Source organism: Polypterus senegalus, chromosome 11 (assembly GCF_016835505.1).
Source record: "Polypterus senegalus isolate Bchr_013 chromosome 11, ASM1683550v1, whole genome shotgun sequence".
NCBI classification, from domain to species: Eukaryota; Metazoa; Chordata; class Cladistia; order Polypteriformes; family Polypteridae; genus Polypterus; species Polypterus senegalus.
The window spans coordinates 78957671-79029759 of NC_053164.1; the positions used below are offsets into that span (position 1 = coordinate 78957671).

The following is a 72089-nucleotide window of genomic DNA, read 5'->3' on the forward strand; positions in this document are numbered from 1 at the left end:
GCTTATTCATCTGTGCAAGATGGCTACCAAAAATAACTTTGGAATAGTCAGTTTAAGCTTAAGTGAGACACACGTCCCTTTATATTGCATACTTCAGTATAAGATTTGTGAATCCTTCTTTATTCATAAGTATGCATACAAGAATGTCAAATGTCTCAGTGCACAAAGATGAATAATGACTTTACTGTTGCTTTATAAGCATCAATAAAACTAAAAGAACCCTTTGTAAAGATCTTGTTACATAAGAGTAAATGAGTAATAGATGCATTTTTGCAGTACCTAAACTGAAGTGTTACCTCCAATAAAGGGTTGTGGAAGTGAGAGCCTATGCCAGCAGCACTAGTTATAGGCAAGATAAAACTCTAGACAATATGCCAGTTCATTTTAGGGCCCACCCTTGCAAACACACACATGCATAAACATGCAAACTCATACCAGGCCAATTTGGAAAATTTGATTATTGATTAGAACATATGAACATAAAAAATTTGACAAACGAGAGGAGACCATTCAGTCCATCAAGCTGGTTTGTTTAGCTGATAGCTAAGCTGTCCCAGCATCTCATTCAGTTACTTCTTAAGTTTTTGCTTCAACTCCATTTCTCGTCAGTTTGTTCCAGAATCCCAGAACTCTTTGCAGAAAGAAGTGCTTCCTGGCTTCAGACCCCCTTAAGTTCCCCCGTGATTTTCACTGATGTCCTCAAGTATGTGATTCATCCTTAAGCTGAAGGAATTCTGCTGAATCTACTTTATCAATGCCTTTGAGAATTTTGAAGACCTGGATTAGGTCAACACGCAGTATCTTCTACTTGAGGCTAAACAGGTTTAATTCTCTGAGTCTGTCAGAATATGACATTCCCTTAAATCCTGGGATGCGTTTGGTTGCTCTCCTTGGCACAGCTTCACGTGCTGCTATGTCTTTCTTGTACTGTGATGACCAAAATTGCACACAGTCTCTTTAATATGTCATATAGTCTGAGCATGACATCCCTCGATTTTTATTCAACAATTTCTACGATATAGCCTGTAACAAAGGCGCTATATAGGCGCCTGACCCTACACAGATAGACACGGAGGCACGTATAAAAAGTACAAAGACTTTTATTTTTTTTCAGCTGTGGGACACGTCTTCCCCGTGCCTCACAGCCCAAACAAACAACAAACACAACCCACAATCCTTTTTCCTTGACCACCACTCCTCCTCAAGCTTAGTCCTCCTCCTCCTCCCGACTCTGGCTCTTTGAGTGGTGGTGGCTGGCCCTTTTTATAACCCACCCAGAAGTGTTCCAGGTACTTGACCACTTGGTCCTAATTGCACCTCCGGGTGGGGCTGAAGATTCGTCCAGCCAAGCTGCCGACTCCATGCAACTCCCCCTAGCGGCCATCCGAGCCTCCAACCAGGCTGTGGAGGACTCCATCTCCCATGGAGCCCTGCGGGTGGTTGGGGAATCACCGTCAGCCATGGAGGCTGCCACCAAGCATCCCGGGGGAGGTACTGGACTGCCCATGGTGGATCCCCCAGAACATAAGCAGCAGGGGTGTCCCTGTCAGGCATGGGACCTGGCTGTCCTTCACAAGCCTAATATTTTATGTGCAATTTTGTTCATTGCTTATGGTAACATCGTTGATTCTTTGGTTTTGTTATGTCTAAGCATCGTTTACTATGTGCCAAGTGTTTTGTGGACAGTTCCCCAAAAGGTCACCTTCAAGGGACTGCTCTCAGATGAAAACCCACAGTCCCACAGTGGCTCATTGTGAATGCTTTTAGTTGACCTTTTGCACTGTCTTTTGACAATTCTTTGGTATGGCATTTTTATTTATTTCATTTTAACAGCTTCTGCACATTGCTTGGATGAAGAAAATGCTGTGTCAACATCGCTTTCTGTAGGATATTGTCTCCCATCTTGTATTTGACTTTTCTTTTGCCTACATGTGAAGGAGGCCAGATCAGAACAAGCACTGCAGACAATTTCAGATAATTTGGGGTGAGTACTGGGCTCTAAGATATCCAGTTAAAAATAACAATGACAATGTTCACTTGTGTCAACCAGACTTCTGCTTATAGGGGATGTTAGAATAATGTAAGGACAGTGAGAAACAGTTGTTAATAGAACATTAGTCTTTACCCATCAAAATCTGGAAGGTGACATGCTGGTTGCCTGGCATTTTAAGACAGAGCTGGGCTCAGGAGTCACAGGGACGTGGGATCATTCAGGATAGTGCCAGGAGGACAGCAAGTCCCCCTAATGCCTAGTCCTGACCCCTAGACTTCCTGATTCCTGGATTCCTGTCATAACCTAGCTGGATCTATTTACAAGGCACCCTACCAACAGACAGGGTTCAAACCTTTTTAAGTGAACCCCCTTTGAGGAAGTCGAGATATTGTTTTTTTATTTTTATTTTGATACTTTGTGCCTCCTTTTATCTATGAATTCTTTTGTGCTATTATACGTTTTAGTACTTAGCCTCCTTGGCATTCATTGTGGGTTCATGCTGTCTTCAGCACATGCTCATTTGTTTGCAAAGTGTAATATGAATTTAACCAAATATGAGATTTAGACTCATGATAGCATCCATTTTTGATCTGATTAACAAAACCAGGATAAACCTGAAATTGTAAATAACTGACAATTATTGTTCAGTACATTTAATTGTCTACGGAAAATTATTATTTCACATTTCCTGCATTTTTGCTCTACTTCTGTGGAGCCTAAAGCATGATGGTCCTCTGAAGTGAAAAAATCCCAGTAATATTTCAGAGGCTCAGAATCTTAGCGAGGTCTAATTTAGGTGTGGCCTCAGAATGGTGACCAGTATCCGAAAGCAACTACTTTAGGAAGATGTGTAAGTTTTACATGACATATCGTAGGTGGAATATACACGCATTGCCTGACCCAAGAGCTAGGTGGTCCTTCTGAGTATCACCGGAAATCTCTGGGTATTCTGCTGCTTTATTAGAGCAGGTTAAAGCTTGCACTCTTGCCTCCAGTCTAGGGTGTAACAGGAAATGATGGCCATTTCATGTATTTTAACAGTACACCTTATTCAATCCTTCTATACTCCTAGAAATGACCTAAAAGGACTGAATGGCTGTGAAATGATCGATTAATTAGCAGGATGGGCAACTGTAAAACATTGTAAAAAAAGGGACAGAACAGAGAGGCCACTTTCTCATTTACAGATTTGTGAGGAGCAAGAATGGACAGGATTTCTACTCCATTGCATGGCACACACATCCACAACTGTTAATTTACAGTGAGTTTAAAGGTGCATTTAGACCTAAACTACAAATATATGAGAAGCTGGAGGAAGAATAGAAATCCAAAAGGACGGAGTTAGATCATGTAAACCCCACAAAACAGTGACCAGGCCAGAATCTGAACCTGGGGCTCAGAAATTGGGTTATGACAGAACTTTTCTGACTCCCAAGTTTCCATCCATTCATTTATGGCATCTTCTTAATCCAACCATGCCCATAAATGTAAGTGTTGTTCAAAGTAAAGCAGTACTTGAGGTGCAGTGAAGTGGTGCCAACATATTTGTTATTACTGCTAATTCCAATTACTTTACAGCCCCATTCACTATAAGGTCCAGTACATTGATTACATTTTCCCCAAAAGGATGTCTTGTTTTAACCGTTTATTCTACATCCTTAAGAGAGTATTTTTGTTTTATGAATTAGTTACAACTGCTGTATTCATCATCATGTAATAATGGGTCTGTGTAAAGAAATGAAATAGCTGAATTTGAGTAAAAGCGCAGAATAAATATAACTAAAGAAAGGAAATGGTGGTGAACTTTAAGTGAGGCAAAAGATCCTTTCAACTTTGTCCATCAATGGCCAGGCTATAGAAGTGCATCTAGAGAAGCGCTGAAACCTGGGTGCTCTACTCATCTTCTATGTTCATGACAGTGCAGTAGATAGGATGGTTTTGTGTTATGGCTTCCGCTAGTAGGTAACAGGGAGTCTGTATCTGAATGCAAAGCAGGAGGCAAAGCTGCTCACCACAGGATGCACTCACACCAGACAGCACAAAACAAGTCTTTGGGATGTGTCAGGAAATGGGAATACCCAAAGAAAAATGCACACGCACAGGAGCAGAAAGTGCAACCTCTAGGGAGGGAATCAAACTCCAGGTCCCCTGGACTGTAAAGCAGCACTAGCAATAGCCGTTGAATCTTGGTTTACAGTATTTTTCGCAGTATTTCAAACGAGGAAAATTTTTGGACAGGAGTGGCATGGTAGTCCAGTTGTTAGTGCAGCGGTCTCATGGCTCTTTCACTGTTTGTGTGGTATGTGTCAAAGTGTTTTTCTATGTAAATACTCCAATGTTCTCTCTGATTATAGGGCTGCTGTTAGAGTGCCATGAAATAGAGCAGCATCCTCTCTGGGAGTTGTTTCCTGTTGTGTGCCTGATGCCACCAGGATATGCTCCAGCCTTTCTGTGATCCAGCATTAGGAAAACTAAAACAAGTGAATCTGAAGTGGACAGTTAGCTCTTATTCTGTCTGTTTAGAGTAGCAGTGAAACTGGAGTGTTAGTCTGATTTCCATCCAACCATTCATCCATCATCCAACCTGCTATATCCTATCCACAGGGTCACAGGGGTCTTCTGGAGCCAATCCCAGCCAACACACGGTGCAAGGCAGGAAACAAACCCCAGGCAGGGTGCCAGCCCACCACAGGTTAGTCTGATTTGTTAAACCTTAAAGTGCCTTGCCTTATGTATCAGTGGAGCAATCCTTCAGGGAACAACAAGCTTTTGACCTGCAGATCCCACTAATTTAGACTTGCTGCTAACCTCAGGAGTGTTTGTGTGACCTTTTCACTTCCACCCTATGTTTTGTTTCTGGCCGTTTTGGTTGCTAGACTTAACCAAACTGCGTCCTGAAGTTATTAGTGGCTTTGGACTGACCCTGACATCCTAGCCAGTTTTGTAGCTCTGCCTTAGCCATGATACTCCAGGCTCACAGTGTCTCTGGTCAAGTGAAGGTGTCACTGATAGTAAATATATTGACTGGTGTCGGTTCCTTTACTCATGTTTTGGTTCAAGAGGCATCATAATAATCACCCAGCATTTTTGGTTCAAGTATTTTTTGATGTGCGGAGCTAAAAGGAAAAGGGAAGTTTGAAACATCTGAATTATTTTAATTTAGTTATATCATAGTAGAGGGCCTATTTAAAGTCAGGACTACAGACAACTTGAGGTGGAATGGGACAGGCATACTGTACAATGGTTACCCACTGCCATTAAAGAATGAGCCATTATTCTTTTAACTCTCATCATTGTCTCAAGGCTGTAGATGGCCACTAACAGAAAACTTTATGCTTGTAGCACTGGAGCAAGTATAGTTCATCAGCTGACACTGGATAGGATTTTGGGGCATGGCTGCATATGACCCCAGAAATGGGTTTAAAGTCACCTGCAGGACAGAGGCCAGTGAGTAGAGAGTCATGAGGCAAGCTAGGCACAGGTACTTCGCTTTCAAAGAGGAAAAAAAAAACAAAGAGAAGAGATGTGCATTACTATTAAAGTGCAGTATTGGAAAGTGGACAAATGAACAAATCAGCCCATAGATAGATGGGGAAGACCCAGGAAACCACTAGAAGGTTGTTGTTTGTCTCCACTACTATTTCACCAATTTCCCCTTTGTATAAACCTTTTCATTTTTAGTAATAATCTTTTATGTAATACTTTTGGTGTCATCCTGGGTTCATGGCTGCCACAATACCACTCTCTATCTAAAACAGGCATGCATTTCTCTTTGATATGATCTAACAGTAACACAATGCCTAATTTACTCTTACTGTAGTTGCTTTGATCATTACCTACCCTAATCTTGTATAAAATCTGGAAAACCAACTCAGCATGGCATTGTCAGGAACAGGTTCTTATCAATGCCACTTCTATATACACTACTCCATTTCCTGCATGCACTTAGCTAAACTTATCATTTCTGTTTAATATTTCACCATAAACCCTACGTAGAGTATAACCAGTGATATAAGCTTATTGGTAAGAGGCATGTATCAGTTCTGCCAGCTTGGTTTAACTGGGATTCACTTGCAAACCAAGGAGATGGACTGGAGATGGAATTATAAGGATAATGTGCTGCTGGGCCCTGTGCTCATTGCCCGGCACTTTGGAGCTCGATTGACATTTGCCATAGAATACTAGAATTGGCAGATCCACCACTGGCACCCTGCGCTTTTCACAGATGAGAGCAGGTTCACCCTGAACACATGTGACAAATGTGAAAGGGTCTGGAGAAGCCATGGAGAACGTTATGCTGCCTGTAACATCGTTCAGCGTGACCGGTTTGGTGGTGGGTCAGTGATGGTCTGGAGAGGCATATCCATGGAGGGACACACAGACCTCTACAGGCTAGACAACGACACCTTGACTGCCACTAGGTATCAGGATGAAATCCTTGGACCCATTGTCAGACCCTGTGCTGGTGCAGTGGGTCCTGGGTTCCTCCTGATGCATAACAATGCCCAACCTCGTGTGGCGAGATTATGTAGACAGTTCCTGGAGGATAAAGGAATTGATACCATTGACTGGCCCCCACACTCGCGTGACGTAACACCTCTGGGACATTATGTTTCGGTCAATCTGATGCTGCCAGGTTGCACCTCAGACTGTCCAGGAGCTCAGTGATGCCCTGGTCCAGATCAGGGAGGGGATCCCTCAGGACACTATTCGTCATCTCATTAGCAGCATGCCCCAACATTGTCAGGCATGCATACAAGCATGTGGGGGCCATACAAACTACTGAGTATAATTTGGAGTTGCTGCAATGAAATTTGGCCTGCTGCATCATTTTTTCACTTTGATTTCCAGGGAGTCTTTGAATTCAGCCCTCAGTAAGGTGGATAATTTTCATTTCATTTCCATCAAACGATTTGGCATCCTTTCGTTCCTAACACATTACCCAGTCTATATCAGTATAGATATCCAGCATGATTTTTTTTCTATTGAGATCTGATGTGTTTTCAAAGTGTTCCTATAATTTTTTTGACCACTTATATATATATATATATATATTTCATAGCATCTGTAATCTGAGTCTCGATCTGATTGTATGGGTGGTTACCTACCAGGTAACGCATGTGGTTGGTCTGCCAGTTGGCAAACATCCGCCATGCACTCTCAGCTGCGAGAAGCAGATCATAGAATGTTACATAGTTTACTGTCAAATAGTGCAAAGAGTACGCGACACGTGTTTCGCCCTTATTTGGGCTCATCAGGTGTACACACTCCACTGTACCCCCTTGAGGGATTGAACCTCAGACGTCCTTTACGCTGTGCCATGGCTTGTGGTTTGTTTATTTGACAGCCTGGAGATCGGAGTAATTACATTCATAACATCCAAATCCATTTGGAAGACAAGCAGACTCCACCCAAAAAGTATCCACTCTTCTTCTTTTTTAGCATACACATGGTGGTTTGGCAACAAGTCATTAAAACTGTGAGCCAGTTGTGCAGACCATCTTGCCATGGTGATAATAGCATTTGGCAGCACTTCGTATGTCCACTGGTTAATAGTTTAAATGTTTCTATCATGCTTTTGAAAATCTAAAATGGAATGATAACAAATTCAAATGAACTTTGAAAATTAAAATTAGCGTTATCTTATAACTGCCCAGTTGATGTTAACAAATATGCTTCTGTCAGTTATCGTGTACTGAATGGAACTTCCTGCATGGCACTGCTCCCTATGAGAGGTACTATATAACATAAACATTATTTTATAATTTGCTGGTAAACTAGGAGTGTAGTAAACATGCTATCCACAGAAATAATGACAAGCAAAGTACAACTTTATTAGCTTTCTTTGTAATGTTTTCATTTACTTTTTAAGCTGACTTTTGATGACCTTCATTTGTCATGAAAGATACCATATACTATACATAAAAGACAGATGGCTTGATGGACTGAATGGTTCATTCATCAGTCGCTGTCAGCCTAAATAACTTGCCCTTATTTTCCCCACCCATTCTCCCCAGCTTAGCTACACATACACAATGACATTCAGACCAGACATCAGTACACTGAATCAGACTGGAGAGGAGATGTTGGGCAGAACAGATCAGAACATACATATTGGCCAATCCAATGAATGGGTTGTTATGGCTACTCAATAGCCCCATTCTTGGACATAAGCTAAAGGAAAGCTATAAATATGAGAGGTTAGACATGGAGCCTGCCAAAGCATGGACTTGTAACTATGCAAGATGGTGGAGTGGCTTTAACCTTGCTGTGAAGTTCAGAGCAGTTCTTTTGGGCAATTTCTCTGTGGTTGTCACATAATATAACATTTTCAAAACTGCTTAACTCAATTCAGCGTTGTGGAAGGGCAAATTTTATTGTGGCAGTATTGGACAGAAGGGCAGGAAAATGGCCCAGAAAAGGGTGCACACACCCACACATTCACACACAGGTAGGGCTGGTTTAGAGTCACCATTTAACCTAACCTGCATGACTTGGGGATTTGGGAGGAAAACTGAGGTACTCAGAGGAAAATGCTTAAATACAAGAGGAATGTACAGAGTATATACAGACAGCGAGCAAGTAAAGGATTCAAACCGAGACAGAGCAGTATGCAGTGTCACAAGTCTCTTTACAGGGCTAACAAGATCACAGTATATAGTCAAGTTTAAAAAATAAATGTTACAATATTTTAAAAGAGCACTTGAAATACACCACTGAGAGACACCAGGAAGACCTTAAAAGTAAATCAGACAGATCTGAAACGCTGATCATAAAAAAGAACTAAACAGATCTAGGACAGCCATGGTATCAAATTACAGAACAGGATTCATAACAAAAGGGATAGACAAAGTAAAATGAAGGAACTATACCGATCAAAACCATTTAGAGGATTAACTTACAAAACTGGGTGCAAAGTGATAAACTGAAAAAATGTGCATAATACCTCACTGTGACTGTGACAACCAAGTCAGATATTTTCTTTCTTTTTAATTGTCTTGCTCTATAGTCATTCTTGCGTGTGCTCAGGCCAAAGTGTGTGTGTAAATGTATTTATATATTGTTGTGCTTACCTATTTGTCTACCTATTTATGCATTTATTTATTTAAAGAACTTCTATAAAAAGTCAGATTTCCCCCTGGTGATAAAGGGTCTATCTGTCTAACTATTCTAATTGAAGCTTTCAGGGCCTACTAACTGCTTATAGCTCAAAACTTACTCACAGTCAGGTCCCTTTGTGTTACATGTTACGACACATAGATTCTTTCACTTACCCAATCAGTCAAATTAAAAGGGAAACCACAATCTGGCCAAGCTATTGACTCAACATACAATAATAACAAAGTTCATAATATTCGTCCAAAACAACAACATAAATATTGCATAAAATTAAGTGCAGACATTTATAGGCTTAGACATTCTTTAAGTCTATCAGATGCACAGTATTCTTTAGCCTCTGGTAATGTCATAAGTAAAGAAAAAATACTGTAGGAAGGAATATGACGTTGGAGTGTAAACGTAAAATTACAAAATCAGTTATGTAGGTGTAGTGTCTCACAATCCAGCAAAGGCCTAAATCAGACCTGAATTAGGAGGCACTCATGTCAAGGCAGCTTAGATGAGTGAACAGAAATGAAAACGTCTGGGGGACGACACCACATCTAAAATCCATCAGGGGTTTAGTCCATCTGCTACCTCACTCTGAAATAATCCTCCACTCCAGGACTAGCCTTTAGCGTAGAGTATGTTACTTTGGCACCACTAAGAGATGAGTTATAGGCAGTCAGTACAATCCCACCCATTTAACTCGTGAACTGCTGAGAAGGGATACATTCTCCACGTTCCTCATCTGGAACTCTTACCCTTGCAGTCCAAATGTGACATACTGGAGAATTGTCTAGAGCAACAGAACCACTGGAGTCGGCCATTTTCTTCTCACCACCTATAGGCTGTGAAGTCACAGGTTATCTCATGAAACCTCAGGTAGATATAAGAGATCTGCCACCTGTTGGTTCTGGGATTCCTTTATCCTTCACTTATATTTTTAAAGTGGTTTTTCCGGTGCTGTCTGACTTGAGAGAATTAAATCATCCCAGCAGCCTACTATCCAGTAGACTGTACCTGTGTGGTTCTGTACTCATCTTCACTTCATATCACATTATGCAAGTTGAGAGAAGAAACAAATAATGCACTCCTGTTTGCCCAAATGCAGGCTGAGCATTCATTTTCATTTCTTTAACACCCTAATTCTAATTTCATGACTATCATGGTGACATTATATTAATATAAACACCTCACTAAGACCAAATATTGGACACAACCCATTCCTGATCTGAAAATCACAAATATTGGACTACACACTTTTGGCACCACTCCTTGTTCAGTCCACATTGCTGGGCACCCCTCTTCACTGGCCTGGTCTCATTGTCTATCTTAACTACTTAGTAATGAGCACCTCCTCACCTGTTCACTGAGTAATAAACTATGTTAGAAGTCATTTCACACAATAAATAACATCTTCAAACCCTATTGATATAGTTCACAATTGTGTGTGTGCTTGGGGAACCCAGCTGCAGTGGACGCAAGGCAGATTACCTTGAAATGGGCATGATTTCACTATAGGTCTACACGCTAAATGACAGTTAACTTTTGGAAGATGACTAAATTATGGAACAAGAGTTAAATGGGACCAACAAAACACGTGAATGCAAAATATAATCTAACTAAACTATTTTGAGATACCTAGTATATAATAATACTACAATCTGTGTGTATGCACATGTGCACGTGTGTGTGTGTGTGTGTGCATCTGGTCCCTTTGAGCAATCTGATTGGTCAGTTTCGCTTTGTTTGCTCAGTCAATTGCGATTGAGACAGGAAGTGCTGGGCAAGAGAACTTGATAAGAACAAGGATACTGAGGAAAGGCATAGGAGGAACTGTGAGAGTTGCCTTCAAACATGGGAAGTTTTTGTAGGAATACAAATAATGTTTTCACAGAAGGTAATGGGGACCCATCTAAAACTGGCAGTAATAAAAAAGCAGACAAAAGTTGAGCAATGCATCTCGGAATGACAGAGTCTGAGAAGCAGTCTTTATAGGAACACGAAAAAGAGAGGAAGCACCAGCCAAAACAGACTGAGAAACACAAGGATACCAAAGAAAGTGCTGAAGGTACACATTAGGCAAGAGATATAAAATATAAAAATGTATTATATTACCTGTCTTTGACAGGTAACATAGCTAGTATACTGTAAATGTTTAATATTCAGAATTGAAAATATTATATATTTTCATTAGTGCAGCAGCAGGGTTCTCAAGAACCTTTTATTTATTATCTATTCTTTGGTCAATGTCTTAAAGTCATTTCAGTTGCACTTTCTTAAGTATGATTAAGTATATTTGTCATTTTATACTTTATTATGACTAATAGTTAAGTGTTCATGGAAACATAAGCCTTATCTATGTGTTAATTTTTTCTGAAAGCATAAGCAGCAGTCCATGTCACACAGTCATAATGCTGTTATTTAGAACTGAAGTCTAAATGGGCTGGTACCCCATTCAGGGTTGCCTCCTGTCTCGTGCCTGCTGCTGCCAAGACAGGCAAAACTGAACTAGCATCAATCACTTTGTGGATGAAATTTTATGTTATAAGAAGGTAACCATCCTCAAGTGTTTTTAGAATTCTTCTGCGTTTTATACAGCCGTTCTAAACCCAGAACTCCTTACTCCATTTTTCATGAATTGGAAAACTATTTTGTAATAAATATAAAAGTAAATTGTGTAGATGTTAATGTTCTAAAAATGTATCTGGGATAATAAAATTGTTAGTTTTAATCTGTGTTATGTATTAATGTTTATTACAAAGCCTCAGCTACAAATCTTCAGAATTTACATTCATATCCTACTTTATAAAGTTTAGTGTAATCTCTAATAAATCAAGAACACAACTCAAAATGTTTTAAGTTAAAAAAAACGACACCCATAAATTTCTTGAAAACGATCATTCGTCCATTTTCAATCCATCCATTTACTAAGGATAAGATATTAGGGAGTTAGATTCAAATCGGGCAGATAACAGGCTCAGTCCAATACCAGCCCATCACAGGACACACTCAATAACGCTCAATCACACCGGGCAAAAAGTCTAACAGTGTCTTTACATTGCACAGTGAAAGAGAGTGACCTGGGACCAGCAGGCTAAACTCAAAAGTAGTAGCACTAGAGAATAAACAAAGCAGCTTGCAAACATGTTACATGTTGATTATCAAATGCAAGTAAGAATTTCACTGTATTCTGTACACATGCCAGTAATGACTCCATAACCTTTGTGGACTTCAGGGTACGCACCAGCTCCCCAAACCCGACACAGACAGACATCAGACACAAGTTCCAAGCACACAGGCTTTTTTTCTGATGTGGGAAACTCTTTCCCTACGTTTCCCACCTGCACAACACAGTATAGCAAAGCACCAACAGGTAAATATGCACAACACTTTTTTTCTCTTCTTCTCTCTATCCCTCTTTCTTGCTCCATCTGCTTCCACTCCTCCTCCAGCAAGCTGCATCCCTCTTCCTCTCGACTCTGGCTATCTGAATGAAGGCAGGTGGCTTCTTTAATACTGCACCTGGGAGTACTCCAGGTGGCTTGTTAATGAGGTCTGGAAGCACCCTCAGGTGTGGTGAAAGCCAGACCAATTAGGGCTCTGAAGCTCCCCCTGGCAGCCCCGACTTAACCCAACAGAGCTGTGTCAAACTCTAACTCCCATGGAACCCTGTGGGAATCCGAGGCACCGCTGCATCCCAGAAGGCTGCCATCTAGCAATCTGGGGGAGACAGTGCCCTGTGCATATCTAAAAAAAAAAATGGCACCTTTAGTGGCAGCGCCCCCTCTCACCCTGGACGTGTAATGCATACCCTGGATGAGCCCTGAAGGTGCCCCTCTGGGGCACATGTGTGGCTTTTACTGTATTCTGTGCACATGACAACACTTATCCCATAAGCCTGTAACATGCTAAAGTAATACTATCCAGCTATGGGGAACACATGCAAACTCCACAAAGACTCTGAGACAGCAGTGTTAACAGCTCTGCTACCGTGCCATCTTTGGTAATGATATGCTCTCTTAAAAATTATTGTTCTGTATTGTGTGGTTCCTCATAGCTTGATCATTGCTTGACAAAGAACCATGTCATGCTGCGAAGGGTTCTCTGCATGTGAATTTGGTTCTTTGAGCTTTGAAAATGTTCCTAATATGTGAACAAAACAGAACTAATTATTGATAACTAGATGTCAATATTTATGCTACTTATTTGTCTTGTCTTTGGACAATGTCTTGTTTATGTTTTAATTTTAAATTTACATTTTAATTCTATTTTTAATTTACTATTTGCACATCATGTTATTACACTGTGGACCCTGAGCTTCGCAATTCCATCTATCTGTATACTTGTATATGGTTGAGATGACAATAAAGTTCACTTTGACTTTGACTTATAGTAGGCTACAGTACCTAGCAGGATACTAACAGATTAAGAAAACCTGAATTTATTGTATGCAGGAAGAGTCCTTTTAAAATTGGGTACCCATTGATATTTCAAATATCGGTTATCATCTGTTCATGGTTATTTATAGAGCATTTACTGATCTAAATAAAGGGGTTTTCTGGAACATTCACATGGATGGTTCTTTTGCGAATAAAAAATGGTGCCACTATGGCATCCTGAAAAACCACTTTGGCAACTTTACTGTATATTTAAAGGTATAGGTTAATAGTATGGGACCAAGTCGTTTCTTTCTAAAATTAGTTCACCCGTAACGTACTTATAGACACTGAAAATAACAATTACTAATGAGATTATTAGAGTCAAACCCAGTGCTACTCAGAGCAAATCACAAAATCTGTTCATGAAAGACAATCTATTGTAATGACCTGGGATGTACAAGAGAAGGGGGAATGGAGTTACTGGACTAACTGGTCACTGGAAAGAACCTGGGGTTTCTTCGTCACACCTCCACCAGGGCTGTCTAGGTGTCTGGTGGCGCATTGCATTACCAACTCCTTTGTCTAATCATGCATGCCATCCAGCTCTGTGTCACTCTGCTCACTCAGTGTCAGAGGCAAATCACATGCCACACTACTATTTCCTGGCTCTATAAGTTCCAGCATCCACCGGCAACAGCTTCACATGTTGGCTGTTGAGCTTCACCAGGTGGGAGATGCATCTGAAGTGCCCTCTAAGTGCTGCATCTCCACTCTTCAGGTATTTCTGCCTTCTCCTCCAAAACCTTATTGTTTAACACAAACTCTAACTGGCAGAACATTATGGGGGTACGAGCCCTGCCTGAAGCAAACTGTCATGACGTGATTGAGATTACCATCAGAGTTAGTGCTAAACAAGTCCTCCATCTCAGGGTCATTAGTCTGTTCTACCCCACTTCTTAAACCAATATAACAACTTGGGGGTATGGGAGACAGAGGAATAGAGTTAGCCTTTTTGCCATCGCCATTCTGGTGCTCACAACTGCTTTGTCCTTTTGTCCTGTCATGCACGCCACCTGGTTCTGCCTCAGTCTGCACATGTGGGGTCAGAGACAATCCAGCAAAAGGTGCACTATTCTCCAGCTCTGTGACCTCCAAGGTGGCTTCACATGTCGGCCAATTGGCTTTAGCATCTGAGAGATATATCCAAAGTGCTCCCTAAGTGCTGTATCTGTGCCACCTCCCTGTCTGCTGTTCATGGGGCCACTTTATAGCTTGCTTCTCCAGGTGTTTCCTCCCCCTCGGACAGTCCTCTGCCACCTAAGGAGCATGTCCCTTCAGGTCCAAACCCAGAGGTATTACACTATTAAGCAAGGGCTGACTGACCAAATACGTACCCACCTGTTGATTTCTGGTTCCTGTTTCTGTTTTCTGTTTCAGATTGGAACCAGCGTTGGACAGGATGCCTGTTCATTGCTGGGAAAATTCTTACACAATTTACAAATGTTGCATGACCAAATGGCAGAACAAGCAAACTGCACAAAGACAGTGACAGGGCTGGGAAACTGAAACCAGTTATCAAAGTCAAGAGGGCAACAATACTAGACACCCTATCAGTTTATTTATCAAATTTAAATATCCATCTATATTCTGTATAGCTATCCATTTCTAGGTTACAGGAACCATATCCCATCCTGGCTATATTGAGTGCAATGCAGGAATCAAACCTGGACTTGCTGGCACTTGACTAAAGACTTATATAAGAAAGAAAGAAAGAAAGAAAGAAAGAAAGAAAGAAAGAAAGAAAGAAAGAAAGAAATAGGGTGTGTCTTAAAGGGCATTTCTGGTTAAGAAGGCTTGGAACTTAAACGGTATTAAAAGCTACAGCAGGTAAAACCGGAGCTGTCACAATGGCTCATCAGCACGCCACTAACCAGAAATCTGGTACTGTTACTTTTCTTTTGTAAGTGCCGCAAGGTGACAGCTATTAATTAAAACGGCTCTAGTCACAAAAATATCCTGTTGTTAAGCGTATTTCCCCTGCAAGGCCTAGCGTTATGGCGCTCCATCCAAAAAAAGCAATGCCTTACTCCTTAAAGAAGGAAAATTCGATTTTTGACGATACAGTATACTGCCACGGTGTGAATAATACTGCACACACAGAGCGGTAAATGGGAGCGGCGGTGTCAATCGAGGAACGTAACAGCGCAACTGCTAGGGGGCGGAGATACGGGCGGGGCTACCGGAGCTTTCTGATGATATGTCCTGTCTTTTCACAAACAATGAAAACATCCATAAATGGATACTGAGAAAAAAAGAGTTCTTAATAAAGGCGAACCTGAACAAATCTACCAATTCAGTCAGTCGTAAAGTGCCAGTAGTCCAGAATAGTTCAGGACTTCACGAATTGGTTAGTACCTGACCAGTCACGGAAAAATAAGAGAATCGCTGCGACGGTATCATAAGCATTGGCCACCTTAGCCATCCTTTCGATCTTAAAGGGGTTAACAGTTACCGCCCGAGGCTCTTGTCATACGCAGCAGACAAGCCGCATTCCAACCAGCCATATGCAAACGAGGAGTTGAAGATTGCTTTTGGGTGTGTGGAAGGAGGGGAATGACTTAAATCAGAAACGAACGGTAAAGTGACACTTTTTTCACGTAGAGCGATCATATTGCAGCGGTGGAACTGCATTCCTAAACAGCTGCTGTGCGACATGCACCGACTTTGATCCTCCGCATGTCGCCTAATGAAAAAGAGAGGAGTCTTAACTTCGAAGATAATGTCAGGTTAGCAGAGCTTTTTAGCAAGGCGCAAACGACACCATAGTTCACATTCCTACTCTATCTATCTATCTATCTATCTATCTATCTATCTATCTATCTATCTATCTATCTATCTATCTATCTATCTATCTATCTATCTATCTATGTATGTAACAAGACATTTTACTTTCCCAGGCAATAATTCGGAAATTAATATGATAGAATGGCGTCATGTCCAGTGTGTAATACGGTTTTGCGCCATATTCTAACGGGATAGACTTCTGCCTCATTGTCATGTCGTAAAGGTGCAACTGAGCAGCGCAACATCTTACTGACGCTTTTAAGAACAAGCGACATCCCCTCCCTTCCCTGCTGAAATTCTCATGTTTCCTAAAAAGGCTACAAACCATGCACGCAATAAGGCTAGCCCATGCATGCCGCGGTCTACCTTCAGAAGAAGCTATAAAAACAAACTACAGGCAGAACACCACACAATCTTCTACTTTTTAATGGGATTTTGGGATTTTATACAGTCTGGGCCGTACGGGGAAACCCGAAGAAAACCTTCATAAACTAGTTGAGAATGTGCGATAACACCATATAGTAAATAGAGGTTTCTGAAGTGCACCAATTACAGTTTTTTATTATATCTGTTAAGTGGTAGCGCTGTTGCCTCGCAGTAGAGACCTGGGTTCACGTCTGGGGTCTTGTCTCGGGTTCTCCCTGCGTGGAGTGTGCAAGTTCTCCCTGTGTGTGTGTGAGGTTCCTCCGGGTGCTCCCGTTTCCTCCCACGTTCCAAAGATTTGCATGTTAGGTGAATTGGTAATTCTAAATTTGCTGTATTGTATGGTTGGTGTGCGTGTGTGTGTTGTTTTGGTGGGGGGTTTGGGGGGACTTGGGCGGGTGGGGGAGGGGGACTGGTGGGGATTGGTGATGCTCGCCCTGCGTTAGACTGGCGCCCTCTCCTGGTTTGTTCCTGCCCCTATGCTAGATGCGGTTGGCTCCAGGAGGACTAAGGAATAAGTGGGTTACACAATAATTGACCGACTGACTGACTGGCCTTAACACATGGTGTTTATTCATGAGACAACACAGTTTACAAAGTACATTTATTAGGCACACGATATGTAACAAGACTTTAAAAAAGGGTTTATTTGTGTTTCATGGAAAAAAGTGGCTAACAGATGCAGCATAGCAAGCCTGTTCGGAAGTGTTATGTGCAAACTTGTATTTGGGTTAAGATTTAACCTTTCAGGGCCACTTTTTGGATTGTTTGCTCGGTATATTAAGTTTTAGTATATCACAAACATCCCAGAACGACTTGCTCATAAAAGTTAGAAGAAACTTTGAAATACGCGGAGGAGCTAAACTTAAAGCAAATTTCCAAAAAGCGCCATGCTGCGTTTATAAAAAGGAATGACAATTGGAAACAACAAAAATGACAATAATATTCCATCAGATTAATCAGACCAGGACACTTCAAACTGGATAATAGCTATTAATCCTAAAAAAAACGTTCGCAAAGATAACCAGACCAGCATTAACGGAATCCTAGGAAATCCTTCACAAATCCTGTATTTCATGCCGCCTTGCTTAAGTCAGAAACTATTCAACCACATCTTTAAAGTGTAAATTAAACCCACACTGTGCCTGTCCAATTTGTTGCATTTCTGAGGAAACCTGCTGTGGCATCAACAAATAACAATGAAACATTGTGAGACCCCGATTTTATTACTTATTTATTTCCACTCAAATACCGCATATCCTTTTTTACTACCTGGTCTGTGGCCGTCACGTTGCTCAGCACATCATTATAAATAAGCTAAAGGTCATCTGCAATGGGAAGAAGCGGACAAGCAGGACATGCTGAAGCAGCCTTTTCTGCACTTGCTACGATGCCCGATTCACCTGACATTCAGTAGTCTGCTCGTTAATTGGTCAGTTCCCTCCTCCATAGACGCTTTAAGCACAAATGGCAACTTTGGTAGTTTGGCTGTGGCCTGTTGTGCCGGTTTCTTGATCTGGGCAGTGGTTAGTTATTTTCTTTTTATTATCATAATGGCTACTAACTTATGCAGATTTTCTCACGTTCACCCGTCTGCTGCCTATAAAGTTACATCACACACCAGTTTCTCATTGTTTCATTTACCCAAAAAATGTACAAAATATTATTTTCTTTCTGCAAAATATAAATATTTGCTTTTTGACCTACTTCGTGGAAGTCTGGTGTAAGAACAAATTAGTTTGTATTACTGTATTTCTGAGGTGGTAATGATAGATTGGCCATCTAACTCTGAGAAGAGGTTTAGGGAACTCGTGTTCTGATTTGTATATTTTTATGCCGTTTTTTCACACCCATTCCAAACCCATTCTACCTTGGAAGGGTGTCTCTCTCTGAATTGCCTTTTCCAAGGTATCATATATTATTTTTTCCTGAAGTTTTTTTCGGAGTTTTTTCTTGTCTTCTTAGGGAGTCAAGGCTGGGGGCTGTCAAAAATCAGATCATGATAAAGCTCATTGAAGCATCCCGTGTGTGATATTGGGCTATGCAAAATGTACATTGTTGTTGTTGGTGGTGAGCACCCCTTTGGGTATGAAGGAAGACTTCTGCTACGCCAGTGTCTTGCTAAGACAGACTGCTCTTGATAAATTTGGAAGATGACTGGATGCATGGATGGATAAAACATTTATCTAATTGATAAATACAACATTTACACATTAGTCTTATTTTTTCCTCTTCTTGAAATCTGTTGTATGAAGCCAGATTTTTGAAAGTTTTGCGCTTCGTTCAGGGATGGTTCTTTGTCTTCCTTTTTTAGGCAAAGATGAGAACGGATTAAACAAAGTCCGGAGATTAGATGGTCGTTGGACTTTAGCGAAGTGAAATCCTTTAACCACCCCTGGATAAGTGCAGTGGACTGTGTAGTGTAGCAATTGGTCTCTGTCTAGAAGGGCAGATTAACGGGGGCACCACGAGAAGGTTTGATACATTCCCCCGATGTACCGATGAAGATCTTAAGGAGGCTAATGAAGCCGCTCTTTCCTGGATACGGCAGTGGCGTGATAAGATATGATGATGAGCGAAGTGAAATGCAATACTTTATGTAAAATTGAAAGCGCTTCCTTTGGCAAGGTGTTTGTCGTTGTCAGAAGATCAAATAAGAAAAAGACCCGCTTGGCTCGGAGTTCCGTTAACTTTCGACTTGTTCTGTTACGCGACCTCCCTCTGCTGGCGTATAACGGCAATGGCAGATTCTTGATACTGTATACTACTCGATCACCTCAAATGGACGGGTTTGCGTAAGTCAAGCGCTCCATGATGGACTTGAAAGCTTATAGTGTTGTGTTTATTTGGGAGATAATTCTAAAGCCTGCTATGCTCAAATTTGAAAATATTCTACCTCAGCCGCAAGTGCTTTATTCAGTAACGGCGTCACACCATGATTGTGGTACTTTCGAAATATGAGGATGTTTCTTAGCATCAGATTGGTGAAGATACAATGAAAATGGTTAGAGCAGAAGTAAAACAAAATCAATGAAAACTTGCTACAATATGCATGATAACTGTGATTTTAGCTTTCATTATTATCGTTATTATTATTATTATTATTATTATTATTATTATTATTATTATTATTATTATTATTACTATTATTACTATTATAGGATTCATTTATCCATAGTTACTTACAATACCAGTGTATAATGTTTGCAGTTGAAAATTATTACTATTCTTTACAGCTGTAGCACATGCAGGTTAAGTGATTTGCTCAGAGTGGCAGAATGAGGAAAAGGTGACAAAAACAGTAGCCTTGTAATTTATAGTTCAGACAACCACATATAATTAATTTAAAATTGGTTTGTATAGTAATTTCTTTATTGCATTATTACGTTTAATAAAAAATGAAAACATGAAACATTCGCACAAAACCAGTGTTATAAAACAAAAAAGATCAATGTTCTGGATGGTTGCATTACGGACAAAACAGGGGTTTGAACTGATCTAATGACATCCCTCCTGTTCCAGTACATAGGGGTTTTTAAATCAGTTCTGGAACTGCAGTGGTCAAACGTTTTCCATAAAGACTTGAGAAGGAATTCTTCTCTCCCTATGGTGTGTTTCCTTCATGTATGGCTGGTGCCGTGTTTTATTTATTTTTGTTTATTATGGACAATCCATACAGGATATAGTTAATAGGACCAGGATGAAGTTGTAAAATGATTTGTAAAATCAATTAGAAAAGGTGCACCTTCAGTTTTTGATTTGAACATTTGGATTGAAGAAGCTTACTAACATTTAAAACTATTTCACAAACATTTGACATATTTAATGTTACACAGTGTCCTTTGCAATAACTCCCGTTTGGTCTTGTAGCTTTGCTCCATTCTAAGAAAAAAATCCCTGCTCTGTTTCCATTTAATCTCAAGGCAGAAGAGCCCCCATCTCCAGTTCTGCAGATGTAGTGGATATGCTCATAGGTCCAACGAGATTAGCGTTTATTTTTCAAATCCTTGCCTAGTTGTTATACATGATGTTGTAAATGTGATTAAGGATTAAAATGATTTTATGTCTTGTTCATTTACACTATCAGTCAAAAGGTTTAGAACACCTCAGTTTTTTGGGTTTTTCATCAAATTTACTCAGTTGAAATGCAACGAATGACCTAAAATGCTAAAAATGTAATCAGTAAATGACTAGAGGTTGAAATCTAAAGTTTAAGTTATCGAAAACTGGAAAAAGAAAATATATGAATATTACAAATAAGCCTTCTTCAGGGAAAAATAACTGCTTTAAGACAGAGGAGTTTTAAGTAATTAACAGAGGTTGGAACACCCGTGCAAATTGCTTGCTTCAGATTGCAAGGCTTGATTTACTTGAATTGTTGCAGAACATCTGTAGGTTGTAACCTATTAGTTGTTCCCTGAAGAAGGCATTTAGACTGATTACATTTGAAGAAATTCTAGAAAAACAGATGTGTTCTAAAACTTTTCACCACTAATTGTGTGCCATACACAGATATTTATCCCAATTCTCAAGCTATTTATTTGTTCAGGTCTTAATGTGAGTTAATATTTACTGATGGATATTTTGCTCGGTGATACAGTATGTTTAATGCACAGTTTTTCAATTTATTAGAATATATGGACAAATATTTTCTGTAATGGCTTAGTGCTCCATCCTAGGGTGGATCCTCACTTGTACTCAGTGCTGCCTGGAAGGATCATCCCAGTAACTCCCAACTCTGGACTAGGATACACTAGTTACGAAATGGACAGATAGATGCAAGTAAGATATGGCATTCTTTAAAACAGATTATCATATTTCTTTCTGTTAAGTCATTCTGTTGCCAGCAAACAGTAATCAATGGGCTATTACCTGATTTAAATACAAACAGAACTGAATGAGGTGGGAATTGGGAAACAGTTAGGCATCTGTTCCACGGTCAGAATTCAGTTTATGGGAACATCATTACAGAGACGCTCAGAAAGCGTAAAACATGTGAACTAGAATGAGACTGGCTGAAAAGATATTTAATGTTCTTAAAATATATTAGAAAAGTCTAATAAAACAGAAGATATGTACGACAAAGTTTTAAAACTTTTAAAACGGTCAGGACTATAAATACCTCCAATACAGAAGATGGCAGTAATGCACCACGATAAAAAAAAGAAGATTGGCCTGTTACTGATCCAGCCGACTAGTCTGCGCAATCGCAAGACGGATGACGTCAAAAGGAGAGATGAAAATGGCGGCTAATTGAAATTAATTTGTGTTTTTATTCCATAATGTGGAAGAAACGAACTATTTTCGCAATGCTTGTTTTAGGTTATCAAAGAATGAAAAATGGAAATGGTCCAGGAGCCTAAATGACGGTTATAAAGTCAGAGTAAGCCATTTTGTATGTTTTTTTTTTCTTTTTGTTAACCTGTTGGAGTTGATGATTTGATTAACAATACGAATTACAATACAGTGCTGACTTTCAGATTGCGCATCTACTTAAGCAAATCCATTGTGAACCAAAACAGTGCATAGGCTAATGGAAACACAAGGCTTCACGCGCGACGTGTTACTATACCTGGTAGAGTTTTGGGTTCCAATCCTGACCCAGTCGCTGTCAGTGTGGACTTGGCACTTTCTCCTTGTGTTTCCTCCGGGCACCGCGGTTTGCCAACCCAAGGGAAAGAGTACATATTTGGTTTATTGGTAAAAGAAAAATACTACAGAATGTGCTAGTTTTCGTGTGTAAGTTAGTGTACCCTGCATGCAACCGATGCTGTTCAGATAGGAATCCCTAAACTAGATAAGCCAGTTAGAAAATGGCTGATTTATTCATTTCCATAAAATGCAAACACTATTATGTAATATGAATTATGTGCGTACCCACATGGCATCATCATCTTGGTTCAACCCAGCCAAACCTTATTTCTGAGTGAATTAAGGTTACCGTTGTTATGCTGGTCTGTTATACAGACCCATCCATACAGAATTATTGTGGAATTTAAGCAAAATATGCTGATTGAGGGTTTATGTATTTTGGTAATTTTTGAAAGTTTCTTCTTTTTGTATTTTTGTTGGTATATATTGCAACAGTGTCCTGGGTTCAAATCCAGGTCAGATCATAGTTTGTGTTTACACATTTTTTTTTTCTCTCTCTCTCTCTCTCTCTCTGGATTGACTTTTTCTTCAGACATCTAAATGGCTTCTAGTTTAGTTTGATTAACAGATTGGAATTGGCTTAGTGTTAGTGTGTATGTCCAGGACTGAATCCTACCTTGTCCCTGAGGTCATTGGGGTTGGAAAAATAATAAATGGCTTTGCCTGATAATCTGAAAAATTTCACTTGAAGGAAATGTCACAATATTTTATACCTTAAGTGCTGAGAAAGTTTATAGAGTTGATAATTACATTGGCCTCCTTTGCTGTATGCAACAAATCACACTTCTGCCATTCTTCTACTATTATCCTATGTGTCCTCGAGTGTTATCATTTGCTATGCCTTTTTTTTCTGTTGTCATCTTAATTATTATAACAAAAGTATGTTACTTTTGAGGTTTTAGAATAAATCTAAAAGTCAGTTGTTTTCAGATTCATTTCCTGGTGGAACCCCATAGCTGCAGGTTTATATTCCTGTTAGTTTCCCAGTCAGTGTGCCTTTCCTGCCTTTAATTGATTACACTATCTTGCCTAGAGATGTTTATAAGAACTTTGTTAACATTTGTATTCTTTACTACAGTTTCACTGCTTGTTTTTTTCTATTTGTTTTTAGTGTACCCTTTTGTGCAGAGTTTGCCCTGTTGATTGTATCAAAATATTTAATGATTAGCAATGAGAAGTGCAAACAGCATTGAATGCTAAAGGATAGCAGGTACTTCACTGCCATTTTCACTTGATAGTTTTTTTTTTCATATAGTACAAAAGTAATTTGTTCCCTTTTGCATTTAATGTACTGTAATCTGCATTTGGACACCAAGGTAACAAACTCATTAGAAAAGGTAGAATTAGGAATAAAATGACAAAGGAAACTTCAACACCGTAAGTTTTGGCAATAATACACATATTGCAGAGTTACTGAGAATAAGAGAAAAAAGAAGGTACAGCCCAGCATGAAGGTGTGTGCAGCCAACGTGACATTATTACAGATATTACTTTGCATCATTAATGTTTTGAAATGTCACCTATACATTATTAACCCTGCTTAATCCGGTTCAGAGTTGTGGTAGGGGGAGACTCTCCCGGCAGCATTAGGTGCAAGGCAGAGCTAGTCCATCACAAGACACTATCACACACATACACTCGTCTGTTCTTGCTTATCAGTGGGCAAATTAGAATCGCTGCTTACCATATTGAATACTCATATAGACAAAGAAAGCATGTGTAAACTTCACAGAATGTTTTCTGGACTGAGATTTAAATGTGAAACTCTGGAGATATAGAGCAGCAGCTCAAAGAACTATGTCAATATACTCTTCCAAGTTCTGAAACACCGCAAACATAGTTTGAAAAGAAATTTTGTACTGAGGCATTAAGGCTCTGCTCCTTTCTTCTTCTTTTTTTTTTTTTTGCTTCCCACTGTGGTTTGCATCACAACTTCATACTATTTATCTTGATATAAAACAGACTAATAATACAAATATACAGTTTTCAGATGTGAATTGCCTAGTGGTTAAGAGGTTGTTTTAAGATAATCTTGCAGATACTTGTGTTCTGCAAGCTTGGTGTTTTATTTAGTATGCATGCCGTACATGGAGAGAGCGAAGGTGTGACCAAGTGAAGAATGAACATTTGATATGAAGTAATAACATCAGTTCATTTGTATAGGTTGCCTGTTTTAAACTAATAAGCCTTTTTCTGTTCTGCACTTTTTTTTCATTTTTCAGACTAAACATTCAGTATGTTGAAGATGTATGACATACAGAAAACAGTGCACCGGTTTTGAAATAAGTGCCCTAGAGTTATTGATGGCACAATGTCATCCAACTCAGAACCCGTAAAATATGGACGTAAGAAAACGGTACCAGCATGTCCGAATCCTCTGTTCCTTATGTGGTTGACAGAGCTTAGAGATGCTGCAGCAGAAAATAAAACAAAGATGCAGTATGTTTACCAGAAGGTATAGCAACTCAGTAATATAATAACGGAAATCTTTGAAGTTTTTTAAATCTTAATTTCTGTAAAAAAGTAATAAGACAAAAATATTTAATTAGTGTAAGAATGACAAACAGGGCTGCCGCATTTTAAGTTTGCTTTCAGTTTTTTTGTTTTTATGTTCACAGCAATGTATGTTTATAAACTGATGTGTGAGGTTTACTTTTGAAATCATTAATTTAAGTTTTCTAAAATATATTTTCTTGTTTATTGCAGTTTTAGCATATTTCTTTACTCAGTACTATGCAAGATTCAAAGTTATACCTAATAATATTCTGGCAGGGCTTAGGGAACAACATCTTAAAAGATGTAAGTTTGAAAAAACGCATTGAACTTTAACATCTACGATTGTTGTCAACTGTGAATAGTTTTTGCATATTAACAGACATTTTTTACAGACTGATGTGTGCAGCTTTAACACTCTGGAAAACTATTGAAATAAATAGACGTTTGAGTCAGTCAGCTTGTTCTTAATTTACAAAATATAAAATTGGATTGATTTTCAACATAGTCACTATAAATTGAAATGAATGAGATTTTTAGAACAGTGAAATGATTTAGTCTGAATTCAAATTTAACGCCTAAAAGCTGGACTTAGTTTTGGGTTGCATCTGTAAACCTGTTGGGTTTTGTTATTCACAGGCCATCAGCTCACTAAAAAAATATCCACTTCCTCTGAAAAATGGAAAAGAAGCAAAAATCCTTCAGAATTTTGGAGATGGGATTTGCAAAATTTTAGATGACAAACTGGCTCAGTATTATGCAGAAAATGGTAAGTGCTACTTAAATGCTGTTTTCTTAATTATCTTGCAGGTTCTTGGCACTGGTATTACAGAACGTTTACCCAGTTGCACATTTTTTGCAGGTCAGGATGCTCCAATTCACACTGTAAGTGTGGACAACTTAACAGTTGGGCAGGAAAAATGTAAAAAGACAAAGAATCCAGCAATGGCTACTGCTCCAACAGATGAAGCATTAGTCATGTTGTCATCTAATAGCCCAGAAGAAGATGGTCCTTCTCCTTCTGTGAGTAATCTTCATAAACGAATGCAGTGCAGAAGATTTATCACTAGTGTACCATAGTATATCATATAATCTTGTTCCATAATTTTTTAGACCATTTTCAAATGTTTTTTTCTCACCTTTGTAACCCAGATGAACAAAAGATGATGAAATTAATCAGAGGAAAGTGGGGGAAAAAGAAAACAAAAGTGCCATTTGCAAAATAAGTAGGGGCAGGTGAGAATAAGCTACATCTGTTGAAAGATGGCATAGTTTGTAAAATGGCTAAAACAATCCTTGTTTAGTATATTTTCTTTTCTGTTGTGAAATGGTAAATTACATCCCAAAACCAGTCAGAGGTAAAAGTCTAAGGTCATTCCAGTTTGAAAGATTTTGTAGCATTCTATTAAATATGATACACACATTCTATTCAGTTGTGTATTAAGGAGTGAAGTTCAGCTTAGAGTACATTAAGTCCGAAAGCTCTAATTGGAAGTGAATGAGAGTCTATAGTAATGCTGCATTTCATTTACCTTGGAAGTCGAATGTCAGAATGATGTCACACCCGAGTTGACAGTGTTACAGTAAAACATGCAGAAAACCAATATGGATGCCTCCAGGAAAACTTCTGTTGTGCTTGCTTTTTCAAAAATAAAAACCAAGTAATAACAATGCATTATGTTGTTTTTTGCACTTCCAAACACTGTAGCAACATGTCCAAAGATAGAATTGGGACAGTACTGTGTGTATGACTGATCTAATTACACACAAATAGACAGAAGTGCTAATACGCCAAAATTATATTACAGCTTCCATTACTATTTACCATGTACATTGCCATTTTGTATTGACATCATAATCTGAAGTTTGACAGACTCTGATTTGACAGACCAGGCCCACATTTCCGAGTAGGAAATCTGACATGTCGGGGTGTTCCAGATGAAAATTCCAAGTAGGAAATTCTGACTTCCCAATTCAAATGGAACGCAGCTTAAGTCCAAAGAGAGGTATAAGTGGAAGTGTATGAGAGTCTATCAATTCACCATGTGCATCCATCCGAAGATTAAAAATCATATTCCATTAGGTATTAACCAGGATTAATGACAGAACACATGCAAGAGCAAGATAAGTAAATAGTTGCAGCTTACACAGGATTAGTTTGATTTTTATCAAATGTAATGTCTTACTTTGGAGAAGTGAAGACAATGTGCATTTTTTAAGTGTATTTGCCCTTGTCTTGCACTATGATAGAAGTTCTTCACAGCGTAATTTCCAATTATGAGCTGTGAATATCACTGTAGAGTTGCCATAGACATTATATTGTCTTATTCTGTAGAAATTGTAGTAGTGTTTCTCTGTTGGACAAGGAGGGTAGAGCTGGAAATGTGAGCAAATTTTTTCTAATATGCAGTTATTTCAATTTTTGTGGGCCAAGTTCTAAACAAATTAATCACATGATGTAAAGGCATTAATTATGCCGATATTCATCTTTATATTTCACAGTACAATAGATATTACATGTATTAAATTCCACGTGCTTTAATAAAGGATAATGTATTTTTTAAATCACGTGTCTTGGGTAAAGTCTGCATTCATATTAAATGCGGTGTTGTAATACTTTCCCGTAATAGCAATTGCTTATAAAGAAAGAGATGTTAATAGTGACAGCTGTAAACAAAGTGGAATAGAGATTGTGATGTATTGTGTTAGCCATTTATGAATGCAGTAAGAAGTGAAGCAAAATGTTGTATGAAGAGGGAGAACCGGCAAAGCCGCCCTATGCATATTAGTATTTACTTAAAATTAACTCTGACATACAAATTTTATGTCACTCGTTATAATGTTGACCGTAAGTTGCGTCTATTGCCAATTAACATTACACAAAAGGCACTTGGAATAATGATTTGAGGATTTATGTAAGAAAAAAGGCTATGATTGCAGAATTTTCTTTTTAAATTATAATTGTATCTGTTCATACTTGTTGTGCAAACTCAAGATTATGGTTTTACAATCAATAAAATTATTTTCAAAAAAATCGGATCAGTAGAAATTAAAAAAATATCCATAGAAATGCTGTATTAAATTATATGTCATGCTTTTAGATTTTGTGTCAAACTTCAAAAAAATCTTTTTCTAAGTTACTTTATTTTGGTGATGCAAAATAAAAGATATTTGCCCCCTCCCTAATTTCCTTTAGTTTTGCTTGTTAATAACACAATTGTATTTGATCTCCGAGCAAATTTAGTATGATACAAAAGACAACCTGAGTAAAGACATTGAACTTTTAAGTGATAATTTGATTTATTGAAGTAAAAAGGTTCAACCCCTATATCACCCATATGACAAAATCATTTCCCCCTAAACTTAATATTTGGTTGTGTCACCTTTTAGCAGCAAAATCTGCAATCATAAGCTTCTTGTAACAAGACATCAGTCTTTGTCATTTTGTGGAGAAAACGTTTCTGAAATTCTTCAGAATTGTTTTAGTTCAGTAGCATTGAATAGTTTTGAGCTATGAATTGCCCATTTAATGACCCACCACAATATCTCAATTGGGTTCAAATCGGGACTTTGACTAGGTCACTCGAAAAGCTTAATGGACTGATAACCGGACAGTCTCCTTCAGTACATTGTAGTAGAGAGCAGAATTCATACTTCCCTCAATTATGGCAAGTTGCACAGGCCCTGATGTGGCAAAGAATCCACACACTGTCACTTTAGCACCAGCATGTTTGACTTTGGGCATGGCACGATGTTGTTATTGTGGAAAGCTGTGTTAGCTTTACTCCAGATGTAGCAGAACCCATATGCTCCACAAACTTCCCTTTTTAATTAATTGGTCAGCAGAACATTATCCCAAAAGTTTTGGGTGTAATCAAGGTGTTATTTTGGCAAATGTTAGAACCTTTACATTCTTGTTTGGTATTGCCTTTTGCCTTGCAACTCTCCCATGGATGTCATTTTTGCCCAGTGTCTTTCTATTAATGGAATCATGAATACTTTAACTGATCTGAGAGAGGCTTGTAGTTCCTTTAATTTTTTTATGGGTTCTTCTGTGACTTTCAGGGTGTAGCTAGTCTAATTTAACCCTTTTTGTCATTTAAATTTGGTTCATTGGTTGATTGAGTAACCAGTTACTTTTTCACATGGAAATTGTTGGTGTTGATTTAACTTTTACTTCAGTAAATCAAATGATCATGTAAAAACTGTATTATATTTACTCAGGTTTTCTTTTGTAATTTTTTTTCACCTGTACAATGAATACATTTTTGTATCAGTAGTTTAGTCCTCTATATTGTAATGTCTGCTCTTTTAAAGTAATACTCCACCCAGAAATATATATATTTTTATGTGGTACTTACCCTGTGTACTTTGTAGTGATGGCTGGAGAAAAAAATGTAATACCATGTTTTCATGCAGAATGGAGATAAAGCTTCTGATGGAACAGAATCCTATGTGGGCTAAAATTGCAAACAATATTAAAACATACATGAAAAAATTTCATGTTACCTGCATTGAATAATCCGTATGTAAAGTCATGTAGTCGTCTGCTCTCAAGGTCCCAAATACATGTATTTTTAATAAATACTGTTAAAAACTTTTACTTCTGGAAAACATTCTCGTGAACTAAAATGGAATGCACATTAACACCAATAAGCACCTGAATTGTAGACCTGCTTTCTTCCGTTAGACATATATTCATATTCAGTGTGGCACAGTGGTTAAGGCTTTGGACTTAAAACTCTGAGGTTATGGGTTCAAATCCCACCACTAACAATGTGTGACCCTGAGCAAGTCACTTCACCCACCTGTGCTCCATTTGGAAAGAAAAGAAATGTAACCAGCTGTATCTCAAATGTTATAAGTCACTTTGGATAAAGGTGTCTGTCAAATAAATGTAAATGGTAACTAATATTCAGTCACACAAAGGTTAGATGACTGAAGTGCCTCAATATTTTTTAAAAGTTCACAAACAATCTTGTAGAGAAAAAATTCTGAAGTTTTTCAGTGTGGCACAATGTACCCATTAATTTTCTGTTGTGCATTTCAGAAGAAAAAAGTTCTTTGCAAAAGCAGAAAAGGCAGACCCTATGTTCCCCAGAAACGTTCTGGAGGCTATGCTGTTTTACTGGCTCTTTATCAGGACTTTCAGGTAAGAATAGCAAAAGATCTAGTGAGTAAGTAGGACATGTACACTATATTATTCATGTCTTCACTATACTTATGTATATAAATTTTTTTTTTTTTGTGTAGAAAGTTGGTAGCAAAGGATTTCTTACCAAGGCAGAGCTCCAACGGGAAGCCCAACCTCTGTGTGATAAATCCTTCACTGTGGTAAGTAGTGCCACGTTTTAATTTTGCATTGTATATTTAGATATGACTTAGTGACTTTAAGGAAACCAGTACCTTTTTAGCAGGTCAAGTCAAGTTGGGGAGCATGCACTGGTACAGTGCCTTGCCGTACCCACTAAACGGCGAAACAACTCGGGATCCTGGTTTGCAACCCTCCAGGCAGACACGCGGTCCAGTCCCCCCCTCCAGAAATGACTCTCTATCTGCTGCAGCCAAGTGTTACGTGGTTGACCCCTTGGCCTGGTCTAGCCACTCGGGTCCCCAACAATGAGGATCTTACGAGCTTGATCACCCTCGGGGAAATGCGCCACATGACCATAGTGCTGTAACTGACGCTCCGTCACAATGCAGGTAATGTGTCTCGTTTGGGACTCCATGAGCAACCGCTCATTTGACTCAAAGTCAAACCAACAGTACCCAAGGATTCGTCTAAGGTCACTGGATAGCGTCCATGTCTCGCAACCATATAGCAAGACAGGAAGACCAGGACTCTAAAGATTTGGACCTTTGTCCTTTTGCATCGATATCGGGAGCGCCACACACCCCTTTCCAGTGACCTCATGACACCCCATGCTCTCCCAATCCGTCTACTGACTTCACAGGAAGAGTCACCAGAGACATGAATGTCACTGCCAAGGTAAGTAAACCTCTCAACAAGGTCAAAACTCTCTCCACAAACAGACACACTGCTGATGGCTGTGCCCAAGAGGGCATTAAAGGCTTGGTCTTGCTTTTTATCTAGGGCACTTGCAAGCCCAGACGCTAAGACTCCTCACTCAGTCTCTCGAGTGCCCCAATCGGAGCCTCCACTGATTCGGCGAAGATCACAGCATCGTCAGCAAAGTCAAGATCTGTGAATCTTTCTTCACCAACAGATGCCCCACAGCTGCTGGACTCCACAACCTTGCCCAACACCCAGTCCATACAAGCATTGAACAGAATAGGAGCAAAAACACACCCCTGACGAACCCCAGAAACAACTGGGAAAAACACAGAGGTTCTGCCTCCACTCTGCACAGTACTCACAGTACCAGTGTACAGGCCAGGCAGGATATCTAGCAACCTCGAGGGGATCACGCAAACCCTCGGGATGTCTCACAGGGCAGCTCGATCAACCGAGTCAAATGATTTGCAAAAATTGACAAAGGCTGCAAAGAATCTCTGCCAATATTTACGTTTGTGCCCCGTGAGAACCCTCAATGCCAGGATGCGGTCGATGGTAGACTTCTTAGGCATAAACCAGACTGATCTGGTCGCTGGTAGGTGGGCAAGTGATCACGGATCCTATTGAGGACGACCCTAGCAAGGACCTTACCCGGCACCGAAAGCAGTATTATCCCCCGGTAGTTGCTGCAATCCAGGCGATCACCCTTCCCTTTCCAGATAGGTACGACAAGTCTCGCTTTCCAGTAAGTTGGGATGATCCTAGTCTCCCAAATGGAAGCAAGATTGCTTGCGATGCCAGGAGGATGGCCTTACCACCAGCCCCTGCAGCCTCCCACCCCACCAGCTGGTTCACCACCTGTGCAATCTCGGTGAGATTGGGTGGTTCACAGCTAATTGAAGGATCAGCCTTGGGAAGTGTGAACCCAGAGATATCCAACTTCCTAGCTGGAGGATCAGCTTTGAAAAACTGCTCAAAGTAGCCAGCCCAGCGGGTCACAACTGCAGTGTCATCTGTAAGGACCGTTCCATCAGCTGCCCTGACTGCGACTCTCTGAGGAGCAGATTCAGATGTGCATAATGCTTCGATTCCTCTGTAAGCAGTACATGGATCACTGGACCACAGATGGTGTGTCACTTGCTCACAGATTCCTCTAACAAATGCCTCTTTATCTGCCCTCGGAGCCCTTGCAGCCGTCCTTCTCAGTTCCCGGTACAGACCAGAGTTGCCATTGAGCCATGCGCTGCGACTCCTTTCGATGATATCCAGGGTGCCCTGCAAGATGAAACGCCTCCTTCTTGGAACACCGCTAACACCAACACAGCCCTCAGCAACCTTCAGGGTCTTCTCACGGAAGGTCTCCCACATCACATTAGGATCGGCAGTCGTACCCAAATCTGAAAGTTCCTCACACAAACTGCGTGCATTAGAAACAGCCTGGTCTTGGAGTCTGGCCGAGTCCAGGCTCATTTTCCTAGTAGGTGGTAACTTACTGGACCTAAGCTGGATTCTAAGAGTAGCAACAAGAGGTCTGTGGTCAGAATTCACAAACTGGGCACTTCTGTAGACCCTGCAGTTTTGCAAGAGTCTCCAGCGTCTGCCGATGAGGATGTGATTGATCTCTTTCACTGCACCACCAGTATTGGAGTACCAAATCCAACGATGCGGTTCAGTGCACTGGAACCAGGATCCAGCGATTCGCAGCCCCTGACCTTTTGCAAAGTCCAGGAACATGGAGCCACTTTCACCATGGTCACCAGACCCATGGAGACCGAGACAATCCTCATAGCCAGTCCTGTCAGTGCCAGTGGATGCATTGAAGTCACCCATGACCAGAGGTGTGTCACCTTGTGGGCACCCATCAACCACAGAGTGAAGCTGCAAATGAAATGTCTCCCTCACTGAGACATCACTCACCGCGGTCGGAGCATACACTGAGACAACAGACAAGGCACCCAGGGAGTGCCATAATCTGAGTCCCATAATACGCTTGTTGGAAGGAGTGACATCGGATATTGGAAGAAGCCAATCCGCTACAGCAACAGCTACTCCCCGAGTATGATAGGCATCAGACCAACCAGACCAATAAAAAGTGTATCCACCTGCAGAGATCTGGCCAGTCCCCGGTCTGCACACCTCGGAGAGTGACGCCACTGAAATGCAGAGTTTAAGCAGCTCCTCCAACAGGAGAAGATGATGATCATGTTGCCGGAGAGACAAGACGTTCCATGCGCACACCCATATGGGCCGCCTCAAATTGGGACCCGAGTGCTGCTGTGCAGCAGGCGATGCCTCGGCACCACACCAGTTCCGATCCCCAACAGACCTGACCCTATTGGCTCTCCAACAGTTTCAACTCTTTCGGGGATGGGGCAACCCGAGTGCTTTCCCCCATCCCCTTAATGATGCAAGCAGCCTTCCTTGCTGATGCAGGGCGGATGCAGCAGAGCTACACCCACGGAGAGCAAAAAGGAGTCCTTTCTGTAATCCCTGAGCTTTGTGAAGTTTTTTTATGGTGGCTGGAGTGCCAATCCTACCACCAAACCCCCATGATTTCCCTCCAAGTTGGAGGACCACTTGCAGGCCTGGATCCAGTTTAACATCATACCCAGGATGTAGATGTAAATGTAAAAAATACATTTTCATGTATTAAAGAAACATTAAAAAAGTAAAAGGCAAAATGATTCTAACGTTCTGTTTTGCATTGCCAACTGCACAATAAAGTGCATTTTCTATGAGCAACTTGAGACAACTGAGGGTACCATTAGATCCCTCTTAGATAAAGTACCATAAGTACAAAGTTCAAGAGTGCTGGTTATGGTACAGTGTGTATAAAACAATGCTAGGATTGCCTCTGAAGACCAATTAACTAATATACCAACTGTTTTGAATGTTTTGGGTGATTATCTGTTTTGTAAAAGTGTTATTTTGTTATCAACATGTCCGCTTCATAACTTCAATCTAATTAACTTTTAAGAGTCCAAAAGAAAAAGTACAACTAACATTATTCCATCAATGAATCTAGCACAGAAAGTTTTTGAAAATTGCATTGCGTATGACCACCACAATCTACACCCTGATTTTACCAATGTTAAAGAAAATACTCCACTTGACATTGGGTTTGTAATAGGTAATACATATAAAAGAAATATATGTCCAGACATCTGTAGCTCCTCTTTTACCTTAACTGAAGTCAAAACCATTGGGCTCTAAGGACAGCTTCTTGACACAGATGATTGTTCCACCTGCCTGGGTATTGCGCTACAAAACAGCACTTCCTAGGGTTGTAAAATATCAGAGCTGTGATGAATGTAAAACTGATTCATATTTCATCTTATTTTTTGAGGAGTTAATAATAATTTATTGATCAAGAAGTCAGTTAAATTGTTTGTTATAATTTTATAATTTTTATTTATTTTTTATCCTTTTTCTTTCTGTTTTTAGCCTGAGCTTGGCACTAGGTATACAGCCTGGTCTTCAGTAAGTACACTAATCCAGAAGGACTTTGTCCTGAAGACTAATAACCCAGCAAGGTGAACATCCATTTTTGGCTTTTGTTTTCTATCAAAACTGTCCACACAGCATGTACATTTTGTAGTCCTGATGAAAAACAAATTAATTTTATAAACCGTTACAGTGAGTTGTAATACAGAACAGAATGATACTTTTTATTTTTCCCTTATTTTGAAATAAAAACAAAAATCAGTTTGGGTGGTAGTTGAAATGCCAAGTCTGTTTGGATTGTTATTTGGCAGATACTCTCTGACAAAGAATGGCCTGGAGCTAGCTAGAAAACTGCTGATGAATGAGGAAAATACAAGTAATGTCAAAATCCTTGAATCTTCACAAAAGAATGGGAGTGAACAAATGGAAACTGTAGATCTTGCAGAGGAAGAAGAAACTGATGAAATGAATATAATGTAAATATCAATTTAAAACATTAATATTTTATGTAAGCGCTTTGAAAGGAATAAGTAATTGAATTTAATAGCTAAATGCTGTGTAATGCTAAATTTCAGTAATTATTAAAAAAGAATGTGCATTTAATTCAAGAATACAATAACTGTGAATTAATTTTAGTATCTGCATAAAATGTATTTTTTATCGTAACTATTATTTTAAATATTTGGAAAGATGAGCATTTGGATGATAATCCTAACAGAGTAATTATCTGCCTCTGTGCCTTTCAGAAATGTAATGTAATGAGTGAGCTGGATGTTGCATATAATTAGCTAAGTTTTGCTACGATTCATTGAGGATGGCAAACCAGCAGATAAGTTATGAGAGCACAAAAATTAGTATTTTACACAAAATGTGAAATATAAAAGACCTACATTTGAAAATTATTTGGGCTTTTTTATCTAATATGGCTTTTGCTTCTTCATCCTTTTGCTGAATTTCATCTAGTTGCGTGATTCAGGTGGTTAGTTTTACTTTCATGAAGTTTTAAATGTTTCCTATGACAGTTATGATTGTACACTCTTGTTTTAAAGGAATAGTAAGTTTTGTCAACTTAGGCATATACAGCTTTTCACTAGCTTACATTGCTGAAGGAATTACCTTCAAATATATTATGTCCAGGTTTTAATATTGTTGTGCAGATACTGTTTTTTTAATGCTGAATACTGGTTATTTTAATTGTTTAATGTAATGTTGGGACAGGGTAAGTATTGAATAACCCTCAACAAAATTGGCTTATTTGTTGGATTGGGGGTAGAGGGGAGAGATGCCTTTTTGCAGGAGCCCAAACGCATAAACATCACTGCTACAGGCAATTGCTTCTCATAACATGATAGAGACTCGGACTGCAAAAGGAAGCTTTCTCTCAGAAATATGTATCTGGTGAAACCTGGATATTAATCTACAGCAGTGATGCATGAAAACATCAGCTTGCACAAGATTCTTAGATCAAAACTTCACATGTTTAGATCTTTTGTATGTACAATGTACTGTAGTTTGTTTTCAGAGAATCAAAATCCACCTTTTACTTTTGTGCTGCTCAAAAAAAAAAGACTTTTATATCAATCATAATTAACTGAAAATGAACTGTAGCTCACCACAAACTATTTGATCCAGTATGACTTACAACAATTTAAAGTTTTTTTTTTTTGGTTTGAAGAGTTAAATAAGCAAACAAATAAAAAGTTAGATATTGCATTTGTGCTAAGGGAGAAAAATCTAGTGAATTCATAGGATACCTACAATATTATTGAAGGAATCAAATTGATTTCATAGCTGTTAATAAAGCTTAGAACTTATGTGACAAAGGAAGAATTACATCAGTACACATTCCATCAATAAGATATTTTACGGCTTTGCAAGGATGGTTTAAAAATAGGTGTCAGCTAAAATCTGCTATGTATACAAATATTTTTTTGCAGGAAACCTAGCTTATGAACAGTTGTTTTTAATTCATTGTTGTGAATTACTTTCTAAGAGTGATAATAGGCAGGCAATATGGTATATTGGTTAAGTCATTGGACGCTGGATTTCAGGCCGAGAGGTTTTGGGTTCAAATTATACTCATAATACTGTGTGAACAAGAGCAACTCACATTATCTGCCTGGGAAAACAAATGTAACCAATTATGTTTCAAATATTGTAAATCGCCTTGGATAAAGGCGTCAGTCAAATAAGTGAATAATTTAATTAATACCGTATTTCTTTTTTAAATGTAACTAGGAGCAGAGCTTTAAAAGGTGAAGGTACTGAATATGGGCAGAGTAGTGATCTTAGAGAGACGAGCAATCTGTGCACCACTCAAGATGGAATTCCAGCTTTGCAGACTTTGAATGTGCCTCATGTTCATGTGCCTGAGTTTACATTGAAACCTGGTTGTTTCGACATTATTCTCTGTGTGGATTTCATTGAAACCACTGGGTATGTGTTCTTCTTTCAATTTTATGATTATTTAAAAAAAAAAAAATGAATGTCAATGATTTTTTTACTGATATATCCAACTGCACTTGGTTCACCACTGCATTTTCATACAATTACTCTATTTTAACATTTACCTTTGCTTTTGTTTTTGTAATACTGTTTAACTTATTGAGGCGTATATCATGCTAATTGTGACAACTATCAGTCCCTCTGTTTTTCTTTTTACTGAAATACAGGGTTCTCGGGCATCTAAGCTCAATCTAGCAACACTAAGTAGGAACCAAAGCACACAATTTGTGCACAGCCATACTCATGTAGATTCAGTTAATCTAACGCACACCTTTGCTATTGTTTTTTTGTTGTGCACCAGTGGATTTGTGACATTTACATTTTTTAATAGATATTTTAAATATGCATTATTTTTTCCATACACCCTTTAATTCCACGTTTGCCTGGCACGCAGAAATACTAGTATATTTTGCTGAGAAGCATGAAACGACAGCAGCATATTAGGTTTAATCCCTCTTGCAGTTATACAAATTGATACTATCTTGTTCTGCATTGATGTCATATGCTTATTTGTATAATTGAAGTTACTCTCTAGCTAGGCGTTTTTATTTCAAAAGCATTAGTGCAGTTATCCAGTGACCATTAATTTTACAAAAGATTAAATCATGCTAAATGAACACCACTATCTAATTATAACTGTGAATTCCTCTTGCTTGCTTTAGAGGATCCAGTGCAAGGAAGCAAGAGTTGGTGACAGAGCTGAAGAGAAATGGTGTGAATTTTGATGTAAGGAAGTTGCATGTTGGAGACTTTTTGTGGGTTGCACGGGAGAAAGTGAATTTTGTGCCTGGTAAGATGTGGTGCATTTATATTCATATATTTTCTAATGCTCTACTGGTGTGTGTGTGTATTTATTTATATTTCTTTTACAAACATTAAGCCACCTCTAGCAAAACACTTTTCCTAATAATTGTTTTAGGCATCTTTTAGCTTGGTCAAAACTATGTTTTCTTGAATATTACCATGTTATTACTACAAATGTTACTAAAAATGTGTTATTCTAGCTTATGCCGCCTTTATGCTTTGGTTTGTACGCAAATATTGATGAAAAGATGCTGAGATATACACATGTATGTTTAACATTTTTATGTAAAGCTACAAGGCACTTACTTGCTTCTGCACTATTTAGCTGGGAGATTAAAATTATCACTGCAGTATATAATTGTTTTTCCTATATGTGTACTGCTTAGCCTTGCTAACTGTTATCCAGTCCATAAAAAATGGCTAAAATTACTGCCGTGTATGTGTATATCAGTTTAATAATCTGTTTTAATGATAGTAAAACAAATCACTTGTGTCTATCATATTACTATTAGTATATTTTTTGTAGCACTATGCATTGGGTTAAAACTTTAATACAGGTTCATCATAACTTTCACAGTTTTAAAGTGGATCAAGACGAACTGTTAATCATTTGGTAAAAGTTATTAAAATACACACCTTCATAACAAGTTTGAACTCAAAAACTATTTAAATAATGTTATATTTCTTAGTATATCTTCTAGCATATTAGTTGTTGGCTAATTTAGATGCTAGTTGTAATGCCACACGCAAATATGCAACATCTATGTTTACTACCTGCAGTTTGTTACTGGAAAGTTAATTTTGCATATTCTTAATATAGTGGCATATGTTAGGTAACAATTACATTGTTCTATTTTTAATGATCTTTCTGTTCATAATCCTTACTATGCTGTCAGGCTAAGCTCTGGGGTCTTGTGACATTGATTTGGATTCCATAGTATTCAGAATGTAATGTTTAGGATTACGAAAAAGGTAAATCTTTAGTTAAATCTAAAGTTTAACATAGTGCAAAAAAAAAAAAAAAAAGCAGGGCTGTGGAGTTGGAGTCCAGAGCAATTATTGGGTTACTGTAGTACCAACTCCAGCTAAATATAAATTGTAATTTAATGTGTTAAAATTTCCAGTTTTAATTATGCTATTTCAAATAAACTATTTTTTTCTTGCCTTTTGATAAAAATATAACCTTTTTTAATTTTGTTTTTTGTTTAATGACACTCAGTGTTTATAACTTCTTTAAGTAATATTAAAAAGCCACAGTGGCATTACTACAGGGTGGTCCAGATTTAATTATGCAGATCCAGATCATCTGGATGACTTTGATTTATGCGGGGACGATTCCAGTTCAGCACAAAGACAATTCTTCATGCCGTGAGTTTGCACACTTCTCGATGGTTCTGGATTTTTCGGGTGATTTTCTGTGTAATAAACTTAAGTTATAGCATAATGAAAATTCCATAATTAGATCAGGACCACCCTATACAGCCTTTAAGCCCAAACTTTAACATTAAAGTTACGATGCTAAACAGAAGTCTAATGATTCATTTTGGCAATGATAAAATGCTTTGTATTTTGTATGTTGTGGGTGTTGAGTTAACATAGTAAATGCAGTGCCATTCAAAAGTTTGAGGTCACAGAGAAATTCATGTTTTTGATAGAAATTCATACCTTTTTATAATCTAGATACCATTAAATTGATTTAAAAATATAAAAAAGGGATTACTAATGTGCATAATGGAGATTACTGCTTGAAATGACATATAGCTACAAAGCCCCATTTTCAGAAGTAAACTCTCAGCTTATCCTCAGTTTAGTCATGTGTTAATGCTAACTGGTTATTAGAATTTTTACTGCATAAGCACCACCTTTACTAAATACCAAATACCAGTGTTGTCGGCAACCTAGAGAAGATGACTCCAGGATGCTGAGCATAATATACTTTTCCAGTCATCTCTGGGTAACCTCAGACTTTTGACTGGTACTGTATATTGGCTTAAATTTTAAATAAAGGAGTCAGAGTCAGTGGTACCATAAATTGAGGAGTTGAAGTTGAAGGATTTGTGTACTGACTCCACAGCACTGCATGTAAGTAAGTAAGATACATTTCTTTCAAGAGAAACACAAATGACAAAGTAAAACAAATGTACAGATTTGAGTACTGTAGTTGGAAAATAAATTCAATTGCAAAAATAGGCTTGAAAAAACATTTTACAGTCAAAGCAAATAAAAACATTTAGTTGAGCCATGTATCTTTCCCACTAGGTCAGTTGCGTGCCCCCCAGCCCCGTGAACTAGTCCTTGATTATATTGTTGAACGCAAGCGAATGGATGACTTGTGTGGAAGTATCATTGATGGGCGCTTTCGTGAACAGAAGGTAAGCTTGTTATCTTTTTTTGCTTATTTTTTTGACACATGTAATGCAAGAAGGTTTGCACAGTGTTGCTTTCCTTTCTGATAGACCTTGATTTTACTGACTTTTGTTAACATTCGTGGTAGAAGGGTCATGAAGGCAGACCTGTATTAGTATGGTGACATTTGTGTGTTATGAAGTTGTTGATGATAACATAAATCCATCTCTAATACATGGCTTGTGTTACCTAATCCAGTTAATTGTTGACCAGAAAAGTTTAATTATATTACGCCTAAAGCTCAAAGACATGGACCCTGCTATTTTTTGACCAGACAAACGGATTATCTTTGTAATATTCAGCTAGTGGCCTTGTCTCATAGTTTAGCTTAGAGAGTGGATCATATGTTATATTTGTTGTGTACCACCATTTTTCTTTTCTTTTTAAAACTTTAAACATAATTTAGAATATGAAAATTTAAGAAGCAGGCGGGTAATGTTCAAATACTTATCGCCATGCCATCTGTGCTTGCTGTCTGTAATTCAAACAAACATACATTTTATATATTTTTGTTTCTGAAATATTGAGGTAACAGAAAAACATACACATTTAAGTATCAAGGTAGTAAATGGCGAAAGTATTTTTTTTTATTTTTTTTTTTTTGAGATAGTACTTGACTGGGAGCATCAGACAAGCATCAGAAAGATTGTACTACTTCTACCTTGTGGCCCAGTAATTAATGTATAGTAATCCCCAGATAATGCATTTTCAAACTACACAACCTAAAATATATTCTAAGATTCAAGTGGACCATATATGACCATTATCCATAATACATTTGCATACATTTTACACAGCAGCATTGCAAAGGAAAAGAACATACAGATTGTCTTAGATTATATAGTTTCTATCAGCATAGAAATACAAGTTTTTTTGACTTGTTTTTTTATATCAGAGTTTTACAGGGTGATGAAGCCTGCTCCAGGAACATTGAGTACACAATAGGACCTAGCTGAAGAGGTGGCCTCCATTCATTACACCGTACACATTCATGCACTTACATATGATTGTCATCTTTAAAGGCATTGTGATGATGAAAATCAGAAGCCAATTCTTGTTAATGAAACATCATTTAATTTTGTATCGTTCATACTCTCAGTCTTCCATGTCAGACTTTTAAATATTGTGGAGTGCGATATTTTCATCAGAATGTTGTAATCACAGGAGCAGGATGCACAGCCCAGTCTTTCAGTATTCTCTTATTTCTTTTAGAATGTTTATTTGAAACACTTGATGATGAACAGACACAGGAGTAAATTGAATTTAGCTCTTAGTTTCTTTATTGATTGCTGCTTATTTTAATTAGAAGTAAAGGAGATAGAAAATGTTAGATGTTTCTGAATGTTACAGTTTAAGAAATTAAAGATTAAAAAAAAAAAAAAAACCTAGTGATTCTGAACCAAGATAAATTGGTAATTAATTAATTGTAATTAAGAAATTGACTGGAATAAAAACTTTTAGCTAAGGTGGGCATTCCAAGAACTGGTTTTGAGACCCTTGTTAGACTGTGAATGAGAATCGGTTTCCACAACTTGGAATGTTGAAGCAATAGCGCTAACTACTTTCTTATTGTGACACTCATGGTATTAAATATAGTACTTCCAGATTACAAAAATTAGGAGCATGTGTATCTTTTTTGACTATTTTGTTTAATATAACATAGTCCTAATGTGTTATTTTACTGTGAAAGAGGTAAAACTCTGCTCAATTAAGGTAATTCTCAATGAATGAAAAACCATTCTGTTCATATAATGAAAAAATGTGTTAAGTTTAGCAGACATTTAAAGTGTTTTGTTTTTTGGCTGAAGATGTATATTTTTCTTTTAACCTATAGATTCATGAATGCAGTGTGAAGACCATGCGTATACCACTTTCTCATAGATTATTAAAAAAAAAAAAATTAATATTGTTTTGTTTTTGTTACCACCCCTTTATCAGTTTAGACTGAAGAGATGTGGGTTAAAGAAACCAATCTATCTGGTTGAAGACTGTGGCTCTGCACAGCACCTCAGCTTGCCTGAAAGTACATTACAGCAGGCAATAGTGAACACACAGGTATGTTCAATTTGATCAGCGACAAATTCAAAATGTAAAAATAACTTGTAATATTTTGTGCTTTTGGTTACCCTCTATAATTTCAGAGTTTGCACCCAGTGTTTGTGCTTGTACTGTTATGAATATAATGTTGTCCCTTCAGAACAGTGAATGGATTACTTGTCATTTATTTTCTGTCCTAAATTCTGTATTTCATGAGAACTCATGGATATATGTTAAAATCTGCAGAAGTTTAATTGAAATGATAGGAACTCGTAAAGGAAGTGGTTCTAATATACCTTGAACAGAATTTCAGATATCTTAAAATGCATACAGTGTCAATTTGAGATATGCCATAATGTTTTGCAGATAAGTATAAAGGAATCTATTTGTAAATGTTAATTTGGCTTGCCATAATGTATAAAGAAACATTTTGGAGCATTCCTGAAATATTAAATCCTTTATTAAAAGTGAGGTGTTTAAAAAAAAAAAAATAAAATAAAAAATAAATAAATATATATATATATATATATATATATATATATATATATATATATATATATATATATATATATTGTGGCACCCAGCCCGGCCGGGATGCCCAGGAGGACCAGAGGAGGGCTTGTACCTCCTTCAGACCGCGAGGGGGCGTCTGTCCTGGTTACGTTGGTGGCCTCGGGTACGGGGCATGGAAGCCCAGCCCTGTAGGGGCCCGTGGCCACCGCCAGGCGCGCCCACTTCCAGACCATCATCTGCCACATCCAGTCGAGGCAGGAGCCCGGCCGGGACGCCCAGGAGGACCGGAGGAGGGCTTGTACCTCCACCAGACCACGAGGGGGTGCCCGCCCTGGTTACGTTGGTGGCCTCGGGTAGGGGGCATGGAAGCCCAGCCCTGTAGGGGCCCGTGGCCACCGCCAGGCGGCGCCCCGCTGCCTGAACAGCCCTGGAGCCCAGCACTTCTGCCACACCAGGAAGTGGTGGGGGGAATACGACAGGGGACACCCGGATGGCTTCTGGGTGCACAGCCGGCACTTCCGCCACACAAGGGCATGTCTGCGGAGGAGTGCCGGGAAGCAGCTGGAGCCCATCCGGGTTCCCATAAAAGGGGCCGCCTCCCTCCATTGGCGAGAGTCGGGAGGAAGGAAGACGAAGCGGACAGGAGGCGGCCAGAAAAGGACTGTGTGGCCTGGACTTTGGGGGATCGGTGCTGGAGGCACTGGGGGTGATTGCACGGTAGAGACTTGTAAATATTAGTGTAAATAAACGGTGTGGTGAAATTAAGATGTCTGTCTGTCTGTGTCCGGGCCAGCATTCACAATAAATATTTATATATATATATATATATACACACACACAAACACACAGAAATGTACATGTTATAGTGAACAGTTATTTGGAAGCGACACTAAACAAAATTATACAGTGACAATAAAATTTGTTTAAAAATAATCAGGATGACAACTTTTTGAAAATGTTTTAAAAATCTAGGAACTGTACATGTGTGAGTGGGAAACTTTGTTTCTATTGTTTTTCCCTCTGATATGACTGTAGTACCTTTTATTTACCATATGATGGCAGCAAAAACTATGTAAAAGCAATCCTACTATTTTACAGTAAGATTTTTTTAGTTTATAGTTGGGAGGAATTATCTTTGAATGATAAGAAATCTGTATAATCTTAAAATGGAATAAGTTAGGAAATGAATATTGAATTTACACTCTAGAGGAGACACGAGGACATAAAATATCAAGAATGATCAAAGACATCCAGTCACACTCGTACATATGATAACTGAAATAAAATTAAATGATATTGACATACTGTTTTAACATTGGAAAGCAAAGTGTAGAGAAAGTATTGGAAATGTAAAGTATGCAGTCTTTAGTGATTTTCTCAAGAGCATTTGAAGAGAGTCACACAAACTTTGGCAATTTTTTTTCATACCTGTTTTTGTCCAGCAACACGTCTCTAAAAATCATCCAACAGCATAAAAAGGCATGCAGTGCCATGTTTTGATTGACCATAAATACATTCTGTGTTTACTGTTGAAACATATTGAATGAAACGACCAAGCAAATTTCAATACAATATGCTTTGGAGGGTCCTTTTACAGTCATCACATCAGGATATGTATTTGCAAATTGGAACAAAATTATTTGATTTGCAGTCATCCATAACTATATCTTGCATCTCTACTTGATTACTTGTATATTACCTTAAACGTGCTGTGTAATTTGTTTTGCAAATTCCAAAAACAAAAGCTTGCTTGGGAGCTTGTCATCACATACCGTGATCTTTTCTTCTGTTCTCATTATTGAAAGAAATTTTTTTTGTGTGAATAATTTTACCTTTTCTCCATTTACTCCTTTTCTATAGGTGGTTGATAATTTTTTCATTAAACAAACTAAGGATGTCAGAGAGTCTGCAGCTTATCTGACAATTATGACCAGATACCTTCAAAGCTTGTATATGGTAAGAAAAACTTGACTGCAGTAATTTAAATTGACACCAAACTTTACCAAATAGTACCTGATTAAGTAGCTTAATAGATTTGTTTCTGTTTAAATTTCTACTTAAAATGATGCCCACCAGGCTGTTACAAGTGGAAGCTATAATGTGTATCAAACAAATTTTAACCGTAAGTACCATCAATGGGAGCTTTACTTGCTTAATATTGCAGTTACTGTGTGAAACTACAAAATGAAGGTACATGAGAAAAGGAAAAATTTTACATTGTAACTGATCCATATTGGGTACAACTTTCATACCTGGAAGTTCAGTGTGGTATATGGTATGGTAGAGTCTTTGCTATTGTAATGAAGAAGAGTGCCTGCTGACATTTGTATTAGGTAGTGTATGTGTTCTAAAACCAGAGAGAGCAAGTGGGCCTGCATTCTAGGCAGAGAGGCTGAAGTACGTAATTTCACACAACAGGACGTCAAAGCTTGAATGAGTGTTTACTGAGACTTGTGAAATGCTGGGGTCAAACAATTTAAACAGCTAAAACACTATACTGTATTTTGTGTAGGTCAAAAGGTATGGGGTAAATGGTATTTAAATAATTGACATATTAAAATTTAAACTTTACTACTTTTACTACTGCTAGATTAAAGTAAACTTCTTCATTTCTTTTCCAAGTTGTGAAGCTTTAATATCCATGTCTAATTATTGATATATATGAATCAGATTTCATAAATTCCTCACAAATAAATGACAGTATGTCTTCCTGTTTTTTTTTTTTAAGTAAATTCATTCGTCAAAAACATTTAAAAGCCTTACATTTAAGGAGGACATTAAGAGTGGCATGTGCGCTATTGTGTATGTGAAGTTTAATATACTGTTAAATGTTCCTCAATGTATATTATGTACAGCTTATTTTTTTAAATTTCCTTGCGTAAAAGCGCCTAGTAAAAACGAACAATAATAGAAATTATTTCAAGGATAGACAAATCCTCTTTAAGAACTTTACTGAAATAAACTGCAGGGGACATGAATGTTTTTTTCGCAGGTTTTAAATGTGGTTTGAATCATGTATTTGGCTTCAGCTTAAAGTTTCTAGTGTTTAGCACATTCCCTCCCACAGGTCAGTAATTTTTGGCTGTCATAGTGCTTATCTGGGAAATATGCACACAGTACTCTGAATTAGTTACATTATATCTGAAGATGATCCAACAGCAGGATTATGTATTTATGATATTGGCACAATTTTATGCTGCACATTTGTTTAATTTCCAAACCGAAACAGCACAGGTCAAAATAGAACTGACTGTTTTTACTTTGGCAGTGTATGGAAAATGTGCCTTACTTTGATCACATGTCACTTCTGACAGCAGTTAATTTAGTTATTTTAGCATAGTTTGAGGTAAATACAAGCATGGTAAAAGGGGACATCTTTTTGCATGTGGCTACATGAGTCACCTCCAAAATTCCACTTAGCTGTAAAACAACATCCCATATACCTTTTTTCCCTGAAGTTAAGTCTTATTTGCTGACAAGTGGCTTAGCATAATAATCAAACTTTTGTTTTTGCAACTGTCAGCTGGGTAGGTAACACATTACTGTTTCTCAACAAAGTTTTGTTAACTTCATCCTAATTATTTTTAAATGACATGGAACCAGCAAAGTTTTACTTTGCTCAATTGATTACATCTTTCCTGATTAAGGGGCCTGAGTTGCCTCGAAAAGCTTGTATATTGTAATCTTTTTAGTAAGCCAATAAAAGGTGTCATTTTGCTTGACTTCTCATTAGATCCATAATGGCTAACATGGCAGAACACCGTAGTACAATAGTTATTTAGAAATGTCAGTGGACAACAAATATAGAGTATAGTGATAATTATGTTAGAATACAAATTGATAATCAAGTTATGATTTTTGAATGCGATTTTATTTGCTTCTTACTTTCAGAACAAGACTCTCATGAGCTGTTTCAAGGAAGAGTTGAAGTATGAGCAGATCTTTCCTCCTTCAAGCCAATCTTGTATCTTCATGACATTCATGGAATTTAATGAAGGAGCTATGAAGAACAAGGTGAAGTCCCCACAACATATTTCCTATGTTACTAAGTTTTGCATTTGGGCTTTTAATACAAAGAAGTAGGTACACAAGCAGCCTATTTGTTCCTTGATCATTTTAATTTGTTTTGTCCTGTTGTCTTTAACATTTAAGGCAATTTTTACTATTGCCTACATACTCAATAACAAATGAGAATTTGTCATATTTTATTAAAATAATGACAGTCATGTTTCTCAGAACAAGCATTTTCTAGTAGTTACCAGTGACATTTCTGATTTGGCTTGTAGGCTAAGCCTACAGATGTCTGCTTTTGGATCATAGGGCATATGCTTTGTCCATACCATACTTACTGTAATGTTTGTGTTCTTTGCGTAAAATTTGTATCTACCGTGTGACACTGTTATTAGCACATCCTGTAAAGTAAATCGTTTATAATTGCACTTTTAGTTAGAAATATACAAAGATACAGTGTAAATTAGCAGGAACATTAACATTAGCAGGATTGTTGGCTAAGTTGTTGCCTGTAACTGTGTGGAGCATAAGGGGAGGATGTCAGCTTGAGTATTTATCTAAGAAATGAAAATTACAGAATTCAAGCTATATAAATAAAAATAAGCATAGTTGAAGTAATGTTTCCACATTTATCATGCAATATTGTGCATCAACAACAGAGGAATAGTTCTTTTTTTATCCAGAAAACCCATCATGTAAGCATAGTTAATTATCTATGTATTATTAAAGAAGGGAAAATGTGAAAGAATGTGAAGTTTTTTTTTTTATATTCTAAGGGCTGCATTAAATTGCACACAAGTGAGTGAACCATGAGGCATCTAGTACTGTACTGACTGCGCGATTTCATTTTTATTTATGTGATGTGTGCCTTCACTGTCTAAGTACAGGAATGGAGGAATGGTTTAAGTTAGGAATACATGAAGTTTACTGTTTCTGACATAATTAAGTCACATTCTGGAAGGAGTGGATTACATAAAAGGGGAATTCTAGAAGTTGAGAAAGAATGACATTAAGAGTAATGTAAGCTGTTTCACAAATGAGGTCATTCAGCCCTAAAGATTAGTTGTTTAAATGATGTACTGAGACATGAAATAATGTACCAGTCATATATTGGAATTCCAAATTGTTTGCATAATGTAATCATTTATCACGGTTTTTATTTAAAAGTTGACCCATCCTGATTATCTTAATTGCAAAACTGCTTTGGATACCAGGGTGTTATACTACATTTTTCTTTATGTCACTATATCTGGACAATACTGTTATGAGTTTTATTCACATGTGCATGTTAACTGTGGCACACAGGGGCTCAGCAGTTAGAATTGCTAGCCAAGCATTGGATTAGATAGCCAAAGACAACTGGAGGCTTGTATAGTCAGCTTAAACACAGGTTAGGGTATTTCTATCCTCTATCAGCACAAATCTTCTTTCCTTATTGGGAGAATGAGAATCGGCATGTAAGCACTATGATATTTCTGTATTTTGTGGGGGAGGAATTCAGCCCTTGTTTGGAGACAAAGGACCAGCAAGTTGAAGAAGAACCGTATAAAAGGTCTGGACAGTAGCCATTTAATATGCCACCATTTTAAAAGAACACATTTCCAAGAGAGCTAATGCCTCTGCAGGAAACACAGGGTCATGTAATTTATTTTTTCTTCTTTCTTTTTAAACTATTACATTAGATTAAAGAGGATTCAAATTTACTTTCACTTTAGCTTTCCTAGTATTTGGGAGCTAATATTCTTGCATCTATCACTACAACACTTTTTGTTCCTATAGCACCTTTTCATACAAGGAATGTAGTTCAAAAGTGCCTTACACAATATAAAAAAAAGTTACAAGATAGAAAAAAAGCAAGTTAAAAAAATCTATAAATAAATAATATATAAAACAATTTATAAAGAATCAATATGCATTTACATAACACAGATAATACTAGCAGCAGAATCCTAATCTGAAGACAAGTTTTAAGTCCATTAAGATAAGTCTGATCCTGTGGTCAGATGGCCAGGGAAGACTGAAAAAACAAAAACAAACTCCAGGGGTGAGATGCTGGAGAAAAAAAGCAAACTCTGCAGGGGTTCCAGGCCAAAAGACCATCCAGCCCTCACTGGGAATTCTACCTAACATAATGTCAGTGTTATTATTTTTTTAATCTTCATATTAGTCAATTTGATGTTGTTGTCATAGACAGAGAACCTTCTTTCCTCCAATCATCACAAGTGTGGCTGTATAGTACTGTGATCAGGTGATGAGAACCCAGAAAAGATAAGAGAAAAGTAGGGATTAATAACGATAGAACATCCACAAAGTATATGGTATAGCAATGCATATGTAATCTATAAGAAGTAGATCAGAAATTAATTAAGAAAAGGCCAAATTGAGGAAGTTGATTTTTTTGTAATTGATCAATAGTATATTAGCCTAGCGTATCTCTGTCAGTAAAGTATTCCAAATTTTTAGTCCACAACAGCAAAAGGCTACCTGATTACTTCTTTTATGCTTGGCTCTCGGTATAATAAGCAAACCAGTGTTAGGTGATTTGAGATTACAACTGGGAATGTAAGGAGACAGGCACTATAACTGAGGCCATGTCTTAAGAATTTTCCTGGTCAAGCCAGGTAACGCAGCTCTGTATATACAGTACCTACATATACAAACACACACACAGACATTATTCAGACCCCTTCACTTTCTGCAAGCTTTAATGCATTGTAAGCTGCCTTAATTTGGGGTGTTTACATGAAATGTAATGATTTACTTCATGAGGTGGAAGTACTTAATAAATAAGAATATTTGCAGCTGATATTTAAATGTTCAAAGTCAAAATATTTTTGATTATAATTGAAATTGGATATTTTTTACCCTCTGATAGAGGTCCATAGAGGGCAAATCCCTAACAAATTTATAACCACTAAACTTTTGAAATAGCCTAAAATAATATCCCACATGCTTATGTTTGAAATTTGCCATTTTTAACATTCTTAGAGTGGCTGTTACAGGGTTAGGACCACTGGTAAAGAATATTATCCCATTTACAGTCAGCAACCAGGAAACAGCATAAAACAACACTCCATGTTGAATTCTTTATTGTCATGTGTATAAGTACTATCTACAATGAAATGCTTACTTGCATGTGCTCCCACAGACAGTGAACATTGACAAAAAAACCCACAATCAATAAATGAATAAATCAATAAATAAAACTAGAATCCTAGGAATAAATAGACGGTGGCAGAAGTTTATGTGCAGGTAGCGAGTTTTATCTAAGGAGTTAGAATCTTTACCAATTGCCATCTTTTTAAAAGTTTTTTGAAAAGCTTTATTCCCTGAGGTTGGTTAATGTGGTATGCACAACTTCACGTTGTTGTGATCATTCTCTGAAGACACCTATTGGAGTGCTCTTTATCATAAGAGTGTAAATTCCTGCACAAAATATAGTCCAGAACTAGTCTAAAAATGAGTGTTTTTTATTGGGGGGGGTCTAGAGGGCCATTAATATGAATGAACCCAAAAAAGTTTGCTGTCTTGGACTTCATTAGTTACAGTATACAGTAATATATTTTGGTTGGTATTTCGTTGATGTGTTTTTCCACAAGCCTCTATATTGGAGGTCTTGCTGGAAATATGTGCAATGTTTTACTAGATTGCCAAGTTTTATTTTGTTTGTTTTGTTTTTTGTTCCCCAGCCAGCTGACTTAATTTTTATCATCTCCAAGTGAAGGACCCCTTTTGGAACACATCTCAGTCATTAGCTAAACTTTGGTGTTAATGTTAGTTTGTCAAGCAGTATGTTAATATGTTGTTAATATATCATGTTTTCTGCCCACTGCAGGCACAGACTGTGAAGGAGGTATTTGCTCGTCAACTTATGCAGATCAGTGGGATTTCGGGAGATAAAGCAGTTGCAATTTTGAATAATTACAGTACTCCATCCAGGTAGGCCCAACAACTGCTAACTTTACCTAGTTGCTTTCTAGAACAATCTGCACATCTAATTATCTGTTGTCATTTTATTTTTTTAAACAGTTATAAATGTTTAATCTTTAAGCAATTTGTAAAACTAGCACAAGGCTTTGAGAAATTATTTTTCTAACATCTTATATATTTGAATCTTTGTATATCTCATGAGGGTATGCATGAAGTTGAAATTCTTTGCCTAAGAGTTTTTTTTCTGTCTTTCTTAATGGGATTTCTTCATTTTGATTTTTGAAAAAGTCAAAACAAAGCATAGATCTCAGTATAGCATTGAAAGTGTTTATACTTGTTTTTGATAAGCCTTGTTACATTAATTTCTACTTGTTTCTGATAATACATATCATAGTATTAATAATGTGGTTAATATTTTAGACAAATGGAAGGCATATTTTTGGATAAGAACAACTTTGCTATTGTTATTTTGTATTATTCAGGCTTCTTGAAGCCTACAAAGAGTGTGCCACTGAGCAAGCTCAAGAAAAACTCCTTTCTGGTATCAAATATGGCAAACTTCAAAGGTAAATTTAATATTACCTTAAATTAGGAACCTTTAACACAGGGTGCATTCTAAATGAACATACAGTGGAACCTTGGTTCACGAACGTCTCTGAACACATACAAATTGTGTTACAACCAAAAAGTTCGCCAGACTTTTGCATCTGTTCACGACCACACACTCGATTGATGAACAAGTTTCCCCTTCCGGTTCGTATGCGCTGATGATTTCCGCACGTGTTCAGTCTCTCCCTGTGCATTCGCTGTGAACTCTTTGTGCTCTATTTCGTTTCCCTTCCAGTTCATACGCACCGATGATTTCTGCACGTGTTCAGTCTCTCCCTGTACTGTACATTGCTCTCGGTGCATCACGCAGAGGGACTCTCTCTCAACCCAGCTTCCTCCTGTGGTATAGCAGGTCCACAGCTCCCGTCAAAAAGGCCCGTTTTAATAAATAATCACTGCACTCGCGGCTTAGCGAGGGGGAATGGTGGTATGTGGCCGAAGCAGTTCCTGAGGATTTCGTGATGTGGGCGGTTCTCTCCTAAGTGCACAGTTGAGAAGTGGTCCGCATCCGTAATTGTTCCCAGGAGCTGCTGATTGCCACAACTACCACGTCCTCTTCATAAATAGAAGTGCGAGTCGGCTAAAGGGAAAAAGAAGAGAACAGGAAAGAACGGGAGGTTGCAGGAGGAGAAAGCCGGTGTAGTAGAGAGAGAGAGAGAGAGAGCAGCTGAGCAGGGAGCCTGGGTGTGTCTTAGTGTTATACAATGTTTTTACATTTAGTTTACTATTACACTGTGCATTCTATGGTATAATGAACTATTTTTGTGCTTAAAAATCTTTAAAGAAAATATATTTACATACAGTTCATACGGTTTGGAACAGATTAATTGTATTTACATACAATCCAATGGGAGAAATCACTTCAGTTCACGACTAAATCGGATTACGATCAGAGTTTTAGAATGAATTATGGTTGTGACCTGAGGTTCCACTGTATTTTCTGTGAACTATTCTTTCACTGTGTAGTTTGGTATTTTGATAGCGAGTTTTATATAAGAAGTTAGAATCTTTTTTTTTTTTTTTTTTTTTTAAGGAATTTTAATTATGCAAATTTACAAATATGAAGTTTTTTTGACAGATTTCTTCTGCATGTTTGAATATACAGTGTATGCTTTTTATTTGTAAGGACAACTAACAACAAATCACACTCTCTTTAATGACCACCTTTTTCCACACCAGGAATATTGGACCAGCACTTAGCAAGACCATATCACAGCTATACTGCACCATGGGACCTCTGTCTTAAGTTGTGCTGCATGTCTCAAATAAACAGAAGAAATAAACAAGACCTTTAAAACTCAACAAAAATCTCAAAATGGAATCTGTTGTTTGAAAATACTGTTTCAGGATTTTATTGCAAGCACTGTAGCCCAGAAAGTGCTGATTTAAGGAATTATTCTCCTATTTCAAAAGAGTCCACGGTGCTGTCCATCCCTTTTGTTCACTTCACACTTTAAGATGCTGCACCATGGGACAGGAGGCTAGTCTTTGCTGTAAGTTGGGATGGGGAGCCCCTATTAAAAGGAAAACTCTCCCAGTTAAAACTATTTTGTATTATGTGTCTGAAATGAAGTGAATTTGTCCTGAATTGAAGAGTGTAAATTGGATGTAATTGCTGCCTTTTAAAACAGATTTTTCTAATAAAAATAAGTTTTCTTTTTTTAATATAATAGCGCCCTTTATTTGTTTGACCATTTTGGATTTTACTTTATCCACTATACTAAAAGCGTTTTTGAGTTTCCTCTAATTAGGTTTTATCTTATCTTTCTTTCTTTATTTTAAAAAGCAGTTTCACAGCATCGAAAAAAAAGATTGATCACCATTGTCTTTCTATAAATTACTTTATTAATGCTGCATTAATGAAATTCTGGACAGCCACCATTGTCCTGAAATGTGGACAACAGTGGAGGAGAGTAGGTGATGAACTTGGTAGATGGATGATTGACACAGTCATATTTTATCTGAATGATCAAAAGAAACATCCAGTTTTAATGGTCTTTCACCAATTATAAACTAAAATAATATGCTAACTAAACCTCACTCTGTTCTAGTGTGGTGCTGAGGTGTCACCCGTTGCACAGCTGCACTCGGGTCCCAATCCGAGTGGTTCGTCGTGTGGTGGGTGCGGCAGTGCACTGTATCAGCGCATTCTCCCAACCTCTTCTCCTCCTTGTATTTCATCCCACTGCCCAAAAGTTGATTACTGCAGTGAAATAATCAGAAAATTGTTACATTTCAAATGAATCACAAATTATTTAAATAATTATTTAACTTCATGCAGTGCTACTGTATTCTGTTCTGTTGCCAGAACAGCACAGAGTACTCAGACCAGTTTAGAGCTGACAATCAAACCAGCACAGGTTTCCATGGGCATAAATCGAAGTACCTGGAGAATACTCCCAAAACCACAGAAACAAAATGACTGAGTTGGGATTCAAACCCAGTGTCCTAGAGCTGTGAGGTAGGACTAACCGATATGCCACTCTACCACAAAATCACTGACTGAAAATAATTCAACGTTAGCAATATCACAAGTGAATCAAGACTCTTTGATTGCTATGAAACTTGAGTAGGAAAAGACATTAAAACTACATAGGATCTGTAACCCACTGCAGTAGATGGCAAAGGCGATGATGACTCTACTAGGTAAAAATGGATTTGGCTATGTGACATTTTAGATTGGTCAGAGTCTGTTTTCTTAATAGTTGTATCAAATACAAATTTGGTTTCCCATGGATAAAATCTAGCTCAGTGCTTCGCTGCCCTTTGTAGGCATTAGACAGACATCATCTGTTGAAGGACATAAACACTATTTAATAATTCATGGTTTAAAAACTGTTGCAGTGAAAAGAGTTTGCAACACTGAGCACACCATGCCCTGTCTTCTGAAGCTCAGCTTTAGCTAGTGAAGTTGTGTTCTGAATTAGATTGTGGTATTCCTCCCAAAAATATAGGATTGTACTGCTGGTAAAACATTTCCCCCTTCCCTTACAATCAGAGCTGGTGCATTGTCCTCTGCATATGTGACCATTTTTGTATAGGTTATATTTTTGTATAAGTAATTTATATAAATTTGAAATGACTGTGACCTATAATATTACTTAATTTATAAATCATTTTACTTACTGTACTATGTCTTCTCTAATTTTGTACCAATCTGCTTACTAAATCTTGAGTTTCCTTTTTTTAGCATATCCAATGTCCTCTTCTTATCAAAAGCTTAGTGAAAAAAAGAATTATTGTGACAGTGTGATAATACAGCAACCAACCACCTCAGGGTCCCAAATTAGGACTTGAGCGCAGCCGTGCAATGGGTGACCCCCTAGCTTGAATGGAATAGTTTAAGGTTTTTTTTTTTTTAACAGTGGCTGGAGTGCCAGTCCTGCCACCAATCCCTTGCAAGTTGGAGGACCTGCTTGCAGGGCTAGATAGATGCGGGTTAATGTCATACCCAGGATGGAGCAATTGCAGGTTAAGGGCTTTGTTCAATGACCCAACACAATAGAGTCGCTTCTTGCTTTTTTGGTATTCGAACCAGCAACTTCCTCCTAATTCTCTACCATATTAGTGAAACAAAGTCTCCCACATCTACAGTACATCCGGAAAGTATTGACAGCGCATCACTTTTTCCACATTTTGTTATGTCACAGCCTTATTCCAAAATGGATTAAATTCATTTTTTTCTACACACAACACCCCATAATGACAACGTGAAAAAAGGTTACTTGAGGTTTTTGCAAATATTTTAAAAATAAAAAAAACTGATAAATCACATGTACATAAATATTCACAGCCTTTGCTCAATACTTTGTCGATGCACCTTTGGCAGCAATTACAGCCTCAAGTCTTTTTGAATATTATGCCACAAGCTTGGCACACCTATCCTTGGCCAGTTTCACCCATTCCTCTTTGCAGCACCTCTCAAGCTCCATCAGGTTGGTTGGGAAGCGTTGGTGCACAGCCATTTTAAGTTCTCTCCAGAGATGTTCAATCGGATTCAAGTCTGGGCTCTGGCTGGGCCACTCAAGGACATTCACAGAGTTGTCCTGAAGCCATTCCTTTGATATCTTGGCTGTGTGCTTAGGGTTGTTGTCCTGCTGAAAGATGAACCATCGCCCCAGTCTGAGGTCAAGAGCACTCTGGAGCAGGTTTTCATCCGGGATGTCTCTGTACATTGCTGCAGTCATCTTTCCGTTCATCCTGACTAGTCTCCCAGTTCCTGCCGCTGAAAAACATCCCCACAGCATGATGCTGCCACCACCATGCTTCACTGTAGGGATGGTATTGGCCAGGTGATGAGCGGTGCCTGGTTTCCTCCAAACGTGACGCCTGGCATTCACACCAAAGAGTTCAATCTTTGTCTCCTCAGACCAGAGAATTTTGTTTCTCATGGTCCGAGAGTCCTTCAGGTGCCTTTTGGCAAACTCCAGGCAGACTGCCATGTGCCTTTTACTAAGGAGTGCCTTCCATCTGGCCACTCTACCATATGGGCCTGATTGGTGGATTGCTGCAGAGATGGTTGTCCTTCTGGAAGGTTCTCTCTCCACAGAGGACCTCTGGAGCTCTGACAGAGTGACCATCGGGTTCTTGGTCACCTCCCTGACTAAGGCCCTTCTCCCCAGATCGCTCAGTTTAGATGGCTGGCCAGCTCTAGGACGAATCCTGGTGGTTTTGAACTTCTTCCACCTACGGATGATGGAGGCCACTGTGCTCATTAGGACCTTCAAAGCAGCAGAAATTTTTCTGTAACCTTCCCCAGATTTGTGCCTCGAGACAATCCTGTCTCAGAGGTCTACAGACAATTCCTTTGACTTCAGGCTTGGTTTGTGCTCTGACATGAACTGTCAACTGTGGACCTTATATAGACAGGTGTGTGCCTTTCCAAATCATGTCCAATCATCTGAATTTACCACAGGTGGACTCCAATTAAGCCGCAGAAACATCTCAAGGATGATCAGGGGAAACAGGATGCACCTGAGCTCAATTTGGAGCTTCATGGCAAAGGCTGTGAATACTTATGTACATGTGCCTTCTCAGTTTGTTTATTTTTTAATAAATTAGCAAAAACCTCAAGTAAACTTTTTTCACGTTGTCATTATGGGGTGTTGTGTGTAGAGTTTTGAGGAAAAAATGAATTTAATCCATTTTGGAATAAGGCTGTAACAGAACAAAATGTGGAAAAAGTGATGCGCTGTGAATACTTTCCGGATGCACTGTAAGTCCGTGCTTTATTTTAATACATCCATACTGCTTACTTTTGTGGTTTCCTTTAATTTACTCGTGATACAAATTGAGAGATAACTGTTTTACATATGTAGGTTGGTCCTAATCACCTGTTCTTAAATAGGATGACATTTAGTCTTAGAATTCTGCCAATATTCAATGATGAAATGGTTGAGTTTTCATTTTAAAAAAAGCATACAAAAAACATGCCTTGTGAGTAAGAAATCTTTTTTAAAAAAAAAACAAACGAGCATTTTATTTAATCAACTTGAGACTAGACGTGAGGTTCATTTGCACCAAGAAAAACTGCTTTGGATGATAATACAATGGTCTGGGTAGCACGATAGTGGTTCTTGAAGGGTGTGGAGAAGGACAGCATCTCCAAGCGTGTTGGAGGCTTGTACAAGGACACAGCTGGCCAAGAAAGTGTGCTGACTCCCCACATGCAGCTGTGTATGGCTGAGCATTATCCTTTTGAAAAAAACAGTTACCGTCTGCCCCAAAAGGAGAAGAGGAGCTCAGTGCAGAAGGTAAGCCATGCCAGATATATGTCTGTTCACACCATCCCAACAAATGGCCACGTATCCATGAGAGATGCTGTAAAGGACACTGAATGGAGATCCACACATGCAGGTTGCGGGCCCATAATCCAAGGTCTTGGCCTGCTGAAATAGTGAGGGCATCACCTCTCTGTTCATATGGATGCTCAACTCTGGATCTAGTGGGCTGCAGTGGTAAGAATTTTTCATTGTGACCAGATTCTTAAGCAGATGATGGCTTTTATCTTTTAAATGACTGCAGGCTTTATTAACTTCTCATTGTAGTATTTTTCCCTCTCAGTTTGGTTTGTCATGGACTGAGCAACTAAGCAGTAGAATGTGCTAAAGAACCCTGTTTCACCATTCACTGGTCCTTACATGGTGGTGTGCATGCCAGATCCTTCCAAACATTAATAACAGCCTTCCTACAGCCATTTTCATCAGCACAATTTACCGTCCTGTTCCTTGGTATGTTGAGCTGAAAATCAAAATTTTGCCCCCTCCATCTGACTCACTGAGTCGTTCTTGTGCCTGATGAATCCTTTCATGGTGTGTTGTAATGTCAACACAAGCTGTCTGAGGCCACCAAGATCTAACCGTGCTTATTGTTGTCATTTGGCACTCACAAACATAACCACACACATACCTAAAAATCTGCACACCCAGCCAAATTAATATCACAGGCCACATTTTCATGCCAAATCTGCCAGCACTTGGGTGGGGGATCTGTTTTGTCACCAAATGTACTTTGTATCATAGCTGTTGGATAATACTGGAATATTCAACATTCCTTTATATGTTACCTTTTGGGTTCAATACATACTGTCTGAATAAGCAATGGTCGGACTGTTTCTGAATTAATTTCTTAATCTTACACTCTTTAAAAAGGTTGTGTCAAGTATTATGGATTTGATAAAAAAAAGTTAATTTGTATATGGATAGTGTAAGAGGAATATGCAGAGATGTAAGAAGTGAGATTACAAAGTGTTACATACAGTGTGAAGCATCTGGGTGAAAATTGATGGGTGTGGAGAAAACAAAATGCTACGTGTAGTAAAACTAAGAAGTCATATGAAAGTACATTAGGGCTGAATGAGCTGGTGTAATGAGTAGCATCCCAGTCTCAGCTTTCTCTGTGGTGTTGCATGTTCTTCCTGTTTCTTTGGTTTTCCTCCCTCAGCTGAGGGATTGAACCTGGTGCTGTGTAATGTGGCACCCGCGTCGCTTAACTGAGCAGAGGGAATCCCCCTTAGCTCAACTGAGTAAGCCAGTGCTTTCTGATTCAGAGCTCCTGAGTTCACGGCCAGCCCAGGGGATGGAGCTGTGAGTAATCTCTCCACGTTGACAATCCCACATCTCTAAGACATGTAAGTTTATGACAAACGGTGGCCCTGAAATTCCTGGGTATGCATGACTGCACTGTGTGATGGACTGGTGGCCTGTTCATGGCTGTTCCTGCCTGACTTGGCTAGGACAATTCTAAGTAACAGATAGTTGGACAGAAATGAGCAAATGGAGAATCAAAATAGTCACCAATGGGCAATAAGAACAACAACAACATTTATTTATATATCACATTTTCATACAAACAGTAGCTCAAAGTGCTTTACATAATAAAGAATAGAAAAATAAAAGACAATAAGAAAACAAAATAAATCAACATTAATTAACATCGAATAAGAGTAAGGTTCAATGGCCAGGGGGGACAGAAAAAACAAAAACTCCAGACGGCTGGAGAAAAAAATAAAATTTGTAGGGATTCCAGACCATGAGACCGCCCAGTCCCCTCTGGGCATTCTACCTAACATAAATGAAACAGTCCTCTTTGGATTGAGGGTTCTCATGGAAGGACTTGATGATGATGGTCACGTAGACTTCTGGCTTTTAATCCGTCCATCATTGTTGGAGCATCATGAAGCTTTGAGTAGGTGGAGGTGGCGCAGGCCACCACCACAAAGAAACGGGAAAAAGAAACAGAAAAGAGAGTAGGGGTCAGTACCGATTTTAGAGCCACCATGAATAGTTATTATGAGGAAATTGAACATATAATAAGAACATTAACCATGGACGAAAAAGTAACATTCCCAAATGTACTTCATGGTCATCAGGGGTCAGCACCTATGCTGACATCACTTGGTACAAGGCATGAGCCAAACCTGGACAGGGAGCCAGCTTGTGCACATTCACCAAGGCCAAATTCCAACTAGCCAACCAACCTAACGTGCATGTTTAGGAGGCGTGCAAGGAAAGTCCATGCAGGTAAAATAAAAATAACTCCACATGATCAGCAGCTGGGTGCAGGATTTGAAGCCGGGGTTGGTTGAAGGAAAAGTAATATGAAATTGAAATGACAAAAAAAAAAATCAAAATGTTGCATTTTTGTTCCTACCAAGTAAAGTCATGGAGAAAATAAGAACGTTTTGTTGGAATGGTAATGAAAAAACACTCCCAAGAGATGTGATTATGAAACAACCACACTGTAGCATAACTTGGTGGCATTCTGAAAAACAAAAATTAAAAGGCAACTTTGATTTGATTTTTTTGGGGAGCCATTATGTACTGCGTGGTGTCTTCACTCCATAAATTATTGACATATGAACATTTGATGTTTTTCTTGCCCTCAGAATTCTGAGGGACCACTCAGGTTACGTCTGGCCTGTTACAACTTGTAACTGTTATATTTTGAACCTACAGTGTGAGATTCACAGCAATAGAAAATGGCATGTGTTGTGTATTGGCTGAGCATACACCTCAAACAAGAATTTATATTCTGTACACGTGATTATGATTGTGAACTGTGGTGATTACACTGAACAACAAAGATTTTGCTTCCTGAACACTTTTGGATGAGTCTTATGGACTTTGGCCAGCTATTCACAAAAATTGCCTTTAAATTTTACCATCATACAGGGTGAGCCAAAATGAAGAACCACAATTCTCAAGGTCATTGCGTGAGGTAGAGGCAGGCGAGTGGATTTGGGGGGGGGGGCGGGGGGTTTGGGCTGGTCCTTTGATTGGTGATCCCTTGTAGCTTTCAGTTGGCAACCTGCCTTGGTCTGGTGCACACCATATTTTCACTGTTAAAGCATTCTTCAAAAATAATAAATCCATCATCACTACGTAACTCACCTTACGAACGCACTTCAGCATTCCTCCTAACGGTGACATCCCAAATCAGAAAACAATTCTTCAGTGGGTGGCTACAATTAGACAGATGGGTACAATATTGAACAAAAAATCTCCAGGCCGTCCTCGGACTGTACAAACGCATGAAAACATCGAAGCTATCGATTTTACAGTCTCTTAGATGTCCATCCATCCATCCTCTTCCACTTATCTGAGATTGGGTCATGAGCAGAGATGCCCAGACTTCCCTCTCCCCGGATCTTCCGGGGGAATCCCGAGATATTACTAGGCCAGCCGGGAGACAGTCCCTCCAGCGTGTCCTGGGTCTTCCCCGGGGCCTTCTCCCGGTTGGACGTGCCCGGAACACCTCACCAGGTAGGCTTCCAGTGGCATCCTAATCAGATGCCCGAGCCACCTCATCTGACTCCTCTCGATGCGGAGGAGCAGCGGCTCTACTCTGAGCCCCTCCCGGATTACTGAGCTCCTCACCCTATCTTTAAGGGAAAGCCCAGACACCCTACGGAGGAAACTCATTTCAGCTGCTTGTACTCGCAATCTTGTTCTTTCATCACTACCCATAGCTCATGACCATAGGTGAGGTTAGGAACGTAGATCAACTGGTAAATTGAAAACTTTGCCTTATGGCTCAGCTCCTTTTTCACCATGACGGACCAATGCAGAGCCCGCATCACTGCGGACGCCGCACCAATTCGCCTGTCGGTCTGATGCTTCATTCTTCCTTCACTTGTGAACAAGACCCCGAGATAGGCCTACTTGAACTCCTTTACTTGGGGCAGGATCTCGCTCCCAACCCTGAGAGGGCACTCCACCCTTTTCCGGCTGAGGACCATGGTTTTGGATTTGGAGGTGCTGATTCCCATCCCAGCCGCTTCACACTCAGCTGCGAACCGATTCAGAGAGAGCTGAAGATCACGGCCTGATGAAGCAAACAGGACAACATCATCTGCAAAAAGCAGTGAGTCCACCAAACCTCGATGTTTTAGTCTTCTAGATGTTCAGCATGCAAACATGCTTCTGCCCTTTTTTGCATGAGGACCTCAATTTCCATCCATACAAAATGCTGATAGTTCAGGAACTCACTGAGAGAGACTGGGAGAGTCCTAGAGAGTTGTGTGTGAACATTCTGCAAAAAGTTAATCGAGATGCCATCGTAATTAGCAGCGACGAGGCACATTTCCAGTTGGCTGTTTGTGTAAATAACCAAAACTTTTGCTATTGGGCTGAAACCAACCCTTGTGAACTTCATCAGAGACCTCTGCACAGTGAGCGTATTACAGTTTAGTGCTCCCTGGCAGAATCTGGCATTTGGTAGGTGTGCAGCCACACAGCTTACAGGGAACATAGTGTAGCTCGAAAGTCTGTGCCATCGACAGTTCCATGATATGGCAGGAAATGAAGGATCATTCGATGGACTGTTACCTCTGTCTGATCAGTGCCTCTACTTAAAATAAGAAATCTACTGAATACTCCAAACTGCCTCCAGACATGAGACCAAAGTTCCATTTTGATAGTTCACCAGTACCAAGGCCACCAGAGACAATGGAGCCTAGATGAGGGAGACAATGGAGCCTAGATGAGGCAGACAAAGATACCACAATTCAGTGGGCCAGCTCTGGAACTGATGAGGCTCATCTGATAACACAGTCAGAATGAAATGACCGGGTCAGGGACTTCGGTTTGTCAAAAACAAAAGCAGAACAACTTAGCCTACAAGGAAGGGGTTTGCTGTTTCTATCTTTCAGAGCCAACAAGAGGATCCGACAAATTTATTTGTGAAGCTGTCAACCTCTGTGCCTGCACTGATGTTGACAGGCCATTTTTTGGCTTTGAGTTTTAAGCATTACTCACAACAGTACCATTTTTAAAATTGATTTAACACTGTTAAGCCTGAAAGCCGTCTTGTTACACAATCAGTGCAGATGAAAGAAACCAACAAAAACATGAAACTGCTGTTGAAAGATACACAGTACAACAACTCCAACTTGAAAATCTGTGGTGATCTAAAAGTAGCAGCGTTGCTACTCAGAATGTGGCTAGGATCGCATACCAAGTACTGTTGTTTCATTTGACAAGGGGACATCTGTGCAAAAGAGTCCCATTTCATTAAAGGCAACTGCCTGCCCACTACGTGTTTGGTTCCAATTAAAGAAGCTGTCGACGTTGTTGCAAAGTACTGATAAACTTAACGAGCTGAGAGCTGAACTTGAATTTGTATCTGTGCACTGCCAGCCAATTATGAACACTCTGACTTCTTTTGAGGCACAGTCGTCCATGGCTGTCGATGTCTACAACAAAGTGTCTGACTTACTGTCTTGCCTGAAATCGTCCGGATTTCCAATTGCAACCAGCAGCTGTGAAGATGCAAAACACAATGCTGCTGCTAAACTTGAAGAATATTTTGTGCGAACCAAACAGCCGGCAATAGTCCTATTCAGATCTGTGAGAATATTTGATCCACGACAGCTACCACTCTTATCGAAGAATTTTGCTGATCATGCACAATCAGTGCCAACAATGATGGCTGCAGAAAATGAATGGGAAACTTATCTGGACATAGCATCTTGTGAAGTAGCCTAATTCCAGCTGATATCACTGCTTTTTGGCGTGTCTTAGAGGACAGACTGCCTCGCTTAGCAGCTCTTGCTAAAGTTTACATTGCGTTGCCGATCTCTGTTGATGTGAAACGTTCGTCCTCAAAATATGGATCGGTGTTGTCACCACTGCGATATTCTCTGTCACAAGAATACCTACGAGCTTACAGTGCCGTTTTCTTCAATAATAAATAAACTGTAACTTTAGAAGCATTATTCAATAGTTTGTTGAGAATAATATTATGCCTACATATGTTTCAGCATCGTTTGCCTAAAGCAAATCTGTGGATTAAAATGTGCAGATGTGAACGCTTTGATATAGCTATTTGATTAGTATTACGAATTATGATTATTATTAACGATTAAGAATAAGAAAAATTGCATTTAATTTGCTTGGGTTATGAATTAGTCTTATGGAGTTCTGGTACTGCATTTGGAATTTAAAAAAACATGCCGCGGAATTTACGATTTCTTGCCGCGGTAAATCGTGGGCCCTAGTGGTGGTGCTCAAACATAAAGAATGCTGGCAGTCACCTCCAGTTCTGGTGGTCATTCTGAGTGTCAATTGGATGATAACATGCATTCAAGACCGCAAGATTACCCAGAAGAGGGTGGGTTAGGGCTGATTTCACCCTACAGTATTTTTAGGCGACCAATGAGAAACATGTGTATCAAGTTTCATGAAAATCGCTCTAGCCATTCGGAAGTGATGCTGGAACATACATACATACACACATTGACTTTTATATTTGTAGATTATGTCATTACCAATTTGTGCTGCTGTAGTACAGGTTTCCATTTGTAACCCCGGTGTATCCTTACATCCCTTCCAACCAAGTGCATGTTCAGCCACCTCCATGCAGATGCTCTTCTTGGTCCTTGAAAACATTGGAGTCTGCCATTTTTTGCTGACTTATCATATTTTGCTGCTATTGGTATCAAAAGCAAGGGAAGCAAAATGTGGCAAAGAAAAAAGCTGACACATCACCATTCCTTATCAGGTTTGGCTGCCTACACAGACAGAAATGGAAAAATGCGTAGGGACAGAATTAAAAATTGAAAAAAAAGGAGGAATCTGAAGTGTATGTTTGGAAAACAGTGCTGGTAAAAGGTATTTTAAAAATGGAACTATGATGTAAATATCCATCCATCCATTATCCAACCCGCTATATCCTAACTACAGGGTCACGGGGATCTGCAAGATGATGTAAATATTTTCCTTTTAAATTCGATTTCATGCATATTTAATGTATGAAATGTACTTGTCATATTTTTCTACTGAAGGCTCAAGTTCAGTCTGTTCATTGAGCAGTACACAACCACGTGAAATGCAGCCATTTTAAATAATTCATGTTAATACATAAAACAACCTTGCCTCGTTCACAGTCACTGTAGTCACCTTTCTTCCCCATTCTGATGCTCGGTTTGAACATCAGCAGGTAATCTCGACCATAGACATACAAATGACTAGACACCACATGACCAGCAGCATCGTACGTCAACGTCGCCGCCATATTGCGAGTGGCACTGCTGTGGAGTGAAGTAATGGATAAAAATGCCTCATGCATGTGCTGCTTGGGATTGTACAAGCCGCTGTACGCTCCAAACCAGATCCCGGGGGACTACATTTCATAGGTAAGGCTGAACAATTGTTTTGGTTATATCTGGCCATTAGAAAATCCCGTTTTATAATCTTAACTTTAGCTACGCCAGGCTAAGCTAGCAAAGCTATGCATTCATGTGCTGTGTTACCATGGTAATTGCATTGTCTTTATAATAGCCTCAGACTGACAGTTGTGATTGATCGATTTTGTGGGGACAGACAGACAAGCATGTAAATCTATCACTTTGTACAATTTATGAAGCCAAACTGTTACTAGCAGTGCAGTTTTTTTTCTTTCTCAAGAAATTCAACTGAAAAAAGTAAAGTTCTGTAAAAGCGGTGCATGTGTGTCTTAGAGGGCTGGAATAACAACCCTTCAGTTGGTCAGTTTCAGGCCATTTTCCGTCATCTCGTGGTTCGGTGTGGTGCCTCTCCAAGCACATCTGGAGACGTGGTAGCACAGGATGAGAGCGCTTCCCTGTCTTCTGTTGAGATGTTCTCTAAACCAGCGGCAACAGAAGAAGAGCTTCCATCCCCTTTTGCAAATGTCCCTGCAATTGTGTGTGACCATAGCTACTTACCAACCCACTTTGGTGGCCTCATGGAAAATGGCCTTGTTTAGACTTCAGGGTTTGTCGTTCGACAGATTTCGAGAAAGCTGTCCTGTGATGTGTGCTGTGCTAGTTTGGTAACTGATGCTGTAGCAGCACCATATGATCAAAGCTACCACTCGCTCACATTAAAAAACAAAGGAGGTCTGATGATTCCTTCTGAGGGTACAGTCAAGGTGGTCAAAGTAGCTGAGCGTGTTATCCGCCAGTCGACATTAGGGCAAGCTGTTAGTGTAGCTTTGATCAATCAGTTTGTTCGGGCTGAGATTGGTTCAGATGATACGTTTTTTTCTCAAGGAGCACATCGAGGAAACACAGTTTGAAACTGACAACCATCATTTTATGCTGACATTTTTAGTTGTGTCTGTCTTCCACAAACTAAGGCTGCACCATTGTATTGCCAGACTGAATACTCTCAAATTTCAGAGTGGCAACACACGGAAACAGTTCTGTTTCAAGGATTTTAGATCCTATCTTGTATATATTTACAGTTAGGTCCATAAATATTTGGACAGATACAACTTTTTTCTAATTTTGGTTCTGTACATTACCATAATGAATTTTAAATGAAACAACTCAGATGCAGTCGAAGTGCAGACTTTCAGCTCTAATTCAGTGGGATGAACAAAACGATTGAATAAAAATGTGAGGCAACTGAAGCGTTTTTTTTAACACAATCCCTTCATTACTCAAAAGTATTTGGACAAATTAAATAACTGGAAATAAAATGTTCATTTCTAATACTTGGTTAAAAACCCTTTGCTGGCAATGGCAGCCTGAAGTCTTGAACTCATGGACATCACCAGATGCTGGGTTTCCTCCTTTTTAATGCTCTGCCAGGCCTTTACTGCAACAGCTTTTAGTTGCTGTTTGTTTGTGGGCCTTTCTGTCCGAAGTTTAGTCTTCAACAAGTGAAATGCATGCTCAATTGGGTTAAGATCAGGTGACTGACTTGGCCATTCAAGAATTTTCCACTTCTTTGCTTTAATAAACTCCTGGGTTGCTTTGGCTGTATGTTTTGGGTCATTGTCCATCTGTATCATGAAACACCGCCCAATCAATTTGACTGCATTTAGCTGGATTTGAGCAGACAGTATGTCTCTGAACACCTCAGAGTTCATTCGGCTTCTTCTGTCCTGTGTCACATCATCAATAAACACTAGTGTCCCATTGCCACTAGCAGCCATGCACACCCAAACCATCACACTGCCTCCACCGTGTTTTACAGATGATGTGGTATGCTTTGGATAATGAGCTGTTCCACTCCTCTCCATACTTTTTTGTTGCCATCATTCTGGTAGAGGTTGATCTTGGTTTCATCTGTCCAAAGAATGTTTTTCCAGAACTGTGCTGGCTTTTTTTAGATGTTCTTTAGCAAAGTCCAATCTAGCCTTTCTATTCTTGAGGCTTATGAGTGGCTTGCACCTTGCAGTGCACCCTCTGTATTTACTTTCATGCAGTCTTCTCTTTATGGTAGACTTGGATATCGATACGCCTACCCCCTGGAGAGTGTTGTTCACTTGGTTGGCTGTTGTGAAGGGGTTTCTTTTCACCATGGAAATGATTCTGCGATCATCCACCACTGTTGTCTTCCGTGGACGTCCAGGTCTTTTTGCGTTGCTGAGTTCACCAGTGCTTGCTTTCTTTCTCAGGATGTACCAAACTGTAGATTTTGCCACTCGTAATATTGTAACAATTTCTCGGATGGGTTTTTTCTGTTTTCGCAGCTTAAGGCTGGCTTCTTTCACCTGGCATGGAGAGCTCCTTTGACCGCATGTTGTCTGTTCACAGCAAAATCTTCCACATGCAAGCACCACACCTCAAATCAACTCCAGGCCTTTTATCTGCTTAATTGATAATGACATAACGACGGACTTGCCCACACCTGTCCATAAAAATTGTCCAATTACTTTTGAGCCCCTGAAATGAAGGGATTGTGTTAAAAAAAATGCTTTAGTCGCCTCACATTTTTATGCAATATTTTGTTCACCCCACTGAATTAAAGCTGAAAGTCTGCACTTCAACTGCATCTGAGTTGTTTCATTTAAAACTCATTGTGGTAATGTACAGAACCAAAACTAGAAAAAAGTTGTATCTGTCCAAATATTTATGGACCTAACTGTAAGTAACCACATTGTGTGTGTATGTGTGTGTGAGAGAGAAAGAGAGGGACATTGAGAGAGGAATGAGGGAAATGTTTTCAGAAATGATTAAGCCAATTTGTATACAATAAAATTGTTTGTTTTTGTCATTGAGTGTATCGTTTCACTGTTAAAAGAAAGACCAGACTGCCAGTTGCACAGGGCACAAGGCAGGAAACAAACCCCAGGCAGGGCACACACACACCCACACACCAAGCACACACACTAGGGACAATTTAGAATCGCCAATGCACCTAACCTGTATGTCTTTGGACTGTGGGAGGAAACCGGAGTACCCGGAGGAAACCAATGCAGACACAGGGAAAACATGCAAACTCCACATAACAGCACAATTTAGTTTTCATTCTCTCCTTCACTACTACCTGCAGCTAGCCAAGAATGAGTCTGCTTTTTAAATGACTTTGTTAATTCGGTAGGCCTCTCTTGAAGTGTTGTTACCAGGCCGCCACGCCATAACATAGAAAATCGCAGCGGCCATCACAGAGTTACAGAACACGTAAAGGATGTCACCGCCCTCATTAAAGGAACGCAGTCTTCCATGACAAAACAGTCTGCTCTTCTACGCTCATGTTGGAGTTCTGCAAGTATAATTAAGCATTGCAAGTTTAGTCTATCCATTACTGAGCCTGCTGTTTCAGGATTGGAAGTCAACGCCCATTTAGAAAGTTGGCAGGAACCAACCCTGAATGTGGTGCCAGTCCATCTCAGGACACACTCCCTCACATGGAGACAATTTAGTGCCAACATTGCACCTCATGTGTACAGTAGGTCATTGTGATGAGGAAAGAAAGCCCCCTTAGACAGTCTCTCCGTCAGGATGTGAGCCTAGGACAATGAAGCTGCCTGACAGCAAAACTAATTCCTGCACCACCAGCAAAATATTCTGTAAATAATATCATAAATCAGTATGGAAATAATGAATTAATGCTGTGCATCAGAGAGATCTCTACTAGTACAGCGGGTGTCCTCTCAAAGTCCATATTCACTTTGATTTGGAATAGCAGCATGTACAATCTAATGAAGCTTATTGCAGTGGCAGTCACCCAAAACATGCCACATGTGTTCTTCAACCTCAGCGTAGCTGTGCAAAAAGCAACATTTGACTCATTTGCACATGTACATAATTAGCATTATGTATATTTTTGGTTTTACATCAAGCACTTCACTTAGACCCCCACCCCAATCCCCCCTGCCAGGTTATTTAGAAGTAAAAACTTCACTGAGCTGTTTCAAAAACATAAACAGGAAGTTGTGTCAAGCTTCTGAAGTGTAGCCGGGCCTATGAAGGAGCTGCCATCTGGGTGCTGGACTGCTGAGTTGCGTCTCGAGGGCAGCAGTGAATCACATGTTCTGGCGACGCATCCCGCCCTTTTCTCTTTTCTTTTTCTAGCTGTGCCAAGGTAAAGCTTTTCAAGATTTAATTAAAGGAAATGATATAGGATACACTGGTTAAGTACTCATTTTCGAAGAGAATCCAACTGTTTGAATACTAGAGGAAATATGATCTCGTCTAGGGACAAGAATTCTCAAGAAGAATTACCAAAAAGGCACCTAAAAGAAAATTAGGGGCATGCAGTACGTATGTAACCTACCATTGTGAGTAAGCTCTTGGGTTAGATGAATTATATTTGGCCGTTTTGATTTATTTGTACCATTTTCCCCCAGTATTCTTTTTACTCTTATGTGTAAAATGCACCTGTTCTAGTTGGTTTCACAGCATTATCAAATTAAGTAACGTAATATTACATTCTCTCTATGCGGTGGGCTGGCGCCCTGCCCAGGGTTTGTTTCCTGCCTTGCACCCTGTGTTGGCTGGGATTGGCTCCAGCAGACCCCCGTGACCTTGTAATTAGGATATAGCAGGTTGGATAATGGATGGATGGATGGATGGATATTACATTCTCTCCCTCACCTAATCTAGTTTAGGGTTCCTGGGGGTAAGAAGCACTGTATGCCAAGGCAGGAAACATCCCTTGACAGATGCCAATCCATCACAGGGCCCACTCACAGTTGCACTAGGGTTAATTTGGACTGTGGAGGGAAAGCTGGAGTACCTCCAGGGTAAAGCAGATATCAACAGAGGGAACATGGGCACGGGGACGCTTTCCAATGCAAGCTTAATCTGGGGCCTGTTCGGAATTGCAATGATTCTATTCACTTCAAAAACTTGTAGTAGCATCCAGTATAAAAATCCAGTCCTATTTCTATTCACTTGTTAGAGCCACAGGTATCTAGAACCTACAGCCACAGGCACAGCTCCAAGGGCACATTCCCATATTGGGCTAATCAACTGGACAGCAACTCTCTAGACTCTGCGTGACAATGCAGCCTACCTAGCAAAGAACTGAGCCGTCACCTTTCTATTCTTGAGGCTTATGAGTGGCTTGCACCTTGCAGTGCACCCTCTGTATTTACTTTCATGCAGTCTTCTCTTTATGGTAGACTTGGATATCGATACGTCTACCCCCTGGAGAGTGTTGTTCACTTGGTTGGCTTTTGTGAAGGGGTTTCTCTTCACCATGGAAATGATTCTGCGATCATCCACCACTGTTGTCTTCCGTGGACGTCCAGGTCTTTTTGCGTTGCTGAGTTCACCAGTGCTTGCTTTCTTTCTCAGGATGTACCAAATTGTAGATTTTGCCACTTGTAATATTGTAACAATTTCTCAGATGGGTTTTTTCTGTTTTCGCAGCTTAAGGCTGGCTTCTTTCACCTGCATGGAGAGCTCCTTTGACCGCATGTTGTCTGTTCACAGCAAAATCTTCCACATGCAAGTACCACACCTCAAATCAACTCCAGGCCTTTTATCTGCTTAATTGATAAGACATAACGACGGACTTGCCCACACCTGAGGGACAACAGAGGGAACATGGGCACGGGGACGCTTTCCAATGCAAGCTTAATCTGGGGCCTGTTTGGAATTGCAATGATTCTATTCACTTCAAAAACTTGTAATAGCATCCAGTATAAAAATCCAGTCCTATTTCTATTCACTTGTTAGAGTCACGGGTATCTAGAACCTACAGCCACAGGCACAGCTCCAAGGGCACATTCCCATATTGGGCTAATCAACTGGACAGCAACTCTCTAGACTCTGAGTGACAATGCAGCCTACCTAGCAAAGAACTGAGCCGTCACCTAAGTGCTGTCAGATAGCACTGCCACCCATTCACAATTAAGTGAGCTTTTTTAGAAACTGCCTGCCACAGATTGGTGCAAGGTGTCAAAGCTAGAACTTGACAGCTTTTGCTTGTAGGCATAACAATTGAACTACAATCAAGAAAAAAGTATACATAGCTTACAACAGTGGAAGAAACATTAGAGTTGGGGTGTGTGAAAAGAACAGCCTCAACACACAAAAAGGTTTGGGGCAGCCACCCATATATTGTCCCTGGCTGCAATTGGGTTTTGATAAGGCATTCATGTAAATGGTTTCAAGTCCTGAGTTGAACAGCTTTGGCTAAAAAAGATGGCGGCTTTATAAGCCAAAACCTGGAAGTGATGTTATTCTGGGCACCAGAAACCAGAAGTTGTGTTAGACTGACCACCTGAGCCGGAAGTGACATCAGTTTGGGCACCTGAACCGGAAGTGACGTCATCCGGGGCATCAGAGCCAGAAGTGATGTCATTGGTAGGGCGTTTGGTAGGTTTTCCCGTATCTGACCTGCAGTGATAACAGAAGTGGGATTAGTGCACCCTGCCACCCCCTGGCCTGGCGGGTAATTACCTTGACTTGGTCAACTCAGCTCCCTCCTGTTCGTACATGTGTGACAGGGGTCACATAGTCATTTAGGGTAATACAGTTATGGTGAAGTGTTTTGGTATTCTTTCCATACCACACTATGACATTTATCTTAGAAGTAGCATAAAGGGTTAATAAATACCAGAAATCTCAGGAAACCAGATAAAGGTCAAGTGAACAACAGAGAACAAGAATGTATTAGGAGATGGTTGATGTTATGCACAGGATGTTCTAGGAGGATTAAAGATGTCCTGCATCCAGCAAGACTGGACGGCTGCAACATACACAGAAAGTTAAGGAAAGGATAAGAGCTGAACCTGAGAGATATGAGAACAAGAGTGTAGTAGAATGAGACTTTTATTTGGATAACTTATTTGAGTGTGTAGGCCAATGAATCAATCAGAGTAAATGTCGGGTGATGTCTATGCATTAATTCAGCATCTTTGTGCAAATTCAGTTATTTATAAGAATTACTGTCTGCTATTATTCTTTGACCACTGTGGCAAGTGGCTGGGGCTGCTACCTAGCCGGGACGCCCAGGAGGACCGGAGGAGGGCTCACGCCTCCTCCAGACCACAATTGGGCGACTGCCCTGGTGGCTTTGGGGACCACGGGAACTGAGCATGGAAGCTCTACCCTATAGGGGCCTGTAGTCACCGCCAGGGGGTGCCTCAATGCCCAAGGCCATCAGCACTTCCGCCACACCCGAAAGTGCTGGGGGGAAGAAGACCAAGGACACCCAGAGTGCTTCCAGGTGTGCAGCCGGTACTTCCGCCATACTGGGGAGTGTCGGTGAAGGCTTATCAGGAGGCACCTGGAGCTCGACCAGGTGTAGATAAAAGGGGCCACCTCCCTCCAATGGATGGCTGGAGTTGGGTGGAAGAAGAAGGACGAAGTCTTGGTGGAGAGGAGTGGAGGCGGCCTGAAGAGAAGGAAAAGGCATTGTGAGGCCTGGACTTTGGGGGAGTTTTGGGGGTTTGTGTGCACATCTGTATATAGCTGACTTGTAAATAAAGGTGTGTTGGTGCTTAAACAATGTCTGCTTCCTCTGCCCAGGACACTGTCCTTTACTAGATTGTTGTACAGGGTGCTCCATTATAAAAAAGACACATTGAACAAACTTCCTCTTGCCTGGTTACTGACTTAAAGAGGTCCTAATTGAGGACAAGATTTCTTTCTTTAAGCATATTTCCAATTTGATTTCTACCACACACCATACTATATATTTACTGCATACAACTATATACAATATAAGAATCAAACTTGGAATTATCCAGACATTTTTGATACAGGTATGTTAGCTTCTCA

At 39.2% G+C, this 72089-nt stretch overlaps 1 protein-coding gene across 4 annotated transcripts; it reads left to right on the forward strand.

Moving 5' to 3' along the window:
- Positions 1 to 16027: 16027 nt before the first annotated feature.
- On the forward strand, positions 16028 to 52833 carry mus81 (MUS81 structure-specific endonuclease subunit). Of its 4 annotated transcripts, XM_039769119.1 has the most exons (18): positions 21950 to 22126; positions 23507 to 23605; positions 24618 to 24850; positions 25528 to 25657; positions 25751 to 25911; positions 29939 to 30040; positions 30142 to 30222; positions 34349 to 34437; positions 34660 to 34824; positions 36587 to 36784; positions 37516 to 37643; positions 39917 to 40029; positions 42002 to 42118; positions 44474 to 44569; positions 46505 to 46627; positions 50460 to 50563; positions 51037 to 51120; positions 52343 to 52833. In XM_039769119.1, the coding sequence occupies exons 3-18, from the start codon at positions 24707 to 24709 to the stop codon at positions 52407 to 52409; spliced, it is 1902 nt and encodes a 633-aa protein (XP_039625053.1). In that variant the 5' UTR covers positions 21950 to 22126; positions 23507 to 23605; positions 24618 to 24706; the 3' UTR covers positions 52410 to 52833. The 4 variants fall into 4 exon arrangements, with proteins under 4 accessions (XP_039625054.1, XP_039625053.1, XP_039625055.1 ...); XM_039769120.1 differs by lacking the exons at positions 21950 to 22126; positions 23507 to 23605 and adding an exon at positions 16028 to 16112; XM_039769121.1 differs by lacking the exon at positions 23507 to 23605 and having other exon boundaries at positions 21950 to 22138.
- Positions 52834 to 72089: the final 19256 nt, after the last annotated feature.

Bases quoted from the DNA above. Each gene is read 5' to 3' on its own strand.
- mus81 (XM_039769120.1), top strand. From the start codon at position 24,707: ATGTCATCCAACTCAGAACCCGTAAAATATGGACGTAAGAAAACGGTA. The intron at 36,785-37,515 runs GTATGTGTTCTT...TGCTTGCTTTAG, and splicing joins GATTTCATTGAAACCACTGG to AGGATCCAGTGCAAGGAAGC. The intron at 40,030-42,001 runs GTAAGCTTGTTA...CCCCTTTATCAG, and splicing joins GGCGCTTTCGTGAACAGAAG to TTTAGACTGAAGAGATGTGG.